The sequence below is a fragment of the Tachyglossus aculeatus genome, chromosome 17 (assembly GCF_015852505.1).
Source record: "Tachyglossus aculeatus isolate mTacAcu1 chromosome 17, mTacAcu1.pri, whole genome shotgun sequence".
Classification (NCBI taxonomy): domain Eukaryota; kingdom Metazoa; phylum Chordata; class Mammalia; order Monotremata; family Tachyglossidae; genus Tachyglossus; species Tachyglossus aculeatus.
This window is the reverse complement of record NC_052082.1, coordinates 37,899,503-37,971,591: the sequence shown is the minus strand read 5'-3', so window position 1 is coordinate 37,971,591 and position 72,089 is coordinate 37,899,503. Positions and strand designations below refer to the sequence as shown.

The following is a 72,089-nucleotide window of genomic DNA, read 5'->3' as shown; positions in this document are numbered from 1 at the left end:
ATCTGGCATCAGAACTCGTCTCAGTCAATCAATCATGTTTATTGAGAATTTATTCTAGACCTAGCACTGTACTAAGCAATTGGAAAAGTTCAATATAACAGAGTTGGTAGACACGTTCTCCGCCCACAGTGATCTTACACTCTTGAGTGATTCCCATTCCTTTAGGCCATAAATATATATATTTTTAATATGGTATTTGTCAAGCACTTGCTCGGTGTCAAGAACTGTTCTAAGCACTGGGGTAGATGAAAGGTAATCGGGTTGTCACACGTGAGGTTCACAATCTTGATCCCCATTTTACAGATGAGGCAATTGGGGCATGGAGAAGTTAAGTGGCTCACCCAAGGTCGCAGAGAAGACAAGTGGCAGAGCAGGGATTTGAACCTCCCCAAAACAGGATTTACTCTACGAAGCACTTGGGAGAGTTCAGTATAACAGAGTTGTTAAACACATTCCCTGTCCACAATGAGCTTAGAGTCCACAGGGACTCCCCTTCCTTTAGGCCATGATGCCTCCCCAAAACTGGATTGTCAGTCATATTTCATTCTTAGCCGCCTCCCTCCCAGACAATTCAACAACGTCCAGTGTTCTGTGAACCCTGCCCGGACAGCTAAGTATCTGGCTAGGTCCAAAGGCAATTCCTTGGTTAAGTGGTGGTGTGAGATTATTTGCACAAGGAAGGAGACATTTTGCCCAAGAGCGGAGGCTGGGTGAGTGACCTTTATAGGATCCTGCCCATGGCGGCCTTCATGTCCCGGTTCCTGAGACTGTAGACAATGGGGTTCAGGGAGGGGGTCACCACCGTGTAGATCACGGACACCAGCAGGTCCACGATTAAGAAGGATTCTGAGGGTGGCTTGATGTAGACAAATACACCCTCAAAGAGAAAACAGTGATGACGACGAGGTGAGGCAGGCAGGTGGTGAAGGCTTTGGCCCAGCTATCGGCGGCCGGCATTCTCAGTACGGCCCAGAAGATGTGCATGTCCGAGACGATGATGAGAATGAAGCAGATGACGCCTAATGTTTACCCCGGCGGTGATGCTTACGTCGACAGCGACGTGGTCCTCTGAGCATGTGATCTTCAGCAGGGAGGGCACGTCACAGAAAAACTGCTGAACGAAGTTGGACCCACAGAAGGACAGGGAGAAGGTCGAAGCTGAAAACAAGACTCCGAACAGGCCCCCACTAAGACAAGAGGCGGCTGCCATCTTCCCACAGGCCACTCTGTTCATTAATTCATTCATTCAGTCGTACTTATTGAGTGCTTACTGTGTGCAGAGCATTGTACTAAGCGCTTGGGAAGTACAAGTCGGCAACATATAGAGACCGGTCCCTACCCAACAACGGGCTCACAGTCTAGATGGGTGAGACAGACAACAAAACAAAACAAAACATGTAGACAGGTATCACAATCGTTATTTAGGTAGCTTACCAAGCAGGATAGCCCTGGGGGAGGCAGATGGTGGCGTAGCAGTCCATCACCATGTGGACAAAATATTCTGCATCTCCAAAGAAAGCCACCAGACAGACCTGTGCTCCACAGTTTAAGAAGGAGATTTCTCTGCGGTCGGACAGGGAGTTGTGGATGGATTGGGGGACGGTGACGGAGATCTAGCAGAGGTCAAGGACGGACAGGTTCCAGAGGAAGAAGTACATGAGGGTGTGAAGGCACCGGTCGAGGACGGTGATGGTGACGATGAGGAGATTCCCCATCAGGGCCAAAAGGTAGACCACGAGGAACAGCAAGGCCTGGAACAGCTACAGCTCCCGTACCTCCAAGAATCCCAGCAGGAGGAATCCCGTTACCGCCGTGAGATTGGACATTTCCTTCCCAGAGATAAGATGTCCTAGCTGTGTAGAAGACCATTTTTAACCATTACAAATGTGTCAAATTATCACACAGCAAGCTCTTTGTAAATACGTTTACTATTATTCCTACTTTCTTCTGGTGGGCAAGATCATGGTAACACATATTTGACTCTCTCATGTGCTTAGTACAGTTTTCTGCACATGGTCAGCGCCCAATACATGCCATCGATTGATGGCTTGAATAATCAATGGCTGCTTCGCCTTCTAGACCATAAACTCCTTGTGGACAAAGTGCATGTCAACCAACTCTGTTATACTATACTCTCCCTAATGCTTAGTACAGTGCTCCACGTACAGTAAGGGCTCTATAAGTACAATTAATTGATAGTTAGTGCTCAATAAATACCACTGATTGATCGATTGATTGATGACACACAGCCAGCTTGAGGTTGTCCATTTTTTATTGACTGTAAATACCATGATAATAATAATAATATGTTCGATTCACCAGATTTGAATACTACTCATGGTATTTATTGAGCACACACTATGTTCCAAGCGTTGGAATGAATAAAGTCCAGTCAGATCAGACACAGCTTCTGTTCCATACGGGGCTCATAGTCTAAGAGGAAGGGAAACAGATATTTTAATGCCCATTTTACAGATGAGGAAACGGAGTCATAGAGAATTGAAGTGATTTGTCCAAGATCACAAAGCAGGCAAGTGGCTCCCAGCCCTCTAATTCCCAGGCCTCTGCTTTTTCCATTAGTATACACCATTTATCCCCACATCAATATCAATCAACGAGTGGTATTTATTCAGCGCTCACTCTGAGCTATACTAAGCACCTGGGCGAATACAACAGAGTTGATAGACACATTCCTGGATCACACTAAGATTGTCTTCCCTCCTACTTAAACTGTGAGCCCTATGTGGGACTGGAACTGCGTCCAAACAGATTAACGTATATCTACCAGGGCAACGAATTGCGCTAATCCTAAACCTAGCCATAACCCTTTACCTAACATTAAGCCTCAAAAAACGACTCTAACCCTAGCCCTCACCATAACCGTAACTGTAAACCTAACCCTAATTCATTCATTCATTCATTCATTCGTTTTTATTGGGAACTTACTGTGTGCAGAGCACTGTACTAAGCGCTTGGGAAGTACAAGTTGGCAACATATAGAGACTGTCCCTATCCAACAGCGGGCTTACAATTTCGAATTCGAAAACCAACCTGAACCTAAACATAGCCCTTGGTTTAGGCATGACCTAAATCCAAACCCAGATGTGGATCTGAACCCGAAGCTTAACCCTATCCCCGACAGAACCCATTAGAATTCTAGTATTGGTTGGGCACTTGGCTATGCGTCAAGGCAGTGTACTAAGCTCTGGGATGGATACAAGCCAATCGGGTTGGACACAGTCCCTGGCCCATGTGGGGCTCACGGACTCACTGCTCACTTCACAGATGAGGTAACTGAGGCCCAGAGTGCCCCAGTGCCCCAGATGACAAGTGGAAGTGCCAGGATCAGAACCCATGACTTTCTGACTCCCAGGCACATGCTCTATCCACTATGCTAAGCCCTAACCCCAACCCAAATCCTATCTCTGACTCTAACGCTAATCCTAGCCCCAATCCTAACCCTCGAGTAAACCTTCACCCTCACCCTAATCCTTAGCCAAGCCCACACCATACCCCTAACCCTAACCCTAGTCCAAGGCCTAGCCCTACCGTAAACCTAGCCCTAGCCCCAACCCTAACCCTTTCCTTAAACTTAACTCTATCCCTAAACCCCACCTTAACCCCATCACTAATTGTAATCCTCACCTAGTCCTAGGCCTAACCCTAACCATCGCCACAGGCCTAGCCTTAAGCCAATCATGAACCCTGACCCTAAGCCCAAACCTAATCCCAACTAGGACTCTAAAGCTAGCCCTAACCCTTACCCTAACCTTCAGCATAGCCGGTTGCCTCACCCTAACCCTAAACTTTACCCTAACGATAACCCAGTCCCTAGGCTTGTCCCTTGTACCCAGGCGTAATGCTAATCATAACCCTCGTCCTACCCCATACTCTAGATCTTACCCTAAACCGAACCCTGACCCTAACCCAAACTCTATCCATAAACCCAACCCTATCTATAAAAGTAACTCAAGCCCTAGCCATAATCCTGACCCTAACCATAAGGCAAAACCTAACCCTAATTTATAGGCAATTTGAGCGATCTCCTCAATAGCCTGTCAACCACTTCTAACATTGGAGGGTAGGTTAAGATGATCGCCAACGGGATGTGCTACCATCTCACCTCCCATCTCTGCATGGATGACTCCCCCATCAACCTCTTCTGCTCTGACTTCTCTCCATGTCCGCAAACCCACATTTCCTTCTGCCTTCAGCTCATCTCCACTCACCTCAATTCAAATTCAACATTTCGGCAACAGACCTCCTCTTCATCCCTATCTTCCCCTCGACTTAACTGGCCCTGTCTGCAGTACCGCCACCTTTCGCCTGTGTCATATGCCTGGAATCCTACCATTACACTAGATCCATCGCCCTCATTCAACCAACATAGCCAGTCTCTTGCCTATTCCTGTTGATTCTACCCTCACAATACTGCTGGAATTCTCTCTCTGCCTCACAATCCGGTGTCCTCAGACTGTGAGCCCCAGGTAGGACAAAAATTCTATCCACTGGCCTCTACCCCACAACCAACACCCCCTTCTCTTTCTCTCACTACACATACACACACACATAACCCCCCCCCCCCCAGACACACACAAACACACACACGCCAAAAACAAAGACATCACAGAGCGTCCGCCAGACCCAGACCCAATACCAGAGTGCAGCCCGCACTGGTTCCTGAAACTACTCCCGCTGTGGGAAACCTCCAAATTTCTCCATTTCGCAGCTTGGGCTGAACCTTAGTGCCCCGTGTTTCCCCAGTGCCTTGGTATTTTGGGGGTGCCTTCTACTCGCCCCAATCCCCTCGGACACAAAGCTCTAAGAGGGTGGGGCGGGGCGCGAGATGGAGACCAACAGAGTGTTGGAGAAAGGAACAAGAGTGAGGAGCGGGGACCATCGGACAACTAGGGATGCCACCTTCATTCTCAACCACCCAGGATAAAACATGGAACCTGACGCAAGGAGCGACGACTAATAAGGGTTAGCTTCATCCATTAATTCAGTCGTATTTATTGAGCACTTACTGTGTGTACAGCACTGTATTAAGCACTTGGGAAGTACAAGTTGGCAACATATAGAGATGGTACCTACCCAACAGTGGGCTCACAATCTAGAAGGGGGAGACAGACAACAAAACAAAACATATTAACAAAATAAAATAAATAGAATAAATATGTGCAAATAAAATAAATCGAGTAATAAATACGTACAAACATAAATACATATATACAGGTGACATACAAACACATATACAGGTGATATGCATATATGCAGTTGATATAATAGTGTAATAATAATATAATATAAGAGAAGCTGCGTGGCTCAGTGGAAAGAGCATGGGCCTTGGAGTCAGAGGTCATGGGTTCAAATCCCGGCACCGCCAACAGTCAGCTGCGTGACCTTGGGCAAGCCACTTCACTTCTCCGTGCCTCAGCTACCTCATCTGTAAAATGGGGACTAAACCTGTGAGCCCCCCGTGGGACAACCCGATCACCTTGTAACCTCCCCAGCGCTCAGAACAGTGCCCTGCACATAGTAAGCACTTAACAAATACCATCATTATTATTATTACCCTTAATTCCTTTGTGCCTTAATTCTCAACCGGACTTCACCTCCTCCTTCCCTTCCCAGACCCAAGCAATGTTTTCCTAAGATGAGCTTAAAAAGCTATACCTAGTGGATCCAGTGTAATTTGGTTATAGGCCAGAATTTATATTCCACTTGAGAAAATACAGCCTGTGTCCCGTGAAGGGGAGGTTGCTGTAGAAAGAAGCAGCTTGGCTCAGTGGAAAGAGCCCGGGCTTGGGAGTCAGAAGTCATTGATTCTGATCCCAGATCCACCACTTGTCTGCTGTGTGACTTTGGGCAAGTCATTTAACTTCTCTGTGCCTCAGTTACCTCATCTGTAAAATGGAGATGAAGACTGTGAGCCTCACGTGGGACAACCTGATTACCCTGTACCTACCCCAGCGTTCAGAACAGTGCTTGGCACATAGTAAGCGCTTAACAAGTACCAACATTATTATTATTATTATTATTATTAACTCTTCATCCTTGAAGAATCCTAAGGGGAAAAAAATAAAGACCACTGTAAAACACCATGTAGTCTAGTTCTTAATTGAAGTGAAATGACACGCCCAAGGTCGCACAGCAGGCAGGTGGCAGGGCCAAGATTAGAACCTACATCTCCTGACTCTCAGGCCTGGGCTATTTCTACTTGGGAGCACATAAACGCCTGCAGTTTCCTCGGGAGAGAAACAGTCACTTCTCAGACACTAGAACTCCACTAGCCATTGCTCTACACTTGGAACAGAGAAGCATTTTGGCTTAATGGACAGAGCACAGGCCTGGGAGTCAGAAGGACTTGGGTCCTAATCTTGGCTCTGCCACCTGTCTGCTAAGTGTCTTCGGGCAAGTCACTTCACTTCATCATCATCAATCATATTTATTGAGCGCTTACTGTGTGCAGAGCACTGTACTAAGCGCTTGGGAAGTACAAATTGGCAACATATAGAGACAGTCCCTACCCAACAGTGGGCTCATAGTCTAAAATGGTCACTTCTCCATAACTCGGTTCCATCTTCTGTAAAATCATAATGATGGAACTTGTTAAGCGCTTATGGAGATTAAGACTGGGATCCCCGTGTGGGACATGTACTGTGTCCAATCTGATTAGCTTGTAACTACCCTAGTGCTCAGCACAGTGCTTGGAACATAGTAATCGCTTAACCAATACCACAATAGAATTTTTAAAAAAGCAGACAAAGCCTGATACTCTCGCCTGTCGACTCAGAAGAGTTCACGGTGTCCTAACAACTCTGATATCTTTCCTCACAAACAGAAGCCCAGATATGACAACTCTGGAGTAGGTAGACATTTGGACAGACTGCCATTTTTCAAAGCTAAATTAATCTCCGTAGGTTCCCATTAATGGCTGGGGAGGATTTCTCACCCACTGGTGAGATCCTCTGGACTGTAAGCTCATGTTTTTTTTTGTTGTTGTTGTTGTTAGTGGTATGTTAAGTGCTTACTACACAAAAAGCAGTGTGGCTCAGTGGAAAGAGCGTGGGCTTGGGAGTCAGAGGTCATGGATTCTAATCTCGGTTATACCACTTGTCAGGTGTGAGACTTTGGGCAAGTCACTTAATTTCTTTGTGCCTCACTTAATAATAATAATAATAATGATGGCATTTATTAAGTGCTCATTATATGCAAAGCACTGTCCTAAGTTACCTCATCTATACAATGGGGATTAAGACTGTGAGCCCTACGTGGGACAACCTGATTACCTTATATCTCCCCCACCCCAGCGCTTAGAACAGTGTTTGGTTCATAGTAAGCGCTTAATAAATACTATTATTATTATTATTGGAAGGAGTGTGGTTTAGTGGAAAAAGCACGGGCTTGGGAGTCAGAGGTCATAGGTTCTAATCCTGCCTCCACCACTTATCAGCTGTTTGACTTTGGGCAAGTCACTTAACTTCTCTATGCCTCAGTTATCTCATATGTAAAATGGGGATGAAGTCTGTAAGCCCCACGTGGAACAACCTGATTACCTTGTATCTACCTCAGAGCCTAGAACAGTGCTTGGCACATAGTAAGCGCTTAACAAGAACCATTATTATTATTATCATTGTTGTTGTTGTTATTGTTGTTAGTATTGTTATGGGTCAGGCACTGTACTAAGCACTGAAGTAGACAGAAGGTAATCAGGTTGGACACAATCCATGTCCTACATAGGGCCCATAGTATTATTATTATGATCAATCAATCAATCAATCGTATTTATTGAGCGCTTACTGTGTGCAGAGCACTGTACTAAGCGCTTGGGAAGTACAAGTCGGCAACACATAGAGACAGTCCCTACCCAACAGCAGGCTCACAGTCTGGAAGGGGGAGACAGAGAACAAAACCAAACATACTGACAAAATAAAATAAATAGAATAGGTATGTATAAGTAAGATAAATAAATAAATAAATAGAGTAATAAATATGTACAAACATATATACATATATACAGGTGCTGTGGGGAAGGGAAGGAGGTAAGATGGGGGGGGGAAGGAAAAGGTTTGTCCACAGAAGAACAAATTCCCAACATCTGACCAGTGGGTCTCATCTCTGGCTTAACTACTACCCCACCTTCCTGTCCTTTCTCAGTTCCCAACTCATAGCCCCCACTTCTGGGCCACTTATACTTGACTCTACAGCTCCTCCTCTTCTAGACTGTAAGCCCGTTGTTAGGTAGGGACCATCTTCTCTATATGTTGCCAATTTTTACTTCCCAAGCGCTTAGTACAGTGCTCTGCACATAGTAAGCACTCAATAAATACGACTGAATGAATTGAATGAATGAATGACCCCGGGAACAGTCAGGGGCGTTTGGCCTTTCAAAGCAGACAGACCACCACTCTCCCCACCTTCAGGGCCCTCCTGAAATCCTAACTCCTCAAGAGGTCTTCATTCAATCAATCAATCGTATTTATTGAGCGCTTACTGTGTGCAGAGCACTGTACTAAGCGCTTGGGAAGTACAAGTTGGCAACATATAGTGACAGTCCCTACTCAACAGTGGGCTCACAGTCTAAAATATTCAATCATATTTATTGAGCACTTACTGTGTGCAGATTAATAATGATATTTATTAAGCGATTACTGTGTCAGGCACTGTACTAAGTGCAGGAGGCCCTTTTCTAAGTGCCGAAGGGAGTGAAAGAAAAGGAAAAGAGCTGAGTTTGTTTTTATGTTTTGCATGCGTGTTGTGTTTTTTACTGTTTCATCACTCCTGATGTGTCTGTCGCTAGTCTTTCTCAGAGCTGGAGAAGAAGGCATAGAAGATTCTAGACAACTTAGTCTTTGCGGGGTGGCTGGGGGGCAGACACTGTTTCTGTGTCAGAGACAACAGGACAGACTTGTGGTCCCCTTTCCCCCACACCCACCCCCTTCTGTGGGAGCAGCATAGCTTAGTGGAAAGAACACGGTCTTGGGAGTCACATGTCGAAGGTTCTAATCCCTGATCCGTCACTTAGCAGCTGTGTGACTTTGGGCAAGTCACTTAACTTCTCTGTGCCTCAGTTATCTCATCTTTAAAAAGGAGGATTAAGACTGTGAGCCCCTCGTGGGACTAACCTCGTCTGTACCCCAGCGTTTAGAACAGTGCTTGGCACATAGTAAGTGTTTAACAAATACCGTCATCATTACTATTATTATTATCTTCGGGAGGGCCAAAGGGAGCTGCATGTGTCAGCTCAAGGCGGGCTTAGGCAAATAAAAGGATGTGTCCAATCACCACTCGTAGAAGCAGCCCACACTCCATCCGTGGACCCGGACTCAATCTGTGTTTGGACTGGCGCAAATAAGTGCTAAGCTCAAGGCGGGAAGGAGTACGATTAAAAGGGTCTGACTTGGAGCGAGTTGGGAGGGCGAGAAGGGGGGCTCCTTGTTCCCTACGCTACACCTCACCGGGAATGGTAGCGAGGTTGTAACAAACACCATGATTACTACAATTAGGAATGGGAAAACGGCCTGAACAACCGCCTTTCGCGCTGTGCTCCACGGCCGCCAGCCCCGCAGCGGGGCACGACGGGTGTAGTAGTTCGGAAGGCCGAGGCGACCGCTGTCAAGAGCAAGCGTCAGACTACCGCTCCCAGAAGTCTTTGTGACTCGAGCCACAACGGCCCCCCGCCCGCTCCCGGCGACCGTGTCTGATTGGCGGAGTCGGTGTCTGGTCCAGGGACGTTAGTCCCCGCATTATTACGGGGATGGTGGTTCAGCGATTACTCTTGACCTATCGCTGGGGTGGGGATCCTAGGAACAGAGCAGAAGCAGCCTGCCTCTATTCCCTCACTGAGGAAGAGGGAGAACGGGTAGTTCAGTTCCATTTTCACAGATGAGGCAGCTGAGGCACAGAGAAGCCAAAGAATCTTTGCCCAAGGGCACATGGCACACAGATGGTAGAGCCGGGACTAGGACCTAGGTCACCCAACTCTCAGCCCTGTGCACTTTTCACCGGCTTCATTGCTTCTTGAGGGTTGTGCGTAGTCGTTGGGCCGGCAGCGGGACCGTAGGAATCCAGAAGAGCTGGCCATACCCAGAGTGATCTGGGAAGCTGCCTTCTTGTGACAACGCCATGGTTTGACGTCAGAGCTCAACTGATGCATCAGTACTTTAGGACTTCGTCTTCCTCTCCGACCTCCTCCTCCCTGGACTGTAGTTTTTGTCCCTCCTCCTCCCATTTTCACCATCAAGTGCCTTGGGACAGGGACCATGTGACACCTCGCGGGGATTGGTAGCAGATACTTAACAAATACCATAATTATTACCAATATATATGAGAATGAGCCCTGCATATCTGCTTCCTGCATCTTCCACCCTCCGCAAAATGGCCACGGCCCCTCCACGATGCATGACGAGAGTTTTAGTTCGGTAGGCGGTTATGAAGGCTCTCTAAAACGAGAATCACACTACAACTCTCAGATAACTTGGTGCCCAAAGCTGTCAGGCACTCTCCCACAGCTCCCGACTGGGCCTGGCATGTCTGCCTGCCCGTCCAAGGGGTATGATGTTTGTCGTAGTTAGGTAGTCGGAGGTCAATGTTGTCTAAAATGAGCACCACACTACACCTCTCAGAAGTCTTTGTGCCCCGAGCCACCATGCCCACCCTCGCTCTCCTCACAACAGGGCCAGACATGGGGGCTGTCCCCGCCAAGGGGGATGACAGGAGTGTTATTTCAGTAGGTGGGTTTGAATGCTGTTTAGAACGACCATCACACTGCAACTCTCAGAATTTTTAGTCCCTTCAACCAGCAAGCCACTCATCCTCACCTCAAGATGAAGTCTTGTATTGGTGACTGGGCTAGACTACATAGGAACCCTATGGATAGGGAGGGAACCAATGAGGGTTCGCTCTTGTGGGAGCACCTTTGTGAGAGACAAGGTCATCTGAATTTCACAGCTCGGAGTGGTCTCATTCAAATGCATTGAAATGTTATAGCCCACCACTGGTAAGATGCCCGAACACAGTATGTGGAGCCACTCAGTGCCTTGACCCTTGGTTGTGTGCTAAACTCTCCCGGGAGGGAATGGGATTAAAGAAGTCCGATTCTGAGAGAGGTTCAGGTCACCTTATTCTCTATTTGACACCTCGCGGGGAGTGGTAACAGGTACTTAACAAATATAATAATTCTTATCAATAATACGCCCTAAACATCTGATTCTTGTGCCTTCCGCGCTCCGCAAAAATGGCCGCGTCCCCCATCCACCCCGCGGTGCATGACTGGAGTTGTGGTTCGGTAGGCGGAGGCGAACGCTGTCTAAAATGAGCATCACACTACAACTCCCATCAGCCCCAAAGCCACTCTTCCTCACCTCGCGACAAGGCCTGATTGGCTTGGGTCTGTGTCTTGGCACGACTACATAGGAACCCTCCCGGTAGGAAGGGGATTAATTAGGGTTCGCTCTTGGCAGAGCACCTTCGAGAGGGAAAAGGCTGTCTGCATTTGACAGATTGGGGCGGGCTCATTCAAATGCACGTATGTGTAATAAAACAGCTCGGGTAAAATGCCTGAATATAATATGTGGAGCCGCTAAGTTTCTTTACAGTTGGTGGTGTGGTAAATTATCCCAGGACGGCATGTGATTGAAGGAGCCTAATTCTGAGCGAGGTTGGTGTCTCCGTGATCCCTGTGCGACATTTCACGGGGAGTAGATATAGGTACTTAACAAATACCATAATTACTATCAATAGGAAAGCGAAATCGCCCTGAGCAGCTACTTCCCGCACCGACCGGGCTCCGCAAAACGGCCCGGGCTCCCCCGTGGGCCACGACAGGGATGGTAGTTCGTTATGTGGAGCTGACCACTGTCTAAAACGAGCATGACACTATACCTCCAAGAATTCTTTGTCCCATCAGCCGCCAAGCCACTCTTCCCAACCTCGTGACAAGGTATAATCGGCTTGGGCAGTTACTGGGCTCGACTACATAGGATTCCTACCGATAGGGTGGGTACTTATGAGTTCGCTCTCGGCACAGCACCTTCGGGAGGGACAAAGCAGTCTGAATTTGGCAGGTTGGAGCGGGCTCATTCAAATGGAAGTATGTATAATAAACCAGCTCGGGTAACATACCCTAACACAGTATGTGGAGCCTGATTCTGAGTGAGGTTGGGGTCCCCGTGGTTAACAAATGCCATAATTACTATCAATAGAAAAGGTAAAACTCCCAAAACAATTACTTTCCACACCTTCCGCAATCCGCAAAATGGCCACGGTTCCCCCCGGGGCAAGATGGGGGTGGTAGCTAACCACCATGGTAGGTGGAGGTGAACTCTGTTTAGAACGAGCATCGCATTACAACTTCCAGAAGTCTCTGTGCCTCGAATCCCTATGCCACCCTCCCTGTCCTCGCGAACGGGCCAGAAATGGCGGTGGGCCCTGCCAAGGGTCATGACGGAAGTTGTAGTCTGGTTGGTGGAGGTGAGCGCTCTCTAGAACCAGAATCATACTGCAAATTCCACAATTATCTGTGCTCCGTGCCACCATGATATACTCCCTCTCCTCCTGAAAAGCCCTGACACAGCAGAGGCTACCTGCAGGGCATGAAGTGACTCGTAGTTCAGTAGACGGAGATGAACGCCGTCCAGAACGAGCATTATACTACATCTCCCAGAAATCGTTTTGGCACTAGTCACCATGCCACTCTCCCTGTTTTCGCGACAAAACCAGACACCGCTTAGGGCCCAGCCAAGGATCATGACGTGAGTGGTAGTTCGCTGAGTGGAGGAGAACCCTGTCTAGAATGAGCAACTTACGACAACTCCCAGATTTTGTCCCATCAGCCGCCCAGCTTTTCATCCTCACCTCGCGACAGGTTCTGATTGTCTTGTGTCAGTGACTGGGCTAGACCTCATAGGAATCCTACGGATAGAGCGGGGTCTAATGAGGGTTTGCTCTTTTGGGAGCACCTTTGTGAGAGACAAGGTCATCTGCGTTTGTCAGCTCGGAATGAGTTCATTTAAATGCAATGATGTGCTATTCCCACCTCATGAAAGATTCCCGAACACGGTATGTGAAGCCAATCAGTGCCTTGACCCTTGGTTGTAGGGTAAACTCTTCCGGGAAGGAATGGGATTAAGAAAGCCTGATTCTGAGCGAGGTTGGTGTCTCCTTGTTCTCTATGTGACACCTCACGGGGGGTTGTAATAGGTACTTAACAAACACCATAATTACTATCAATGTAAATGGAAATACGCACTGAACATCTGCTTCCTGTCCTTTCCACGCTCAGCAAAATGGCCGCGGCCCCTCCGCGTGATGTAACTGGAGTTGTAGCTCGGTTGATGGAGGTTATCTCTGTCTAGAACGAGCATCAAACTGCAACTCCAAGAATTATTTGTCCCATCATCCGCCAAAACACTCTTCCTCATCTTGCGATGTTAGGGCAGGGACTAATGAGTTCGGTCTTGGGGCAGAACCTTCGGGAGAGACAAGACAGTCTGAATTTGACAGGTTGGAGCAGGCTCATTCAAAAACAAGTATGTGTAAAGAACCAGCTCAGGTAACTTGCCCAAATACAGTCTGTGGAGTCGCTTAATGCCTTTACAAATTTTGGTGTAGTAGACTCTTCCAGAAGGGAATGGGATTAAAGAAACCTGATTCTGAGAGAGGTTGGGGTCTCAGTACTTTCTGTGCGACACCTCCTGGGAGTGGTAACAGGTACTTAACAAATACCATAATTACTATCAATAGAAAAGTGAAAACGCCCTGAACATTTAATTACCGCACATTCTGCGCTATGCAAAATGGCCACGGATCACCCGCCGGGCAAGAGGGGAATGGTAGTTCGTTAAACGGAGGGGAACGCTGTCTTGAACGAGTATCGTTATACAACTTCCACAGGTCTTTGTGCCCCGAATCGTCATGCCAATCTCACTGACCTCAATGTCCCTCCGCCAAGGGACACAACGGAAGTTATAGTTCGGTATGGAAAGGTGAGCAGTATCTAGATTCAACATCACACTACAAATCCCACAGGTCTTTATGCTCCGAGACACCATGACATACTCCCTCTCCTCCAAAAATTATCTGACATAGTGGATGCTCCTCCGCGGGGCATGATGGGAGTGGTAGTTCAGGAAACGGAGGTGAAGCTGTCTAAAACGAAGATCATACTTCATCTCGCAGAAATCTTTGTGCCCCGCATTGCTTTGCCACACTCACTCTCCTCGCAACAGAGCCAGACATGGCGGAAGGGCCAGCCGTGGATCATGACGGAAGTGGAGGTGAACCCTATATAGAATGAGCTTTACACTATAACTTCCAGACGTTTTTCTCCCTTCAGACGCCAAGCCACTTTTTGTCCTCGCAATAAGGCCTGATTGGGTTGTGTCGGTGACTGGACTAGACTACATAGGAACCTTACCGATAGGGCAGGAATTAATGAGGGTTTTCTCTTTTGGGAACTCCTTCGTGAGAGACAAGATCATCTGAATTTGACGGTTTAGAGTTGGCTTATTCAAATGTAGTGATGTGTTATAACTCACCTCGTGTAATGTGTCCGAACACAGGCTGTCAAGGCTTAGTGGCTTTACCCTTGGTTGTATGGTAAGCTCTCCCAGGAGGGAATGGGATTAAAAGGCCTCATTATGAGCGAGGTTGGGGTCTCTCTGTTCTCTATGTGACATCTCACTGGGATCGGTAATAGGTACTTAATAACATAATGACTATCCATAGTACGGCCCACTAGTTGGTTGCCAAGGCACCTGTATTGCGGTGGGTGGATAGAAGCATCCATACCGCCCTGAGTTCAGCCTGAATTGATGGACCCCTTCTTCCCAGAGAATGGTATCCATGGGGAGGTGGATTGCAACTGCAGCCCACGTACTCGGGTTTCCATTAGCTGATCCATCAGAGTACCACGTGCCAGTTGGTGGCGCCCCTTCCTTCTCCACAGGCCAGTTCTCTCAAATCGGTACTGAAGGGGTCGAGGGAGGAGGACCCGAGTCCTCAAACGTCATTACCCTCAGGAGTTCAATCATTTAATCAGTCAGAGGGGAGGGGGACCATGTGGCTCGTTGCTGCAGGTATGCCCTCCACTTACTCAGGGTCGGCATCTGTGCCATCCCCGATCTGGTGTAATCCTTGGCCTGTTTCAATTCCTGCACTGGCAATGCAGTTCGTACGGTCACGGGGCCTGCCCTGCTCATTTGCTCGGTATCCACGAGGGTCTTACAGACTTCTGCCAGTTGTTATTCTATAGGAGTGCACCTAGCTTTCGCCCTTTACCATATGGCAGACCAGAACCCCAAGGGGCAGCGGATCCCCTGCTCCCATTTCCACAGCCCCCAGGCGTACCCCTCCTCCGCGCTGTTGACATCTAGCTCGAACGGCACCCCTGGGATTGGTCCTTGTATCCCCGGTGCCTCAGCCACGGTGGCCTTTGTAAGAATAAAGGCTGCTTGAATATCCGGCGACCAGTACCACAGGGCACTCCTCCTCGCCAGCGCAGTAGTTTCCAAGTCACTTGCCCCAAATGTGACACAAAAGTCCTCCAGAAGTTGACCAAACCCAAGAACCCCTTCAGCTCTTTCACCCTCTGCGGAATCAGGAAATTCTTAATTTTAGCCCGTTCTACATCTGACATTTGTCGTGCCCTGTCCATCCATACCACCCTTAGATATTTAACCTATCGGGCAGGACCCTGGACCTTGTCCAGGTTGCCTGCCAACCCCTGTTCGGACAAGAGGCACAGCAGCGCTGCCAGGGCATCTCGCAGAAGCCGGGGCTCTGAGAATAGGATGTTGTTTATATAGTGGCCCACATAGAGAGCAGGGTACTCTTACCTAAACGGTTCAATAACCCGCGATATTAAATTGTGGCAAACTGTAGGGGAGTGGAGGTAGCCTTGGGGGAGAACCTGGAATAATATTGATGGCATTTATAAAGTGCTTACTATGTGCAAAACACTGTACTAAGCGCTGGGGAGGTTACAAGGTGATCAGATTGTCTCACGTGGGGCTCACATTCTTAATCCCCATTTTACAGATGAGGTAACTGAGGCTCAGAGAAGTTAAGTGACTTGCCCAAGGTCACACAGCAGACATGTGGTGGAATGTCCACTGCCGCCCCTCTCACGTGAAGGCGAACCAGTCATGACACCGGTCGGCGATGGGGATTCTGAAAAAGGTATTGGCTAGTTCTATGACCACCTTCCAATCCTGTATGGCAGTGGAGGCTTGTTCTAGAAGGGTGATTATGTCAGGTACGGCATCATGGAGAGGTGGGGTCACTTTGTTTAGTTCTCGGTAGTCTACTGTCATTCTCCATGTACCGTCCGGCTTCTGGACCGGCCATAGGGGGCTATTGAAGGGGCTGTGGGCAGGTCTAATAATTCCCACGTTTGCTAATTCACCAAAGGTCTGGGAGATTTCTTGGTTTCCCCCCGAGACACGATAATGCTTGGTATTCACCCTCACTGGGGTTCCGGGAGTTTAATCGGTTCCCATTTGGCATCGCCACGGGTCACCGATTTCACTTCCCGGAGCCGGGCCATGCGCAACCTACAATGCCCTGCTGATGTTTCCAGTTCAGCTCCTTTGAACAGGGTATATATAGGATATATACCCAACTATACACTCGGGTATCACTGTTATGAGTACCTGGTAGGTAGTGGGGGCCATCCGGACCAAACACAATCAGAGGGTGGTTCTCATGGCGGAGGTGCTGTGCCCCCAGTCTCTTCTATGCACATCCGGGAGACCGTGAATTGGCTGGGGTCCCAATGCATAAGGGTGACTTCTGCACCAGTGTCCACCAAGGCAAGGGTGGACTGAATATTCCGGAGACCCCAGTAAGTGGTCATAGTAACGTATGGCCTCTGATCCCCTCCAATTGACCTGACCCGAAGGGAGGGGTCTTGGCCACTTCCCTATGGCTGGTCTCTCCATTCGCTCAGGTCCGGGTATAGCGGTGCAGAAGACACAGTCCGGGGCTGAGTGACCATGCCTCCTTTCTGAGCCCATTGTCACTTTAGGGTGCTTCAGTTGTGGGTTTGCCTTCCCCTGTGGTTTAACTGATCCTTAGGTAATTTTATCCACAGAGCGAACAGCACGGTGTTTGGCAGCTTATCTATCTCTCCTCGTTTGATCCCGGCCGCTATTAAATGTCTCCACAGTTAGGATCGGGATACCTTCTATACAGCTCCTTCAGGAGCGTTGGTTTTTGTCGGGGCTACCCCTCGAATCCTGCTAGGCTTTGCAATCAGCCCCTCCAGATTCCCCAAAGCCAGTATAAGATCTATGACAGGCTTCCTCATCTTTTCCTCAACCAGGAGCATCAACACTCCCTGTATGTAGGGGGGTGCCGACCGGAGGATCTTTCTGTGCATCCCGGAAATTCGACGGTGCTGTGTCGAGGCTATAATCTCCCACGGCACATATTTGCTGTCTCATTCCCAACTTTCTCGATAAAGCGCATGCCCCTTCTATATCCACCCAATCTTCTAGTTCAGCGGGTAGCTCGTCCGGGTGGATCAGGTGTCTTTTATGGCAGCCACTACCCAGTCCATCAGGGAGCGGTAACCGCCGTTGTCTTGACCCACCTTCAACATCTGCCTGACTTATAATAATAATAATAATAATAATAATAATAATGGTGGTATTTGTTAAGTGCTTACTGTGAGCAAAGCACTGTTCTAAGCGCTGGGGGGATACAAGGTGATTAGGTTGTCCCACGAGGGGCTCACAGTCTTAATCCCCATTTTACAGATGAGGGAACTGAGGCACAGAGAAGTTAAGTGACTTGCCCAAAGTCACACAGCAGACAAGTGGCAGAGTCGGGATTAGAACCGACGACCTCTGGCTCCCAAGCACAGGCTGTTTCCACTGAGCCACGCTGCTTCTCTTGGGAGATAGCTGCTACTCCAGCTAGTATAACTACCTCCTATATGTTTAACGTAATCCTGTCACCCCCCTGGTCACAGCATCGGACCATCCAGGACAGCAGCGTTTCTCGAGGCTGCTGCCGGTATTGCTTGTGAACCTCCATCAGTTCCGCCGGGGTATGATCCGGTAAAGTGATGAGGTCTCCGGGTTCGGGGTTCCCTATCCTTTCAGGGCTCAGAATAGTTTTAGTTTCCTGAGTGATGAGGGGTCGTACTCTTCCCTCGATGTCTTCTTCTGTGATGTCTATCATTCCTCATCACCCCATTCTTCGTCTAGGCACCAGGCGTCCGGGTCCCAGTTGGTGCCCATTATAAGTGCTCGTACCCTGGGGCGGCCCATTGGTCGACCCTTCATCTTTGCTAGTCTGCACCCTAAGATGACCTCCTTCTCAACTGATTCTTCGGCGGTCTTATTTGTCCTTTGAAGGAGTCCCCCATAAAGCTCATTCGATTCCTGGTTTTCGCGAGCCACCTTTTCGGCTTCACGGGCCTTACTTTCTCTTTCCAGCCGCATATTCATTGCATGTCGGCATGCTGCCAGCAGCAGCCACCCTACATTCCCAACAGTTTTCCTCTCTGATTTCGACATCTTATGGGTGTCCAGAGCTTGTAGAGCGTCCTCTATGCCTTTCGGGGTCTCCACTGGAGCACCCCATTCCCTGGGGTTGGGGGCGGGGGAGACAGTCTTATCAAGCACTTCAGCTACGCCCATCCACACCCCCGACTTTCACTCTGGGATCTGAAATCCGGGGATCATTGCCTCATTTTTAACCTTGTCTGGGGTTTGAGGTGTCGCCACCCAAAAGTGACCACTATGCCAATTGTCAGGAGATACCCCACAGGTCAGCTGGGGTAGACAACCAGGGGGCGGCTCTTTAGATTGGGCGACGACGAGCCAAGGACCAGACACCGAGCCAGAGTGATCAGTTCTACTTCTTTATTGGGTGTACTCACATAGCTGTAGTGCAGCAAGCAAATGAAGGAGGGGATCCGAGTCCTAAAGAGCAGAGTAGGCTCTGCAGGGCTTGGTCTAAACACCTAAAACTAATACTAGCTGCAGTGCCTCATATATGAAGCCCTCTCGTACTCTTTATCTCTCCCCGAATTCCCAGGATGTGTATCTGATTGGGACTGTTCCCGTTCAGCAACCTTGCAGTGTAGCAGTTCCGTGTCCTTGCTGTGGGTTGCTCAGGCGGAGGGAGGGGATGAATTCACAGAGACAGCACTCTTCCCACAGGAGCATCTTCGCGAGAGACAAGGTCGTCATCATTTGACAGGTCGGAGTGGGGTCATTCAAATGCAATGATGTGTTATAACCCAATTTGGGCAAAGTGTTCGAATACAGTATGTGCAGCCATTCAATGCCTTGACCCTTGGTTGTATGCTGAACTCTCCCAGGAGGGAAAGGGATTAAAGAAGCCTGATTCTGAGAGAGGTTGGGGTCTCCTTGTTCTCTGTGCAACAACTCAAAGGGCGTGGTAAAAGTATTTAACTAATACTATAATTACTATCAATATAAACGGGAAAATGCCCTGAACATCTGCCTCTCGCACCTTCCACGCTCTGCAAAATGGCCAGGGCTCCCCCGCGGGGAATGATGGAAGTGGTAGTTCGGTAGGCGGAGGTGAACACTGCCTAGAGCGAGCATCACACTACAACTACCAGAAATTCCTTGTGCCCCGAACCATCATGCCACCCTCCCTCGCCTACCGATAGGGCCAGAAATGGTGGAGGGCCTCGTCGAGGATAATGACGGGAGTGGTAGTTCGCTAAGCGAAGGTGAGCCATGTCTAGAATGAGCATCACACTACAATTCCCAGAAGTCTTTGTCCCATCAGCTGCCAGGCCACTCTTCCTCACATCACGTCAAGGCCTGATTGGCTTGGGTTGGTGACTGGGCTTGACTACATAGGACCCTCTCGATAGGCAGGGGCTAATGAGTTCTCTCTAAGGTATCACTTGAGGGACGGACAAGGCAGTCTGAATTTGACAGGTTGAAGTGGGCTCATTCAAAAGCACCAGCTCGGGTAAGATGCCTGAACAGTATATGGAGCCACTCAGTGCCTTTACACTTGTAGGTGTAGTAAACCCCACCAGGAGGGAATGGGATTAAAAGAGCCTGATTCAGTGTGAGGCTGGGGTCTCCATGGCCTCTGTGCAACATCTCATGAAGAGAGGTAACCGATTCTTAACAAATACCATAATTATTATCAATAGAAAAGCGAAAACACCCTGAACATCTACTTCCCGCAACTTCCGTGCTTTGCAATTAGCCACAGTTTTCCCGAGGAGCAGGACAGGGATGGTAGTTCGTCTGGTGGAGGTAAACGCTGCCTAGAACGAGCATCGCACTACAACCTCCAGAATTCTTTGTAACCCGAACCTCCATGACACACTCCCTCTCCTCCTGAAAGGTCCTGACAGGGCAGGTGCCTCTCCGCGGGGCATGATGGGAGTCGTAGTTCAGTAGACCGAGGTAAATGCTGTGTAGAACAAGCATCGCACTTCATCTCCCAGAAATCCTGTACCCGGACTCGCCTTGACACTCTCGTTTTACTCACGACAGAGCCAAACATGGCAGCAGGAGCCGTTGAAGGGTATGACGGAAGTTGTAGTTAGGTTGGCGGAGGTGACCGCTGTCTAGTGCCAGCATCACACTACAAATCCTAGACGTCCTTGTGCCCCGAGCCAAAATGACCCACTTCCTGTCCTCCCGAAAGGGCCTGAAATGGCAGAGACTACTTCGCGGGACATGATGGGAGTCATAATTCAGTAGACGGAAGTGAACGCTGTCTACAACGAATATCATACTCCATCTCCCAGAAATATTTGTGCTCCGAGTCGCCATGACACTATACCTCTCTTCGCGATAGGGCCAGATGTGTTATAACCCAACTCCTGTAAGATGCCTCAACATAGTATGTGGAGCTGCTCAGTGTCTTGACCCTTAGTTGTATAGTAAACTCTCAGCTTCCAAGCCACTCTTCCTCACCTTGTGACAAGGCCTGATTGGTTTGTATCAGTGACTGAGCTCGACTACATCCGAATTCTATGGATGGTGGGGATCAATGAGGGTTCGCTCCTGTGGGAGCACCTCTGGGAGATACAAGGCTATCTGCATTTGACAGCTCTAGGTGGGCTCATTTAAATGCAAGAATGTGTTATAACTCAGGTCGCATAAGATGCCCAAACTCAGTGTGTGGAACCGCTAAGTGTCTTTACAGTTGGTGGTGTGGTAAACTTTCCCAGTAGGGAATGGGAGTATAGGAGTCTGATTCTGAGAAAGGTTGGGGTCTTCGTAATCTTTGCGACACCTCATGGGGAGTGGTAACAGGTACCTAACAAATACCATAATTACCATCAATAAAAATGGGAAAATGTCCTGATCATCTCTCTCGCGTGACTTTAGCGCTCCAAAAAACTGGCCGCGGCTCTCCCGCGGGGCATGATGGGCGTGGTAGTTCTGTAGGCAGTGGTGAACGCTGTCTAGAACGATACTCACACTACACCTCCCAGACGTCGTTGTGCTACGAGCCGCCATGCCACTCTCCCTCTCCTCACGACAGGGCCAGACAAGGCAGCATACCACGCCGGGGGTCATGATGGGAGTTGTAGTTCGGTAGGCGGAGGATAACGCTGTCTAGAACGAGCATCACACTACCACTCCCAGATGTCTTGGTACCCCGAGCTGCCACTCCACTCTTCCTCTTACCACGACAGGGTCTGACATGTCAGTGGGTCCCGCTGCAGGTCTTGAAAGAAGTGGTTATTCGGTAGGCGGAGGTGAACGCTCTTTAGACCGAACATCACAGTACAACTCCCAGAAGCTTCTGCCATGCCACTCTCTCATTCCTCTCAACAGGGCCTGACATTGCCTAGGCGCCCCCGTGGGGAATGATGGGAGTGGTAGTTCGTTAGGTGGAGGTGAACGCTATCTAAAACGAGCAGCGCACAATGACTCTCTGAAGTCTTTATGCCCCTAGACGCTATGCCACTCTCGCTCTCCTCGGGACAGGGACTGGCATGTCTGCAGGCCATGCCGCGGGGTATGAAGGGAACTGGAGTTGGGTAGGGCGTGGTGAAGAGTTGGAGGTGGATAGGGGGTGGTGAACGCTTTCATGAACGAGCATTACACTACAATTCCCTGAATTCCCTGGCAGCGTTCACCTCCGCCTGCCGAACTACAAGTCCCATCATTCCCTGTGGGGAACAGCGGCCATTTTGAGGAGCGCGGAAGGTGCAGGAAGCATATGATCAGGGCGTATTCCCATTTATATGGATAGTAATTTGGGCATTTGTTAAGTACCTGTTAACCCTCCCCGTGAGGTTTCGCATAGAGAACAAGGAGATGCCAAACTCGCTTAGTATCACGCTTCTTTAATCCCGCCTACTGAACTACAACTCCCGTCATTCCGCTAGGTGGGTTCCGCCGCCATGTCTGGCCCTGACGTTAGGAGAGGGAGAGTGGCTTGCGGCTCGGGGTACAAAGACCTCTGGGAGTTGTGGTGTGAGGTTCGTTCTACACAGTGTTCACTTTTGCCAATGGGACTACAACTTCCATCATGCCCTGCGGCAGGGCCCCAATCCATGTATCACCTGTTCACGAAGAGCGGGAGAATGGCATGGCGGCTCGGGGCATATAGACCTCGGGGAGTTGTAGTGTGATGCTAGTTCTAAACAGCGTTCACCTCCACAAACCGAACTACAACTCCTGTCATGCCCTGCGGGGGGAGGGGGACCGCATCCAATTTCCTGAGCGAAGTTCAGCGCATATTCTCATTTATATTGATAATAGTGATGTTATTTGTTAAACACCTGTCGCAGAAAGAACAAGGAGACCCCAACCTCGCTCAGAAGCAGTCTCCATTAATCCCATTCCCTTCTGGGAGAGTTTACCACACCAGAAAGTTGAAAGACACTGAGCGGCTCCACTAACTGTGTTCGGGCATCTTACCCGAGCTGGTTTATAACACATACTTCCTCTTGAATGAGTCTGCTCCAATCTTTCAAATTCAGACGGTCTTTTCCCTCCCGAAAGTGCTCCCCCAAAAGCGAACCCCCATAGTCCCTGCCCTATCGATAGGACTCTGATGTATTCGAGCCCATTCTCCAAATATGATATATTCCTCAAAATCCTTTCTTCATAGGAACACATGGTGATTTTGTAGGTTTCAAGGTAGAGACGCAGCTTGGCTTAGTGCAAAGAGCTGGACTGGGGAGTCAGAGGTCAAGGGTTGTACTTCTGGCCCCATTACCTGTTGGCTGTGTGACTTTGGGCAAGTCTCTTCACTTCTCTGGGTCTCAGTTCCCTCATCTGTAAAATGGGGATTACGACTTTGAGCCACACGTGGGACAACCTGATGACCTTGTATCTATCACAGCGCTTAAAAAAGTGCTTGGCACATAGTAAGCACTTAATAAATGTCATCATCATCATTACTAATATACTAAGCGCTTAACAAATACCATAATTATTATTCTGTGAGTTGTAGTGTGATGGTCTTTCTAGACAACGTTCACTTCACCTAGTGAAATACATGTCCCTTGGCGGGACCCTCCACCATGTCTGGCCCTGTCCAAAGGAGATGGATAGTGGCATGGGTGCTCGTGGCACAAAGACTTGTGGGAATTGTAGTATGATGCCCGTTCTAGACAACGGTCACCTACGTCTAATGAACTACCATCTCCGTCTTGCCCCGAAGGGGAGCCATGGCCTTTCTACGGAGCACGGAAGGTGCGGGATGTAGATGTTTGGGGCGTTTTCGCATTTCTATTGATAGTAATTATGGTATTTGTTAGGAACCTGCTACCACTCCCCGTGAAGTGTCAAACAGAGAGCACGGAAACCCCAACCTCGCTCAGAAACAGACTCCTTTAATCCCATTCCCTCCAGGGAGAATTTACCAAACCACGAAATGTAATGACACTGAACGGCTCCACATCCCATTTTAGGGCATCTTACACGAGCTGGTTGATAACACATACTTGCATTTGAATGAGCCCTCTCCAAACTGTCAAATGCAAACGGCCTTGTCCTTCCCGAAGGTGCTCCCATAAGAGTGAACCCTTATTAGTGCCCTGCTTATCGATAGGATTCCTATGTTGTTGAACCCAATCACTGACACAAGCCAATCAGGGCAGATTACTGCTCTCAACTCTACCCTTTCTACTCAGCTAGACTCGCTCGCTCCCCTTTCCCTTCGCCCTCTTGTACCACTAACCCGCAGCCCTGGATCACTGCCATTGTCCCTCTCCTTCGCTCTTATGCTCGAGCTGCCAAACGCTGCTGGCGAAAGTCTAAACACCATGCCAACCTCGTTGACTTCACGTTTATCCTTTCCTGCCTTAACTCAGCCCTCTCCTCTGCCAGACAAAACTATTTCTCCTCCCTTATTGACACCCATGCCCATCATCTCCGTCAGCTCTTCCGTACATTCAACTCCCTTCTCAGGCCCCCGGTTCCTCCCCATCCTCCTTCCCTCACCCCCAACGATCTGGTCTCCTACTTCATTAATAAAATTAAATCCACCAGGTCCGACCTCCCCCAAAACACTCCCCCCTCTTCTCCAACCCCCCGGCTCTCAACACTCTCTGCTTCTCTCCCATCCTTCCCAGTAGTATCCTCAGATGAGCTCTCCTCCCTTCTCTCAAGTGCTACTCCGGCCCCCTGTGCTTCTGACCCCATTCCCTCGCATCATCATCATCATCATCATCATCATCAATCGTATTTATTGAGCGCTTACTATGTGCAGAGCACTGTACTAAGCGCTTGGGAAGTACAAATTGGCAACATATAGAGACAGTCCCTACCCAACAGTGGGCTCACAGTCTAAAAGTCTTATCTCATGAAATCTCTTGCTCCGTCCCTTCTCCCCTCCTTAACTTCCATCTTCAACCGCTCACTCTCCACTGGTTCCTTCCCCTCTGCCTTCAAACATGCTCATATCTCTCCCATCCGAAAAAAACCCTCTCTTGACCCCACCTCACCTTCTAGTTATCGCCCCATTTCGCTCCTACCATTCCTTTCGAAACTCCTTGAACGAGTCGTCTACACGCACTGCTTCGAATTCCTCAACACCAACTCTCTCTTCGACCCCCTCCAGTCTGGCTTCCGTCCCCTACATTCTACGGAAACTGCCCTCTCAAAGGTCGCCAATGACCTCCTGCTTGCCAAATCCAACGGCTCATACTCTATCCTAATCCTCCGCGACCTCTCAGCTCCCTTCGACACTGTGGACCATCCCCTCCTACTCAACACGCTATCCAACCTTGGCTTCACAGACTCCGTCCTCTCCTGGTTCTCCTCATCTCTCCAGTCGTTCATTCTCACTCTCTTTTTCAGACTCCTCCTCCCCCTCCCATCCCCTTACTCTGGGGGTTCCCCAATGTTCAGTTCTTGGTCCCCTTCTGTTCTCAATCTACACTCATTCCCTTGGTGACCTCATTCGCTCCCACGGCTTCAACTATCATCTCTACGCTGATGACACGCAGATCTACATCTCTGCCCCTGCTCTCCCCCTCCCTCCAGGCTCGCATCTCCTCCTGCCTTCAGGACATCTCTATCTGGATGTCTGCCCGCCACCTAAAACTCAACATGTCCAAGACTGAACTCCTTGTCTTCCCTCCCAAACCCTGCCCTCTCCCTGACTTTCCCATATCTGTTGACGGCACTACCATCCTTCCCGTCTCACAAGCCCGCAACCTTGGTGTCATCCTCGACTCCGCTGTCTCATTCACCCCTCACATCCAAGCCGTCACCAAAACCTGCCGGTCTCAGCTCCACAGCATTGCCAAGATCCGCCCTTCCCTCTCCATCCAAACAGCTACCCTGCTCGTTCAAGCTCTCATCCTATCCTGTCTGGACTACTGTATCAGCCTCCTCTTTGATCTCCCATCCTCGTGTCTCTCCCCACTTCAATCCATACTTCATGACGCTGCCCGGATTGTCTTTGTCCAGAAACGCTCTGGGCATGTTACTCCCCTCTTCAAAAATCTCCAGTGGCTACCAATCAATCTGCGCATCAGGCAGAAACTCCTCACCCTAGGCTTCAAGGCTCTCTATCACCTCGCCCCCTCCTACCTCACCTCCCTTCTCTCCTTCTACAGCCCAGCCCGCACCATCCGCTCCTCTGCTGCTACTTTCCTCACCGTGCCTCGTTCTCACCTGTCCCGCCATCGATCCCCGGCCCATGTCATCCCCCTGGCCTGGAATGCCCTCCCTCCCCACATCCGCCAAGCTAGCTCTCTTCCTCCCTTCAAGGCCCTACTGAGAGCTCACCTCCTCCAGGATGCCTTCCCAGACTGCGCCCCCTCCTTCCTCTCCCCCCTCTCCCTCTCCCCCTCCCTGTCCCCCCCGCCTTACCTTCTTCCCTTCCCCACAGCACCTGTATATATGTATATATGTTTGTACATATTTGTTACTCTATTTTTTTATTTATTTTACTTGTACATATCTATTCTATTTATTTTATTTTGTTAATATGGCTGGTTTTGTTCTCTGTCTCCCCCTTCTAGACTGTGAGCCCACTGTTGGGTAGGGACTGTTTCTATATGTTGCCAACATGTACTTCCCAAGCGCTTAGTACAGTACTTTGCACACAGTAAGCGCTCAATAAATACGATTGATTGATTGATTGGTGGTTGATGGGACTAGTATTTCTGGGAATTGTAATGTGATATTCGTTCTAGGCAGCGTTCACCTCCGTCTAGCGAACAACCACTCCCATCATCACCCTCGGCGGGGCTCACCATACCTGGCACTGTTGTGAGGAGAGGGATAGTGGCTTTGCGGCTTGGGACACAAAGTCGTCTGTGAGTTGTAGTGTGATACTCGTTTTAGACAGTGGTGACTTCCGACTACCGAACTACCACTAACGTCATGCCTCTTGGAGGGTCCCGTAGAGATGTCAGGCTGAGTCGGGAGGAGTGTGAAAGTGTGGGGCAGCTCGGGGTACAAAGAGTCTGGAGGTTGTCGTGTGATGCTCTTTCTAGAACGCGTTTGTAACCGCCTACCGAACAACAACTTCCGTCATGCCCAGCCGGGGGGGGGGGGGGGGGGAGGGGCGTGGCCATTTTGCGGAGCGTGAAAAATGCAGGAAGCAGATTTTCAGGGCGTAATCCAATTTATATTGATAGTAATCATGGTATTAGTTAAGTACTTCTTACCACTACCCGTGAGGAGTCACATAGTGAACAGGGAGACCCTAACCTCGCTCAGAATCAGACTTCTTTAATCTCATTCCCTCCCGAGGGTGTATACCACACAAAAGAGCATCAAAGTACTGAGTGTCTCCATATACTGTATTCGGTTACCTTACCTTTCATTACATTTGAATGAGCCCACTCCGAGCTGTCAAATGCAGATGACCTTGTCTCTCACGAAGGTGCTCCGACAAGAGCAAAATCTCATTTGTCCCCGCCATATCCCTAGGGTTCCTATGCATTCTAGCCTAGTCACCGACATAAGACAGTCTGGCCCTGTCATAACGTGAGGATGAGTGGCTTGGCTGCTAATGAGACAAAGACCTCTGGGAGTTGTTGTGTGATGCTCATTCTAGATAAAGTTCACCTCCGCCTAGCGAACTACCACTCCCGTCATGCCTCTCAGCGAGGCCTTCCACCATTTTTGTCCCTGTCGCAAGGAGAGGGAGAGTGGCATGGAGGCTAGGAGCACAAAGATGTCTAGGAATTGTAGTGTGATGCTCGTCCTAGACATCGTTCACCTCCGCCTAATGAAGTACCATCCATGTCTTGCCCCGCGGGGGGAGCCGTGGTCATTTTGCGGAGCACGGAAGGTACCTGTTACCACTCCCCATGAGGTGTCGCACAGAGAGCACGGAGACCCCAGCCTCACTCAGAATCAGGCTCCTTTACTCCCATTCCCTCCTGGGAGACGTTACCACAACAACAAATGAGAAGGTACTGAGCTACTCCACAGCTTGTGTTCGGGCATCTTACCCGAGCTGTTTTATTACACTTACTTTCATTTGAATGAGCCCTCTCTAACCTGTCAAATGCAGAGCTCTGATTAGCCCCTCTGGACTCTGCATCTTATGGGATGGGAAATGAGGGTCTCAGAGGGGTAGTATACTGGAAAGGGCCCTGGGTTGGGGCGTAGTTTGGCTTCTTGCCCGCTATAACCTCAGGCAGAAACTCCTCACCCTCGGCTTCAAGGCTCTCCATCACCTCGCCCCCTCCTACCTCACCTCCCTTCTCTCCTTCTATAGCCCAGCCCGCACCCTCCGCTCCCCTGCCGCTAATCTCCTCACCGTGCCTCGTTCTTGTCTGTCCCGCCGTCGACCCCCGGCCCACGTCATCCCCTGGCCTGGAATGCCCTCCCCCACAACATCTGCCAAGCTAGCGCTCTTCCTCCCTTCAAGTCCCGACTGAGAGCTCACCTCTTCCAGGAGGCCTTCCCAGACTGAGCCCCCTCCTTCCTCTCCCCCTCGTCCCCCTCTCCACCCCCCATCTTACCTCCTTCCCTTCCCCAAAGCACCTGTCTATATGTACATATGTTTGTACATATTTATTGCTCTATTTATTTATTTTACTTGTACATATCTATTCTATTTATTTTATTTTGTTAATATGTTTGGTTTTGTTCTCTGTCTCCCCCTTCTAGACTGTGAGCCCACTGTTGGGTAGGGACCGTCTCTATATGTTGCCAACTTGTACTTCCCAAGCGCTTAGTACAGTGCTCTGCACACAGTAAGCTCTCAATAAATACGATTGATTGATTGATTGATAACCTTGGGCAAGTTAATTAGCCTCTCCGTACCTCAGTTTCTTTAACTGTACACTCCTATGCATTTAGTCATTCAGTCAGTCAATCGTATTTATTGAGCATTTCCAGTATGCAGAGCTTCGGAGGGTTCAATTTAATAATAGTAATAATTGTGCTATTTGTTAAGCGCTTACTATGTTCCAAAAACTGTAGTGGATACAAGCAAATTGGGTTCGACACAGTCCCTTGTCTGATATGGGGTTCACAGTCTCAATCCCGGTTTTACAGATGAGGAAACTGAGACACAGAGAAGATAAAACAACAGACAAGTGGCAGAGCTGGGATTAGAACCTTCTGACTTCCAGGCCTGTGTTCTTCTCCCAGGCCATGCTGCTTCTCCTGTGAATAACACACAAACCCACTGCCCACAACAAACTTATAGCCTAGAGGGGGAGACAAACATTGATATAAATAAATAAATTCCAGATACGGACTTAAGAGCTGTGGGGCTGAAGGAGAGGTAAATTAAAGGAACCAATCAGGGCAAGGCAAAAGGGAGAGGGAGAAATGGAAAGGAAGGCTGAGTCAAGGAAGGCCTCTAGGAGGAAATGACCCTTCAGTACGGCTTTGAAGGGTGATAGAGTATTGTCTGTCGGATTTGAAGAGGGAGGGTGTTCCAGGCCAGAGGCAGGACGTGGGTCGTGAGGGCGATTGACGAGATTGAGGTACAATGAGAAATTTGGTGTTAGAAGAGTGAAGTGTGTGGGCTGGGTTTTAGTCCAGTGCTCAGCACAGTGTAAAGGAATATCAAATAATAATAATAATGGCATTTAGTAAGCGCTTACTATGTGCAAAGCACTGTTCGAAGCACTGTGGAGGTTACAAGGTGATCAGGGTGTCCCACGGGGCGCTCACAGTCTTAATCCCCATTTTACAGATGAGGTAAGTGAGGCACAGAGAAGTTAAGTGGCTTGCCCAAAGTCACACAGCTGACAATTGTCAGAGCCAAGATTTGTACCCATGAACTCTGACTCCAAAGCCCTGGCTCTTTCCACTGAGCCACGCTGCTTCTGTAATCAAATACCCAAAGGTCACAGATCCAAGCACATAGATGTCAAAGAAGGGAGAAGGAGCAGGAGAAATGAGGGCTTATTCTCGGAAGACCTCTTGGAGGAGATGGAATTTTAATAAGGCTTTGAAAGTGGGGAGAGTGGTGGTCTGTCATATATGAAGGGGGAAAGTGCTCTAGGCCAGAGTCAAGATATGGACGAGGGGTTGGACGTGAGATAGAAAAGAAGAGGCACAAATTGCACTACTTGAAACAGTCAATCAATGGTATTTATTAAGTGCTTACTATGTGCAGAGCACTGTACTAGGAACTTAGAAGAGGACATTACAGTAGAGGTGGTAGATATGTTCCCTCTCTACCCCTATATATCCTAATCTAGCAGGGGGGTAGTTTTTTTCAGTACAGTGCTTGGCACATAGTAAGTAATCAATAAATATGACAGAGCACAAGGGTTGTAATTCCAGCTCTGCAATTTGCCTGCTGTGAAGTTTTGGATAACCCACTTAATTTCTCCATGCCTCAGTTATCTCACCTGTCAAATGGGGATTAAGACAGTGAGACCTTTGTGGGACACTGGACTGTGTCCAACCTGAGTAGCTGGCATTTACCCTAGTGCTTAGAGCAGAGTTTGGCACATAGTAAGCACTTTACAAATATCATTTAAAAATGAAATCATTCTATAAATACAATTTATTGAATATTTGGGTGCCAAAATCTTCATATTGCACATATGTCTGTCCTCCAATGGATCTACGCTTAGTAGGGTGTTTTGCATAGTAAGCACTCAGTAAATACAGCTGATTGATTGGTGGATGGAGTCAATGCTAATCTCACACTTTTGAACAGGCTAGGGGCATTCCATTCTACGAGAAAAATTTCCATATCAGGACCCTTACCAGGGCGGCCTTCACGTCCCGGTTCCTCAGGCTGTAGAGGAGAGGGTGCAGGGCAGGGGGTACCGTGGTGTAGAACACGGACACCAGCAGGTCCAGCGTCGAGGGAGAGCCTGAGGGTGGCTTCAGGTAGGCGAACGTTCCTGCCGTGATGAACAAAATAACCACAGCGAGGTGGGGCAGGCAGGTGGAGAAGGCTTTGGCCCGGCCCTCGGTGGCCGGCATCCGCAGCACGGCCCGGAAGATGCGCGTGTATGAGACCACGATGAACACGAAGCAGATGAAAGCAAACCCCACCCCAGTAATCATACACACTGGTGATGTGGTCCTCAGAGCAGGTGATCTTTAAAAGGGAGGGGACATCACAGAAGAACTGGGGGACAACGTCGGACCCACAGAAGGATAGAGAGAAGGTTGGACCAGAAAACAAGATTCCACACAGCCCCCCACTGAGCCAGAAGACGGCAGCCATCTTTACACATGCCCCCCGGTCCATGATGACACCATAGTGCAGGGGGCGGTGGATGGCCACGTAGAGGTCGTAGGACATCGCCGTGAGGATGAAAAACTCTGAACCACCAAACAGGACCACCAGGAAGACCTGCGCGGCACAGCCCAAGAAGGAGATGGAATTGCAGTTGGTCAAGGAGTTGAGGACGGAGTTGGGGACTCTAACGGAGATGTGGCAGAGATCGGCCACAGACAGGTTCCTGAGGAAGAATTACATGGGGGTGTGGAGGCTTCGGTCGAGGGCGGTGACGGCGACGATAAGGAGGTTCCCGGTCAGAGCTGTCAGGTAGACCAGGAGGAACAGTGTTGGGTAGACCAGCTGCAGCTCCCGGATCTCCGCAAATCCCAGCAGGAGGAATTTCCTTACCACTGTGAGATTGGCCATTTGTTCCTTGTGGGGAAATAGGGTCCTGGGGGATGGATGGAGGTGAAAATATTAAGTTATCCAAGCAGTGTGATCTAGTGGATAGAGCACGGGCCTGGGATTCAGAAGACCGGGGCTTTAATCCCGGTTTTGCCATGTGTCTGATGTGTGACCTTGGGCAAGTCATTTCACTTCTCTTGGCCCCTGTTACCTCAACTGTAAAATGAGGATTAAATACTACTCTTTCCTCCTTTGCATTTTCTCCTCTGCTTCCCTCTACCCTGGGCGTGGCAGGTACAAATGAAAGATATTCAATCAATATTACTGATTGATGGATGGATTGACTATTGGGAAATGCTGTCCTGGAAGTGAAATATTTGAGCAAAATCCCAGCAACTTTAATTTTTTCTCCAAACCTAGGAAAGCTGCATCTATAGCTGAACCTAAGCACCTCTAGTTTTCAGTACCATTGCGTACAATACTACTACTAATCATAATGATGGTATTTGTTAAGCACTTACTTTGTGCCAAGCACTGTTCTAAGCACTGGGGTAGATACAAGTAATCACATGGGGCTGACAGTCTTAATCCCCATTTTATAGATGAGGTAACTGAGACAAAGAGAAGTTAAGTGATTTGCCCAAAGTCACATAGCTGATAAGTGGCAAAACCGGGATTACAATCCAAGACCTCTGACTCCCAAACCCACATTCTTTCCATTAAGCCACGTTGCTTCTCACAATCAATCAATCAATGCTTTTATTGGCTATTTGCAGAGCACTAAACTAAATGCCTGGGAGATTACGATTCAACAGAATTATGATTTTACAGTCTAGAGGGTAAGACAGACATTAATATTAATATTAATATGGTACAAGGCACCATTTTACAGGCCACGGCAGGATGAAGGGGAGTTTAAGACTTCATTCATTATCTACACTCACTCCCTTGGGGAACTCATTCACTCCCACAGCTTCAACTATCATCTCTATGCTGATGACACCCAAATCTACATCTCTGCCCCTGCTCTCTCTCCCTCCCTCCAGGCTCGTGTCTCCTCCTGACTTCAGGACATCTCCATCTGGATGTCTGCCCACCATTTAAAACTCAGTACGTCCAAGACTGAACTCCTAATCTTCCTTCCCAAACCCTGCCTTCTCCCTGCCTTTCCCGTCACTGTAGACGGCACTACCATCCTTCCCGTCTCACAAGCCCGCAACCTTGGTGTCATCCTCGACTCTGCTCTCTCGTTCAACCCACACACCCAATTCGTTACCAAAACTTGCCGGTTTCACCTCCGCAACATATTCAAGACCTGCCCTTTCCTCGCCATCCAAACCGCTACTTGCTAGTTCATTCTCTCATTTTATCCCGACTGGATTACTGCATTAGCCTCCGCTCTGGTCTCCTATCCTCCAGCCTCTCTCCACTTTATTCTATACTTCACTCTGCTGCTCGGATCATCCTTGTGCAGAAACGCTCTGGGCATGTTACTCCCCTCCTCAAATATCTCCAGTGGCTGCCAGTGAACCTACGCATTAAGCAAAAACTCCTCACTCTCGGCTTCAAGCCTCTCCATCACCTCGCCCCCTCCTACCTCACCTCCCGTCTCTCCTTCTACGGCCTAGCCCACACCCTCTACTCTTCTGCCACTAACCTCTTCACTGTACCTCGTTCTCGCCTGTCTCGCTGTCCACCCCCGGCTCACATCATTTCCCTGGCCTGAAGTGCCCTCCCTCCACACATCTGCCAAGGTAGCTCTCTTCCCCCTTCAAAGCCCTACTGAGAGCTCACCTCCTTCAGGAGGCCTTCCCAAACTGAGCCCCCTTTTTACTCTCCTCCTCCCCATCCCCCCAGACCTACCCTCTTCCCCTCCCCACAGCACCTGTATATATATATATATATATATATATATATATATATATATATATATATATATATATATATATATTTGTACAGATTTATTACTCTATTCATTACTTGTACATATTTACTATTTATTTTGTTAATGATGTACATCTAGCTTTAATTCTATTTGTTCTGACGATGTTGGCACTTGTCTACATGTTTTGTTTTGTTGTCTGTCTCCCTCTTCTAGACTGTGAGCCCATTGTTGGGTAGGGACTGTCTCTATATGTTGCCGACTTGTACTTCCCAAGCGCTTAGTACAGTGTTCTGCACACGATAAGCGCTCAATAAATACGATTGAATGAATGAATGAAGTTAATCGTATTTATTGAGGAAGGAGGTAGAGCAGAGGGAGGGAGTAGGGGAGATGGGGAGGGAAGGAGGAGCAGAGGAAAAGGGGGAGCTCAGTCAGGGAAGGCTTCCTGGAGGAAGTAAGCTCTCAGTAGGGCTTTGAAGAGGGGAAGAGAGCTAGTTTGGCAGATGTCAGGAGGGAGGGAATTCCAGGTCAAAGGTAGTATGTGGGTCAGGGGTTGACGGCAGGACAGGCGAGAACGAGGCACAGGGAGGAGGTTAGCGGCAGAGGAGCGGGGTGTGCCAGCTGGGCTGTAGAAGGAGAGAAGGGAGGCGAGGTAGGAGGGGGTAAGGGAATGGACAGCTTTGAAGACAAGCTGATGGAGAGCTTCTCAGGGTGGAGAGCTTCTCAGGGTAGAGTCTCTGCCACCTCCAAGGGACCCTCAAACTAACAAGGCTGGGAGAAGCAGCATGGCTTAGTGGAAAGATCATGGGCCTGGAAGTCTGAGGAGCTGGGTTCTAATTCTGACTCTGCCAATTGCTTTCTGTGTGACCTTGCACGAGTCACTTAACTTCTTTGTGCCTCAGTTCTCCTCTTCTCGCCCTTACTCAGACAGTGAGTCCCATGCAGGACAGGGACTGTATCCAACCTAATGAACTTGTAATTATCCAGGCAACTGTAATTATTATTATGGCATATGTTAAGCACTCCCTATGTTATTCTTATGGCATTTATTAAGCATTTACTATATCATTATTGCGGTATTTGTTAAGCACTCAATATATTATTATAATGACATTTTTTAAGCACTTACTATATTTCTATTATTATGGTATTTGTTAAGTACTTTATATATTATTATGATATTTGTTAAGCACTTACTATATTATTATTATCAGTGTGGAATCTTCTTCGAGGATGAAAGACAACTATCAATTACTTAATGGTATCTAGTAAACAATTAAGTTTTTAGTACAATGCTTGCACATAGTAGACACTCAATAAATACCATTGATGATGATGATGGTGATGATGAAGATGATCCAGAGCACTGTACTAAGAGCTTGGGAGAATTCGATACAACGGGGTTGGTAGATGTGATTCCTGTCCACTTTTAGATTGTAATCTGCAAGAGGGACAGGGACTGTGTTTAATCCCCCACACGAGTACTTTCTCCTGTCATTTATTATTTATTAAGTCGCATTAATTGAGCTTTAACTACGTGCCGAGCACTGTACTAAGCACTTATTACAGTGCTCTGCACACAGTAAGCACTTAGTGAATAAATTTCCGACTTCTACTATGTACCTGAACGTGCATTCCTGGACCACTGGTTAAGTGGATTATCCAAACAGCGCTTAGAACAGGATTTGATGCATAGAGAGCACAGTTCAAGTAGGAGGGTAGACAAGTTCAGTGTGGTCAGGGAATGTGTCTATCAACTCTGTTGCACTCTCCCAAGTGCTTAGTATAGCACACAGTGAGCGTTCAATAAATACTACTGGTTAATCGATATTGATGTGGGGATACAGGATGTATACTAGTGGAAAGAGCAAAGGGCTGGGAGTCAGAGGGCTGGGAATTACTTGCCTTCTTTGTGATCTTGGACAAGTCACTTAAATTCTCTATGACTCAGTTTCCTCATCTGTGAAATGGGCATTAAAATGTCTGTTTTCCTTCCTCTTAGTCTAAGAGCCCCGTGTGGAAAAGGAACTGTGTCTGATCTGATTGGACTTTGTCCATTCCAGTGCTTGAAACATAGTATGTGCTCAATAAATACCACAAGTAGTATTCAAATCTGGTGAATCGAACATATTATTATTATTATGGTATTTACAGTCTAAATGAAAAATGTGTAACCTCAAACTGGCTGTGTGTCATCAATCAATCGATCAATCAATGGTATTTATTGAACGCTATCAATTAATCATATTTACTTAGCCCTTACTACGTGCAGAGTACTGCTAGTAATAAGCACTAGTAGAACAGAGTTGGTTGACATGGTCCTACGACAGCTACGTCACCATCTGCCTCCCCCTGCGCTACGAGGTCATCATGGACTGAGGGGCCTGTGGGAAGATGGCGGCTGCCTCATGGCTGGGTGGTACTGTGAGCGCCACCACACAAACGGCCATCACCTTCTCTGTCAGATTCGGCGTGTCCAACGTGATCCGCCATTTATTCTGTGACACTCTCCAAATGATGGAAGTTTCAGGACCCAGTGGGAACCTCCACGAAATTGGAGTCACGGTCTTCTCCGCCATTCTGAACGTCTCATGTCTCGTCTCCATCGTCTTATAGTACGTGCGCATCTTCCGGGCTGTGCTAAGGATGCCGGCAACCGAGGGCCAGGTCAGAGCCTTCTCCACCTGACTGCCCCACCTCGCCATGGTGATTGTATTCATCTTCACGAGAACTGTCGCCCATCTCAAGCCGCCTTCAAACTCCTTCTCCACGCTGAACCTGCTGTCGTCCTTGTTCTACATCATGGTGTCCCCCATCCTGAACCCCCTCATCTACAGTCTGAGGAACCAGGACATGAAGACAGCTCTGAGGAGGGTGCTAGGAGTGAGGGGATGGCTCTGATAAACAGGGACATATGAAGTTCGTCCTGGGGACGGGTACCTTTGAGGGAAAAATCCTGTCACCTTCTTCTAGGGAAGGCTGCGGCAATCGACCACTCAATTAAACTATCGAATTTTTTAACGTAGTTGTTTAGTCCTTACTATGTGCCAGGTACTGAACTAAGAGTTGGGATAGATACAAACTCATCAGGTTGGACACAGTCCCTGTCCCACAAGGTAATCACTCCCAGTCCACTAGTGGAACCCTGAAACAAACTCCATTTAACGGTATCAGTGGTATTTATTGAGCACTTACTGTGCAGAGCACAATACTAAGCACTTGGGACAATACAACACTGTTGGTAGAAACGTTCCCTGTCCACATCGAGCTCACTAACTATGTAAGCAGGAACGCCTGAACTAAACTACCCAGACCTGTAATTTTAGAGCAAAACATACATGTCTGAGTAACAGTTTGAAAAGTGGAAATCGCACAAGTCATAGTGTCAGAAAGTCCTGAGTTCTAATCCCGGCTCAACCACATGCCTTCTGTGTGACCTTGGGTATGTCACTTCACTTCTCTGTACTTCAGTTACTTCATCTGAAAAATGGAGATAAAGACTGTGAACCCAACGTGGGACAGGGGCTTTGTCTAACCTGATTAGTTTGCATCGATCTCAGCACTTACTACATTGTCTGGGCCAAAGTAAGTGCTTAATAACAGCAACAACAAGCAGGAGAAAGAATCAGAAGCAGTCATGTGTCTGTAAACAGACTGGCCTTTGTCTCGGCAGAAACTAAAGTCATAAATGGAAAATGGGAGACTCTGAACTCTTCACATTGCACCTAGAACAACAACAACAAGCAGAATAAAGAATCAGAGGCAGTCAAGTGTCTGTCTATAAGCAGACTGGTCTTTGTCTCAGCAGAAACTACAGTCATAAATGAAAATGAGAGACTCTGAACTCTTCACATTGCACCTAGAAGGCCACATATCAAGCACAGTTCTGCCAATTACAGGAAAAACAAGAGCCAAGGAGGGAAAGAGAGTCAGCATTCATAAGAATTGGAATCTGGTGGGAGCAAGGGGTGGGGACAATTCAGAAATATGGTGGTCCACCTGTTCTCTGGACCTTGCAAGACCCAGATGAAGGCGTCCCAGACTAAGCCCCTCTTTTCCTCAGCTCCCCCTCTCGTCTGCAGCACCTCAAATCACTCCTTTTGCTCTTCACCCTACCACTCCGCACCCCAGAGCACTTGTGTACTTATATATATATGTGTATATGTATAATTTTATTTATTTATGATGATGCCAGTATATTTGTCTTGAGTGTGCATATCTATAATTTCATTTATTTACTTGTTTACTTGTTTTGATGTCTGTCTTCCCCTTTATAGACTATGAGCAGGGATTGTCTGTATTGCTGAATTGTATTTTCCAAGCGCTTAGTACAGTGCTGTGCACACAGTAAGAGCTCAACGAATACGATTGAATGAATGAATGAATGAAGGATGAATATCCAGAATGAAGACCCCTGTCACGCTGTCCACCCCATTATTCATTCATTCACGCAATCATATATAATAATAATGATAATGGTATTTATTAAGTGCTTATTATGTGACAAGCACTGTTCTAAGAACTGGGGTAGATACAAAGTAATAAGGTTGTCTCAGGTGGGGCTCACAGTCTTAATCCTCATTTTACAAGTGAGGTAACTGAGGCTCAGAAAATTTAAGTGACTTGCCCAAAGTCACACAGCTGACGAGTGGCAGAGCCGGGATTAATGAATTTGAGAATGCTTTGAAGTGCTCAGAAGCTGACAGCTAAGGCATCTCTCTCCCCAAGTCTCTCCCCCAGGAGTCCCTACTCTGGCCGCCTCTGTGACTGACTAATTGTTACAGCTGGAGGGCGTGAGAACCCTGGAGGGGCCCTCCCCATGTGTACCAACATATCTCTGTCTTTGGAGATCCCGTGCTCCAGAAATATTCGTTCCCCCAACCCCTAAATGTGAACAGCACCTGGAGAGACATTCTGGTCCTTATCTCCTGATTGCTTCTCTCAATTCCCCAGATCCTACAGAAAAGGCAGTAGGACTCTAGGAAGAGGAAGAGATGTAGAGCAGAGGTGACGAGAGGAATTAAATTTCCTTGGAGGTCGAACCGACCCTGACCATCTTTCCCACTGACCACCCGCTCTTGGAGAGATTTGGAAAAAGTGGCTTTGGTATAATCCTTTCTCTGCTTCCCAGCTCAGCTGTTTCTAGCTCAGCTTACTTCTCACCTCCTCGCTCACGAAGCTGAGGATGGAATCCCCAACATTGACTCCTACTCAGTCCATCCAGTGGAATCATTTCTCCAGACCAGAGTGGGAATCGTTTTGCCTTTTATTCCACCGGAACTGGTGATTAGGGATGAAACAAAGACCCCCACACTCCCCCTGGCCAATTTGTAGCCTCTATGGTATTTAGGAAAATGGAATGCTACCAATCCAGAGTATATATTGAGCACTCCTTCTGCACATAGCAGGGGAAAGTGTAGGGGAAAGGATCCCTGCCCTCGAGGAGCTTACAGTCTAGTCTGCCCGGTGGAGATTACTCTTGACCCTGCCTTAATACTCCATCCTGCTTGCAAAATCAGATGCTGAAGAAATTAGGGAGAAAGACTTGGCCATCATTAGCCCACAATTACTAGCCCTGTTCCAGTTAGATGTGAGTCCAGGAGTGGCTTGGGAGAGAGACAACGGAGCCAAGAGTGTGAGCTGAGGTTTCCATCGACCTCAGGGAACTGAGGAGTGGAAGGCACTAAGTAAGACCTGAGGGGTGAGAAGTAGCTTGGGCCTACCGATAGAGCCAAGGCCTTGGAGTCAGAAGGACCTCCATTATAATCCTAGCTCAGCCACTTGTCTGCCGTCTGCTGCGTAATTCTAGGGCAAATCACTCCACTTCTCTATGCCTCCGTTTCTTCATCTGAAAAATGGGTATTCAATACATTTTCTCCATCCTACTTAGACTGTAAGCCTCATTTGGGACCTGATTATCTTTTGTCTACCCCAGCGTTTAATACAGTGCTTGGTATATAGTAATCACTTAACAAGTGTTGTCTACTTGTTTTGTTTTTCTGGCTGTCTCCCCCATTCTAAACTGTGAGCCCATTCTTGGGTAGGGATTGTATCCATCTGTTGCGGAATTGTACTTTCCAAGCGCTTAGTCCAGTGCTCTGCACACAGTAAGCACTCAATAAATACGATTGAATGAATGCATGAATGAACAAGCTAGAGCTAATCCATTAGTGATATTTATTGAGGACTTGCTGTGTAGACAGCATTGTATTAAGTGCTTGGGAGAGTCCAATTATAACAGACTTGATAGACACATTGGTCCCCAGAGAAAGTGGAAGGGAACAGAAGAGTATGAGAAGGAGGGACAGAAAAGGAACACGCTAGAAAAATAGATGGTAAATCGAGTTTCTTTCTATTTGAGTTAGAACCTGTTGGGATGCAGAGTCCATATCCTACTTCTCCCTTTTCTGTGTTACAAGACCAGAAATTCCTTCTAGGAATCTACCCTCAATCCCTTCTGCTTCAGGTGCAGCTACTGTCTCTTATCCTTATCACTTCACTTCTCTGTGCCTCAGTTACCTCATCTGTAAAATGGAGATTAAGACTGTGAGCCCTCCGGGGGGGAACCTGATCACCTTGTAACCTCCCCAACCCTTAGAACAGCGCTTTGCACATACTAAGCGCATTATTATTATTATTATTATTATTATTATTATTATTATTATTATTATTTTATTATCCTGGCCCAAGAGGAGGCAGAATGAAAACGCTTCCTTTTCTGGGCTGAGAAGAACCCTTGGAAGATTCTCCATTCCAGGGTAGGTTGTTCCAAGAACTTCACGTTTCTTCAAGGGATCAAATTTCCTCAGTTTTTCTCACCCCTGTCCACATCCTTCTGCCTTTCTCTGGAGCCAAGATGTCCAGAAGGGGACCCAGGACAACAGCGTGGCTCAGTGGAAAAAAGCCCGTGCTTGGGTTCTAGTCCCAGCTCCACAACTTGTCAGCTGTGTGACTTTGGACAAGTCACTTAACTTCTCTGTGCCTCAATTACCTTATTTTAAAAATGGGGATTAAGACTGTGAGCCCCACATTGGACAACCTGATTACCTTTTATCTACCTCAGCTCTTAGAACAGTGCTTGGCACATAGCTTAACAAATACCATTATTACTAATATTATTATTATCTTAGAACTGGAACTCCTTGGGGACCAAGGACTCAACCTATTTCACTCCCAGACCTTAGTACAGTGCTTTGCTCATAGTAAGAGTGAAATAAATACCACTCCTACTACATCAGAATGTCACTGAAACTGCGCAGGGTGCTCGATCAATGGTACTGCTGGGTGACTTTGGACAGGCCACTTAACTTCTCTGTGCCTCAGTTACTTCATCTGTAAAATGGGGATTAAGACTGTAAGCCCCACGTGGGACAACCTGATTACTTTGTATCTACCCTAGCGCTTAGGACAGTGCTTGGCACATAGTAGACATTTAACAAATACCGTTATTATTATTGTTGTTATTATTACTACTACTACTGACTTGCTTATTCTCTGGTTCTGATTCTCATTTGCTCTTTCTTGTTTTTCTCTCCCTTTAACTCCTTCATAAGTTTTTCTGCTTCCCTCTCTTTTCCTCATGCTCGATCTCATTTTTTCTCTCGTCCTTTTACTATTTTTCTATCACTCTCTGCCTCTCGTTTTTCTCTCCCTCTCGTACTTTCTTGCACTTTTTTCTCCCTCTCATTCTCTTTCCCCACTCCCAATTTTTCTTTCCCTCTCCGTCTTTTTTCCTTTCTCTCTCATCTCGTTTTTCTCTCCCTTGCTCTCTCACACTTTTTTCCTCCCTCTCACTCTGTTCTGCTTTTTCTCTCCCTCTCATTCTTTCCCCTTTCTCTCTCTCTTTTTCTCTCCCTTATGTTCTCTCTCACTCCTTCTTGCTTTTCTCCCCTTCTCTCTCTCTTTCATACTTTTTCTCCCTCTCACTTGCTTTCCCTTACTCTCTCTCTTGTTTTTTTCTCCTTTATGCTTTTCCCCTCACTCTCTCTCTTATTTTTCTCTTCCTTTCACTCTACTCTTGCTACCTTTTCTCCCACTTCCTCGATTTCCTCCCTCTTTCTTTTTCTCTCCCTTTCACTCTCCCTTTCTCTCTCATTTTTCCTCCCCCTTATGATCTTCCCCCCTCCCTCCATCTTGCCTTTTCGCGCCCTCGCGCTCTCTTTCCCTCACTTTTTCTCTTGTTTTTTCTCTCCTCACACGTTCTCTTACTCACTCCTTTTCCTCTCTCTCTTTCCTTCTCACTTTTTCTCTCCCTTGCACTCTCCCTCACTCCCTCTCTCTCATTTTTTCCTCCTTTTTCTCTTTCCCACTCCCTTTGTCCATCATCCTCTCTCTCTCCCTGCCTCCCTCCACTCTTTTTTCCTCTCCCTCACTCTCTTATTTTTTCTCTCCTCCTTCCTCTCTTCCCCAACCCTCTTTCTCTCATCCTTTCTATCTCCCTGCCTCCTTCGCCTTTCCTACAAGGACAAGGATGATGCCGAATGACACTTCTGGAGAGGACTTTGTCTTGGTGGGTTGGTGGGTTTCTCTGCTCAGCCCCAGTTAGAGAAGATCCTCTTCATGATTGTCTTGATCTTCGAACTCCTAACCCTGGTGGGCAACACCGCCATCATTTTGGTGATCCGACTGGATCTCCGTCTCCAAACGCCCATGTAGTTCTTCCTGTTTCAACTCTCCCTCATGTACCTCTGCTTCACCACCAGCATCGTCCCCCAACTTCTATGGAACCTCCAGGGGCACTCCAAGAATATCACCATGGTCCATTATGCGGTCCAGCTGTACGTCTCCCTGGCCCTCGGGTCGACGGAGTGCATCCTTCTGGTTGTCATGGCCTTGGACCATCACAACGCCATCTGCCGACTCCTTCACTACACCACCTTCATGCACTCGCGACTCTTACGGGCCCTGGTGGGCTTAGCCTGGATGGGTGGGGTGGGGGACACGGCGATTCAGGCTACCGTCATCTTCCACCTGCCCCACTGTGGACACCGGCGACTTCCCCACTTCCTCTGTGAGATGCCCGCTATGCTCAAGATGGCATATGTGGACGTCCGGGCTAATGAGATCCAGCTCCTCGTGGGCACTTTGGTCCTGATTCTCCTGCCCTTGAGCCTGATCACGGTCTCCCATGGGTCCAACGCCCGGGCCGTGCTGAGAATCAAGTCGCCCTGGGTCTGGAAGAAGGCCTTGGGCACCTGCGGGTCCCACCTCCTGGTGGTCACTCTCTTCTACGAGTCCATCACGGTGGTTTATATCTGGCCCAACAGCTCCTTCTCTGGGATTTTGGACATGTTTCTGACCCTCTTCTACACTGTGGTTACCCCCACCCTCAACCCGCTTATCTAAACCTTGATGAACAAGCATGTGAAAGGGGCGGTGAGGAGAATTCTGGAAAAAGACCAGAGTTCAGAAAAGGGCTAACATACTGAATCAAATTGTTCTAGAGTTCTTGAGAAGGGTGGAAAAAGTAGCAGTTAAAACAGAGAACTCTCCACTGAAGGAAATTAGATATCGGGACAAAAATCAGATAATGAGAATCCTGGCTCTGCCACTTACTGACAGTGTGAGCTTAGGCAACTCACTTAACCTCTCTGCGCCTCAGTTCCCTCAATACCTGTTCTTCCTCCTACTTAGACTGTGAGCCCCATGTGGGACCTGGTTATCTTGTACCTAATCAGCGCTTAATTCAGTGCTAGGCACATGGTAAGCGCTTAACAAATACCACAATTATTCTCATTATCTGATTTTTGTTGCCTAGTAGCCATGAGATTCAGGAGACCCTTGTTCAAGTCTCTGGTCTACTGTGTGACCTTAGGCAAGTCAATTTCCCTTACTGAACCCCAGTTTCTTCATCTGTTAGATAGGGTTAAGATAATAATAATAATAATAATAATAATAATAATAATAATAATAATAACAGCATTTATTAAGCCCTTACCATGTGCAAAGCACTGTTCTAAGCGCTGGGGAGGTTACACGGCGATCAGGCTGTCCCACGGGGGGCTCACAGTCCTAATTCCCATTTTACAGATGAGGTAACTGAGGCACAGAGAAGTGAAGTGACTTGCCCAAAGTCACATACCTGGCAATTGGTGGAGCCGGGATTTGAACCCATGACCTCCGACTCCAAAGCCCATGCTCTTTCCTCTGAGCCACACAGCTTCTCTAAGATAGATTTTGTGAACCCGGTGTGAGCCAGGGACTATTTCCAATCTCATAACCTTGCATATATCTCAGTTCAGCCCACAGAAAGTGCCTGTTAATTTTTTTAATGGTTATTTGTTAAGCACTTACTGTATGTCAAGCACTGTCCTAAGCGCTGGTAAATAGTAAATATTACTATTCTTATTATTAATGATGATGATAATAATAATATTTTTTCATAAGGCCAACCATTATTTTATGTGCCGTATTTACAGGTGATATGATTAATGGACTGAAGTTTCAATAACGGAGAGATAGCAGCTCATTTGCACATTTACTCAATCTGTTCTCAATCCTGAAAATTGAAAACAATTGAAATTTTGATCTCGGCCCTAATTCAATGCATTCTTTTGAAATAAATCTGTGAGTGGCTATTTCCTAATAGGTGGACCTGAATGACTCTTTTTTCAATGGGGATTTGATAGTCAGTGCCTTTCGTGAGGTTTTACCATGAGAAGCAGTTTTGCCTAGTGAAAAAAGTCCAGGCCTAGGAGACAGAGAACTTGGGTTCTCTTCCCAGCTTTGCCACCTGTCTTCTGCGTGACCTTGGGCAAGTCATTTCACTTCTCTGTGCTTCATTTCTTCCATTCTCCCTCCTATTTGGACTGTGAGCCAAATGAGGGATAGAGATTGTGTCCAACCTTAAGTACTCGCTTCTATCCAAGCTCTCAGAAGAGTTATCCCGACTGGATTACTGCATCAGCCTCCTCTCTGATCTCCCATCCTCCCGTCTCTACCCACTTCAGTCTATACTTCATGCTGCTGCCTGGATCATCTTTGTGCAGAAACGCTCTGAGTATGTTCAAAATCTCCAGTGGCTGCCAGTCAACCTATGCATCAAGCAAAAACTTCTCACTCTCGGCTTCAAGGCTCGCCCCCTCCTACCTCACCTCCCTTCTCTCCTTCTACAGCCTATCCCGCACCCTCCACTCCTCTGCCACTAACCTCAGCCTTCCCAGACTGAGCCCCCTTTTCCCTCTCCTCCTCCCCATCACCCCCGCTCTACCTCCTTCCCCTCCCCACAGCACCTGTATATATGTTTGTACAGATTTATTACTCTATTTTACTTGTACATATTTACTATTCTATTTATTTTGTTAATGATGTGTATCTAGCTTTACTTCTATTTATTCTGATGACCTGACACCTGTCCACATGTTTTGTTTTGTTGTCTGTCTCCCCCTTCTAGACCGTGAGCCCGTTGTCATCATCATCATCATCATCAATCGTATTTATTGAGCGCTTCTGCGTGCAGAGCACTGTACTAAGCGCTTGGGAAGTACAAGTTGGCAACATATAGAGATAGTCCCTACCCAACAGTGGGCTCACAGTCTAAAAGGGGGAGACAGAGAACAAAACCAAACATACCAACAGAATAAAATAAATAGAATAGATATGTACAAGTAAAATAAATAAATAAATAAAGAGTAATAAATATGTACAAACATATATACATATATACAGGTGCTGTGGGGAAGGGAAGGAGGCAAGATGGGGGGATGGAGAGGGAGACGAGGGGGAGAGGAAGGAAGGAGCTCAGTCTGGGAAGGCCTCCTGGAGGAGGTGAGCTCTCAGTAGGGCCTTGAAGGGAGGAAGACAGCTAGCTTGGTGGATGGGCAGAGGGAGGGCATTCCAGGCCCGGGGGATGACGTTGGCCGGGGGTCGACGGCGGGGTACAGACCGTCTCTATATGTTGCCAACTTCTACTTCCCAAGCGCTTAGTACAGTGCACAGTAAGCGCTCAATAAATACGACTAAATGAATGAATGAATGAATGTTTGACATGTAGTAAGAACCTAATAAATAATATTTAAAACATCCCTGCCTCTGTCCCCCAGGAACGTGTGACCCATTGGCAAGTGGTGGAACATGGGAGGTCAACAAAAGGCTAGTGATTTTATGGGACATAATAATAATAATAATAATAATAATAATAATAATAATAATAATAATGGTATTTGGTAAGCGCTTAATATGTGCCAGGCACTGTATTAAATGCTGGGGTGGATACGAGCAAATCGGGTTAGACACAGTCCCCGTCCCATGTGGGGTTCACAATCTTAATCCCCACTTTACAGATGAGGTAACAGAGGCACAGAGAAGTGAAGTGACTTTCCCAAGGTCACACAGCACACTAGTGGCAGAGTAGGGATTAGAACCCATGACCTTCTGACTCCCAAGCACGTGCTTTATCCACTATGCCATGCTGCTGCTGGGTCATGAAGATTGGTAAGCAACAGACTAGGACAACAAGAATTTGATTTCAGGGAAGATAATAAATGTGTTTGTTATGCCCTTACTCTGAGCCAAGCACTGTGCTGAGCATTGGAGTAGATATTCGGTAATCAGGACAAACACCGCCCCTCTCCTCCTACAGGGAGCTCACAGTCTAAGGGGTAGGGAGGAGAGGCACTGAGTCCCTGGTCTACAAGTGAGGAAACCGAGGCATAGAGAAGTTAAGTGACCTCCCCAAGGCCACCCAGCAAACAAGTGGTGGAGCCAGAATTAGGACCAAGATCCGGCGGGAATGTGTCTGTTTGCTGTTATATTTTACTCTCCCAAGCGCTTAGTATAGTACTTTGCACACAGTAAGCACTCAATAAATTCGATTGTCTGATTCTGACTCCCAGGCCTATATTCTTTCCACTAGACTCTTGTTTTTGGGAAGGAAACATGTCTATCAATTCTGTCATACTCTACTCTTCCAAGTGCTTAGTTGAGTGCAGTAAGCACTCAATAAATAAAATTGATTAACAGACGGATTGCTGCTTTCCTAGTCCATGAACAAATCCGCTCCTTTCCTGACTCCCTCTGAAGCTTGCGGACATGCAAGACTGCACTTCTTCCCACAGTATCAGAATTTCCACCTCTTGTTGGAACTCAAAAAGCTGCCGGAAAACAGAGAAGACATCTCAGCAATATTTTCCTGCTCAACAATGCCCTGATGGTTTAGAGAGCAAAAAGGACTTTTAATGTGCAATAGATTTTTAATGGTATTTGTAAGCACTTACTATGTGACAGGTATGGTAGTAAGTGCAGTGATAAATACAAGACGGTTTGGCTGGACACAGTCTATGTGTGATGTGGGGTCCAATGTTTTTATTCACATTTTACAGATGAGGTAACTGAGGCACAGAGAAGTGAAGTGATTTTCCAAGGTTCATCAAGGCTTCCTGGCAATCTGTTGATGTGAGCCCGTTGTTGGGTAGAGATTGTCTCTAGTTGGTGCCGAATTGTACTTTCTAAGCACTTAGTACAGTGCTCAATAAATACGATTGAATGAATGAATTTCATGAGAAGCTACATGGCTTAGTGGAAAGAGTACGGGCTTGGGAGTCAGAGGACGTGGGGTCTAATCTCAACTCCGCCACTTGTCTGCTGTGTGACCCTGGGCAAGCCACTTAACTCCTCTGTGCCTCAGTTACCTCATCTGTAAAATGGGAATTAAGACTGTGAGCCCCACGAGAGACAATCTGATTACCTTGCATCTACCCCAGCGGTTAAAACAGTGCTTTACACACAGTAAGCGCTTAACAAATACCGTAATAATTAATTATTATGATTTTTATTTCAGGGTATTGACCATTAACCACTTGCCTCCTCCCAAGGCACTGACAATCTAAAGGAAAGCTCTCTGGGGCAGCTTCTGCCACAAAGGTTTTTCCATTTTTCTACTCCTCATTCAGAGTGGAAATTGAAAGACAATTTCCTGTTAAATCTTACCTATTCTTCCTCTTCAGCAATTCCCAGAATCTCTCCTAAGCCAAAGAATTACCACCCTAATACAAGCTCTCATATAGCCACTACACTACTGTATCAGCCCTCCACCACATTGCCTCTAGACTGTGAGTTTGTTGTGGACAGGGAATGTGTCTTTTGTTGTTGTGGTATACTCTCCTAAGTGCTCAGTACAGTGCTTTGCACACAGTAAGCGCTCAATAAATACGATTGAATGAATTGCCTCTGTCCTCATCCTTCCCCATTGTTTTATAAATCAGTTTTTGAAGTGTCCAACTCAATTAAGATGGTCAGGTCCTAGGAGTCAGAGAACCTAGGTTCCAATCCTGGTTCTGCCGCTTGTTTGTTGTGTGACCTTGAACAACTCAAGTTCTCCATACCTCAGTTTCCTCATCTGTAAAATGTCGATCAATACCTGTTCTCCTTTCCTTTTGGGCTGTGATCTCCATCTGGCATGAAGTATGTGTGACCTGACCATCCTATATCTACTATAGTGCTTGGTACACAGTAACCACTTCATAAAATATCACAATTGTTATCACATATCACTTCTCTTCTGGCTCTTTGTTCCATGCAAGCTAACCGCCTAATTGTACTTCCCTTTCAATCCTCTCTCCTGCATCCCCAGCCTCACAGTGTCATTAATTTGAGATTCCAGTCCCTCAATAATCCGTCAGACTTCAGTCTCCCTAAAATCTCACTTCTTCTAACAAGCCACCCCTTATTAACTCCCACATTTCTTTATATCAACCCCAAACCGCTTTTACCGAAGAGGGAACCTAGGTACAGAGAAGTGAAATTACGTGACTTGCCCAAGGTCCCAAAGCAGACAAGTGGTGAAGGAGGGATTAGAATGCAAGTATCCTAACTTCCAAGACTAGGCTCTTTCCACTGGGCCAAGCTACTTGAATAACCACCCAGTACAATATATATCATAACCAACTCATCAACCTCGTTGTGGGCAGAAAATATGTCTACCAACTGTATTCCATTGTACTCTCCCAAGCGCTTAGTACAGTGCTCTGCACACACTAGGCGATCAATAAATACAATCGACGATGTTTAACCTCGCTTACCTGTTGTAGTTTGGAGTCTTCTGGTCTCCGCTTCTTTCTCCTTTTCCTCACTAATTGTTTGGTCTCAGTTCCATCAATCCTGGCTCACTGAGGTGGAGGACGGGAAAATAACTAAGATTTTATTTACGGCGGACTCTCCCCCAGGGGTAGTACTGTTCTCTGACAGGACCGGTCTTACCCACCAAACAGCCCCGGGGGTGCGGGGCCCTTGGGAGGATCCCAAAAATAGGGCCAGTCCTGAGCCTGCCCAGGGAGCCTCATTAAGGCTCTGCAGATCTCTGGCCCCGGGCCAACTGGGCTACCTGCCTGTTTCAGGCCATGGGTCCTCCCCAAACAGGAAGTGATCAATGTTGCCTAGTGGTTAGAGTCCACATCTGCGACTCAGAAAGACCTGCATTCTAATTCTGGCTCTGCCACGTGTCTGCTGTGTGACCTAGGCTAGCCACTTCACTTCTCTGGGCCTCCATGTACCTCATCTGTAAAATGAGGAATAAGACCATGAGCCCAATGTGGGATGTGAACTGTGTCCAACCAGCTTGTTTCTGCCTCAGTGCTTAGTACACTGCCTGACACCTAGTAAGAGCTTAACAAATGCCACACTTAGTAAGGCCTGTGATATTTCTGAAACCTGCAGGCTGCCCTTCTGATATTGCTATGTCTTAGCAAAGACATCTTTTAATACTACTAATAATAATAATAATGGTATTTGTTAAGCGCTTACTATGTACCAAGCACTGTTTTAAGCACTGGGATAGATACAAGGTAATCAGGTTGTCCCACCTGGGGCTCATAGTCTTCATCCCCATTTTACAGTTGAGGTAACTGAGGCCCAGAGAAGTGAAGTGACTTGCCTAAGGTCGCACAGCAGACAGTTCGTGGAGCCGGACTTAGAATCCATGTCTTGTGGCTCCCAGGCCCATGCTCTTAACGTGGCCTAATGGATAGAACGGGGGCCTGGGAGTCAGAAGGACCTTGGTTCTAATCCCGGCTCCACTACTTGTCTGCTACATGACCTCAGGCAACTCACTTCACTTCTCTATGCCTCTGTTACCTCGTCTGTAAATTGGGGCTGTGAGCCCCGTGTGGGACGTGGACTGTGTCCAATCTGTTAAGCATGTATCTACCTCAGTGTTTAGTACAGTGCCTGGTACATAGTTAGCGGTTAATAAATACCACAGTTATTATGATGATGAATGGATAATGGCAGGGAGGACTCTGGGTTAATTTTGTCCCGGGTTTAGGTGTCACTGGGGAAGGGAGAGTGGGTACAACTGAAAAGGTGGATCAATTATGCTCACACACCACACATACACACACACACACACACACACACACACACACACACACACACACACACACACACACACATTCACGTATCAGTCCCCAAGGGCAGAAAGTAGTGAAAAGAGGCTGCCTCAGCTTCGATCTGTCAGTGTCTGCCCGCCATCAGCCCCTCAAGCCAGCATGAGACGTGTGAGTGGATTAAAGCCGTCTCTCTGTCAGTGGCTTCTCGAGGCTTTTTGTAGCTTCAATAGTATTTATTGAGCGATTACTATGTGCAGGACACTGTACTAAACGCTTGGGAGAGTTCAATATAGCAACTTCCAACTGTGATGGAGACCAGGGCTGGTCACCCTCTCCCTTCTCCCGGACTCCAAAGATCTTAGAAGAAGGGACCTCTCCGAGATTTTGGAAAAGACTCCACTTTAATCTTGATATCTAAAAGGGAAAATATTGCCCTCCAGAAAATACTGATTGTGGTATTTGTTAAGCACTTGCTATGTTCCCAGCACTGTACCAAACGCTGTGGCCCTTGCTATGTGCCCAGCACTGTACCAAGCATTGTGGTCCCACATGGGGCTTACAGTCTAAGTCGGAGAGAGAACAAGTATTGAAACCCCATTTTGCCAATGAGGGAACTGAGGCACAGTGAGGTGAAGTGACTTGCCTAAAGTCACTCAACAGATGAGCAGCAGAGTGGCTTCAGAAAGTCTCCCAAATATCAGCAAAATGGTGATTCGCTGATGTCCGCAAGGTGGTGACTGGCTGGGAGGATTGGTACAGAGACAGGTTCCCCCCCACCCCCAAGTGGGGATTACCTGAAGACAAGAGGAGTTGGGGAACTGTAGTTTGGATGAGAACTCAGGGGCTGAATGGGATGTTTTGGGAGTCATCTGTAAAGAGGTGCTAGCCCAGTTCCGCCTGCCCCTAATGTTTTAAAAAGGCATTTGTTGGGGTTTTTTATGGTACTTGTTAAACTCCAGGCACTGTTCTAAACGCTGGGCTAGATACAAGATAATCAGGTTAGACAAAGTCCGTGTCCCACTTGGAGCTCACAGTCTTAGTTCCCATTTTACAGATGAGGGAACTGAGGCACAGAGAAGTGAAGTGGCTTGCCCAAGGTCATACAGCGTCCTGGATTAGAACCCAGGTCCTCTGACTCCCGTGTCCATGCCCTTTCCACTAGGCCACGTTGCTTTCTGAATTTGGATAGGTCACCTAACTTCTCTATGCCTCAGTTTCCTCAACAGAAAAATGGGGATTGAATGCCAATATTCCCTCCTACTTAGACTGTAAGTTCCATGTGGGATAGGGATCATACCCCACCTGATTAATATGGATCTACCCTAACGCTTAGAGCAGTGCTTGGCTTATGGTAAGTGCTTAAAACATACCACAGTCATCAAGTGACAGTCCAGACATTAGGCAGAGGGATTGAACACAATTCGGGTGTTGGGGTGTTGTTTTAGATCCAATGTCACTGGCCAGTGGTCATTTTTATCCTCCACATCTTCCAAGGGGCAGAGCACAGCGAGATGAATCAGTCCATCAGTTGTATTTATTGAATGCTTATACTGTGTGCAGACCCCTGTACTAAACTCTTGGGGGAGTACACAACAACAGAGCTGATAGACACAATCCCTGCCCACAACAATCTCACAAACTAGAGGGGGAGACAGATATTAATATAAATAAATAAATTACAGCTGTGGATTTCCTGTCTCATCTTCTTCTCTCCTTCATTCCAAATTTCTTTGCAGGAGGCCTCTTCTGGTTTTTAGGAAAAATGGAAGAGAATAGATGGCATTTCCATGTCCTTCGGGACTGCGATGTTGTTTCAGATCACCATCAGGACCTTGGCGAATGTACTCCTCTTGGTGTTTTATATCCGCATGGTGTCCATCAGCCCCAAGTTCAGCTCCCTGAGTCTGATTTTCAGCCACCTGACTTTGGCCAACACCATGATACTTCTCACCCTCGGAATCCCAGAGACTCTGTCAGCCTGGGCATGGAGAAATTTCCTGAGTGACATCGGATGTAAATTCCTCATGTACGGTTCTCGAGTGGGCCAGGGACTGCCCATCTGCACCACCTGCCTTCTGAGCATCACCCAGGCCGTTACCATCAGCCCCGGGAAAGCTCGGTTGTCCCGGATCAAAGACAGGTTACCTAGGGGTGTCGTCCTCTCCTGCCTCCTCTCCTGGGGCCTCAATCTGCTCGTAGACTGAAGTATGCCAATGCACATGACAGGCCCCAGGAACATCAGCAGTGTTAAACTCGTGCTGGACCTCAAATATTGCGTAAAAGTCAGTGTCAGCGCGGAGATCCTGCTCATCACCATCATGTTCTTCCTCCGCGACTTGTTCTTTGTGGGGCTCATGAGCGCGGTCAGCGGCTACTTGGTGCTCATCCTGTACGGGTCCGGCGGGTCCGGCACCTCCACCGCCCTGGGTGCTCCCCAGGGGCAATGTCCGAGGTCAGAGCGGCCAAGACGGTGACGGCTGTAGCCGCCCTCTATGTCCTCCTCTATGGGGGGCAGTCCATCATCATCATCATCAATCGTATTTATTGAGCGCTTACTGTGTGCAGAGCACTGTACTAAGCGCTTGGGAAGTACAAGTTGGCAACATATAGAGACAGTCCCTACCCAACAGTGGGCTCACAGTCTAAAAGGGGGAGACAGAGAACAAAACCAAACATACTAACAAAATAAAATAAATAGAATAGATATGTACAAGTAAAATAAATAAATAGAGTAATAAATATGTACAAACATATATACATATATACAGTTGCTGTGGGGAAGGGAAGGAGGTAAGATGGGGGGGATGGAGAGGGGAACGAGGGGGAGAAGAAGGAAGGGGCTCAGTCTGGGAAGGCCTCCTGGAGGAAGTGAGCTCTCAGTAGGGCCTTGAAGGGAGGAAGAGAGCTAGCTTGGCATATGGGCAGAGGGAGGGCATTCCAGGCCCGGGGGATGACGTGGGCCGGGGGTCGATGGCGGGACAGGCGAGAACGATGTACGGTGAGGAGATTAGCAGCAGAGGAGCGGAGGGTGCGGGGTGGGCTGTAAAAGGAGAGAAGGGAGGTGAGGTAGGAGGGGGCGAGGTGATGGAGAGCCTTGAAGCCCAGGGTGAGGTGTTTCTGCCTGATGCGCAGATGCTGAGTGTTATACTCAACATGAAAGAAAAATCTCCTCTGCTGGTGAACTGCCAAATGGTGTTAGGGTTCACCTTTCCGGTCATCTGCCCGTTTTTGGCTATGCAGAATGAGCAGAGGATGAGTGCAATCTGGAAAAAGGAATCACCTGGTTCCAAAATAGATTTTCCATAGATTCCCAGGGAAACTGCCTGTACTCCAATTAAGTCCTGCTCGGGGAAAGAGCTCAGGTATCTCGATCCCAGTAGCAGCAAGACAAGAGAAGCAGTGTCGCCAAGTGGATGGAGTACGGAAGGACCTGGGTTCTAATTCCAGATCCACCACCTGTCTGCTGTGTGACCTTGGGCAAGTCACTTCACCTCTCTGGGCCTCAGTGACCTCATCTGTAAAATGGAGATTAAGACTGGGAGCCCCATTTGGGACAGGAATTTGTCTGACCCAGCGCTTAATACAATGCCTGGCACATAATAAACGCTTATCAAATACCACAATGATAATAATAATGATAACAATTATTATTATTATTATCATCCTATACTATTATTAATAATAGTAACTATTATTATTATTATTACTAAGGATGGGGAGGGGGGCTTTTTACATAGTACCAGACTGAGACAAATAAACACCCAAAAACAGGGAAGCACAGGGAAGCAGCATAGCCCAGTTGATAGAGCATGGACCTGGGAGTCAGAAGACCTGGTTTCTAGTTCTGCTTCCACCACTTGTCTATCAGGTGACCTTGGGCAAGTCATTTCATTTCTTGCCTCAACTACCTAATCTGTAAAATGGGGATTAAGAATGGAAATCCTTTGCGGGACAGGGACCGTGTCCAACTTGACTATCTTGTATGTCCTTCAATGCTTAGAATGGTCCCTGGAAAATAGTAATCACCACGTACCATTATGAAAAAATTAATCAGGGAAGGTCCCGTGGATTTATTAGAGTTTCAGGAAGGAGTTCTGAAGATGGGAAGCCCTGTGGTCTGGTGGGTAAGCAGCGTGGCTTAGTGGAAAGAACACGGGCTTGGGGGTCAGAGGTCATGGGTTCTAATCCAGGCTCCGTTGCTTGTCAGCTGTGTGACTTTGTGCAATTCACTTGACTTCTCTGTGCCTCAGTTGCCTCATTTGTAAAAGGGATTAAGAATGTGAGCCTCGAGTGGGACAATCTAATCACCTTGTATCCACCCCTGCGCTTACAACAGTGCTTTGGACATAGTAAGCGCTTAACAAATGCTATTATTATTATTGTTATTATTATTATTATTATTATTATTATTATTATTATTATTATTATTATTAAATAAAAAGGGAGAGGGAATTCCAAGCTGGAGAAAGGTGGTGAAGTACGGGTCTGAGTGGGGGGAGTTAGGAACAAGGCATAGTGAGATGGTGAGCTTGGGAGGAATGGAGAATGGAGGCAGTAATTCATTAGGGGAAAATAAAATGAGTCCGTGAAGCCAAGATTGGATAACGTGTTGAGGAAAAGGGTTTGGTCGACAGTGTCAAAGGCAGCTGAGAGGTCAAGGAGGATGGGGATAGAGTAGGTGCCATTGCATTTGTCAAGAAGGAGGTCATTGGCAACCTTTAAGAGGGCAGTTTCGGTGGCGTGGAGGGAACGGAAGCCAGATTGGAGGGGTTCCAGGAGAGAGTTGGAGTTGAGTAATTCGAGGCAGCGAGTGTCGACGACTCTCTCTAGGAGTTTGGAAAGGAAGGGTAGGAGGGAGATAGGGCAATAATTGGAAGGGGCAGTGGGGTCAAGAGAGGTTTTTTTTAGGATGGGGATACGTGGGCATGTCTGAAGGCAGAGGGGAAGTAGCTGTTGAGGAGAGACTGAGAAGATGGAAGTTAAGGAGGGGAGGAGGGTAATGGGTTAGAAATTTTATAAAATGAGAGGGAATGGGGTCCGAAGCACAGGTGGAGTGGTGGCACTCAAGAGGAGGGAGGAGATCTCCTCTGAAGATACTGCTGGAAGGAATGGGAAAGTAGAGGAGAGGGTTGAGAGCCGAGGGGATGGAGAAGGGGGTGACTTTGAAGAGCTCAGACCTGATGGTGTTAATTTTCCTAATGAAGCAGGTGGCCAGATCATTGCTGGTGAGGGATGTAGGAGGGGGACGAACAGGGGGCTTGAGCAGGGAGTTAAATGTCTCAAACAGCTGACGGAGGTGATGGGCATAGGTATCAATAAGGGAAGAAAAATAGTTTTGCCTGTCAGAGGAGAGAGTAGAGTTAAGGCTGGAAAGGATAAACTTAAAGTGAACAAGATTGGCTTAGTGTTTAGGCTTTCGGCAGCAGCATTCAGCAGCTCGAGTTTAAGAGAGAAGGAGGCGGACAGTGGCAGTGATCCTGGCCTGTGGGTTAGTGGTGCGAGAGCGATGAAGGGAAAGGGGACTGAGCGAGTTGAGTTGGGTAGAAAGGGTGGGGTTCAGAGCAGTAATCTGGTAATCAAGAATGGGTAGAGTGGGTAGAGAGGATAGCGAGGCAAGGTGGGGTGTGATTCATTCATTAATTCATTCAATCCCATTTATTGAGCACTTACTGTGTGCAGAGTACTGTACTAAGCGCTTGGGAAGTACAATTTGGCAACATATAGAGACGGTCCCTACCCAACAACGGGCTCACTGTCTGGAAGGGGGAGATAGACAACAAAACAAAACATGTAGACAGGTTTCAAGTCATCAGAATAAGTAGAAATAAAGCTAGATGCACAGCATTAACAAAATAAATAGAATAGTAAATATGTACAAGGAAAATAAATAGAGTAATAAATCTATACAAACGTGTACAGGTGCTGTGGGGAGAGGATGGAGGTAGGGTGGGGGGATGGGGAGGGGGAGAGGAAAATGGGGGCTCAGTCTGGGAGAGAGATGGATGGGGGTCAAGAAACTGGAGGCCTCTGTCGGGGAGTAGTATATATTTACAGAGGTAAGAATGTGAGAGACAAGGCAGATGAGAAGGTTCATTCATTCATTCATTCATTCATTTGTATTTATTGAGCACTTACTGTGTGCAGAGCACTGTACTAAGCGCTTGGGAAGTACAAGTTGGCAACATATAGAGACGGTCCCTAGCCAACAGTGGGCTCACAGTCTAGAAGGGGGAGACAGAGAACAAAACAAAACATATTAACAAAATAAAATAAATAGAATAAACATGTACAAATAAATAAATAAATAGAGTAATAAATACGTACAAACATATATACAGGTGCTGCGGGGAAGGGAAGGAGGTAAAGCCGGGGGGGGGGGACTTGCCCAAAGTCACACAGCTGACAACTGATGGAGCCGGGATTTGAACCCATGACCTCTGACTCCAAAGGCCGTGCTCTTTCCACTGAGCCACGCCGCTTCTATAGATCACGGACCTGAAAATAAGAAGGTCACGGGCTCTAAGCCTTGCTCCACCACTTGTCTGCTGGGTGACCTTGGCAGGTCATTTCACTTCTCTGTGTCTCAGTTACCTCACCTGTAAAATGGGGTTTGAATATCTGTTCTCCCTCCTACTTGGATTGTGAGACCCTTGTGGGATGGAGACTGTGTCGCACGTTTCAGCCTGGTGGATAGACCACTGGCCTGAGAGTCAGAAGGACCTGGGTTCTAAATTCCAGCTCTGCCACGTGTCAGTTGTGACCATGGGCCATTCATTTCAATCCCTGGGCCTCAGTTCCCTCATCTGTAAAATGGGGATAAAGAGTGTGAGCCCCATGGGGGACAGGGACCATGTCCAACCTGATTAGTTTGCATCTACCCCAGTGCCTGACACTTAGTAAGTGCTCAACAAATATTACAATAACAATTATTATTATTATCCTCTTGCCAGCACTGCTCTGCCCAGAGTTAAGGGCTTGGTAAACACCACTGACCAACGGATTTCACCCGGCTGCTTCTGGATCATGTCAGGGTTTTTTGGACACAGCTGCTGGCACTGGGCTCCGGACCCTGCAGTCCTCACTGTGGGGAGCAGCGCAGAGTGGACACGGATGAGAGAGAGAGGGATTTAAGAGTTGGTGAGGGTGGAGATAGTGCAGCGGTAAGAAATGATGAGATCGAAGGTGTGACCAAGCTGGTGAGTGGGCGAGGTGGGGTGGAGCAGGAGTTTGGCGGAGTCAAAGAGTGATAGAAAGCGGGCAGCAGAGGAGTCATCGGGTACATCATGTGGATGTTGAGGTCAGCGAGGATCAGAATGGGCATGGAAATAGAGAGAAGGAAGGTGATAAAGGGGTCAAAATGGTTTAAAAAAAGTTGGAGGTGGGACCAGGGGGGCTGTAGATGATGGCTACAAGAGTCTGGACGGGGTGGTAGAGACGAATAATATGGGCTTCAAATGAGGGGAAGGAAGGGGAAGGGGGAGAAGGGATAGTGCGAAAGCCGCATTGGGGTGCGAGAAGGAAGCCGACACCTCCTCCTTTCCCAGTGAGTCTGGGGGAGTGGGAGAAGAAGAGCCCTCCGCTGGAGAGAGCAGGAGGAGAGACCATATCATGCGAGGTAGGCCAGGTCTCAGTGAGGGTGAGGAGGAGGAGAGAGTGGGAAAGGAACAGGTCAAGGATGAAAGGGAACTAACCTATAATGGAGTGGGTGGTTCCATAGGCCACACTTGGAAGCAGCTGCGGAAGGAGGGGAGAGAGGAGGAAGGGTGTGGGGGTGGGGAGGGTTTGGTTGGGAATGAGTTGGCGGCGATCTCGGCGGGGAGGGGGGATGAGGGGTGGCGATGAGCCAGGAGAACTGGGATGGAACGGGGGCGGGAAGAAGGAGAGGAAAGGGGTTGGATGAGTGTTTTGTCGGGGACCTGCACAAGGGGAGGGGGTTGAGGATTGGCTCTGGTACAGTGGGATTCTAGGGAGGGGGCGGGGAGGGGGGGAGGGGTGGAGCTAAGGGAGGGAAAGAGCTGGGTGGGAGAGGAGAAGGGGAACGTGAGGACTGGGAAGGGCAGATGGGAGCAGTGGAATTGATAGGTCATGGTGAGGTCAGGGAGGTAAATGACAACACTGAGAGCAGTTAACAATTAACATACAATAGTAACAATAAAATAAGCGGGTGATGTCCATAGTAGAATGTTGAATTGTCCATGGGTCAATCAAATCGAAAAGGCTAATGGCAAGGAGAGTCCAGGTAGAATGCAGGTAGTTGCTAAAAGTAACTCAGTGAGAACAAGGCCATTGTTACCCGGGGAGCAGGGCGGTGGGTTCTAAGAACCGGTTCTAACACAGGGAAGGAGGGAGGAGAGACTCTCCAAAGAAGGCTGCTTTTTTGGCCGGGGGGTAAGCAGGGGGACACAATGTCTCATGACCCTGGTTGGCTACCTGGACGGTCACTTCGAGGGATGAGTCTAGTGATCATGGGAGGGGTTTCAGTCCAGCGGCGTTGGACGGTCAACAGAGAGATCAACTCTCGAGGGTCATCTGGGAGATACATGAGCTTCTGACCGGTTGCGGGGCCTGTGGCAGGGTTGGGGGGTGGGCCTCGGTGTCCTCGGACAGGGATGCAGATGTCCGGGAGGGGGATGATCATTAGCCCGGAGGCAGGTCATTGGAGCCCGATAGCGGGCTTCTCAGGAAGGGAGATCTCGGGCCCTCATGGCGGAGTCCGGAGAGAAAAAATTCTACCTGGAACAGGGAAGTACTGCAACGTATCTGGTGTGTGACATTGGGCAAGTCACTTCACTTGTTTGTACCTCAGTTACCTCATCTGTAAAATGGGGATTAAGACTGTGAGCCCCTTGTGGGACAGGGACTGTGTCCAAACCGATTTGCTTGCAGCTCCCCACTGCTTAGTACAGTGCCCGGCACATGGAACGCCCTTAACAAATACCATAAAAAAATCCTGAAAGTAGGAGCTTGTTGGTAGACTCAATTTTGCCCTAATCCTTGTTTTTCCTGGAAGCTGTTTTGGCTAGGAAGCCGTCTGAAAATTTGCAAACTTCCATTCTACGCTTCTAGCCTGCTTGGACGAATTGTGCTGTGTTGCAGGAAGAAATGGTTTGTGTGCACGTAGTGTCTGACAAAGTGAATTCTGCAACACCAGCCTTCCTTAAACACACAGTTTTGTGATTACACAACCCCTGCTCTCCAGGAGATTATGATCTAATGGGGGAGATAGACACAGAATAAATTACATAGAATAGGAAGGAGAGAAGGGAAAGATAAGAAAGTGGACGAATGCCTGATTCAAGAATACAGTTTATATAGTATAACAGTATGAACAGAGCTTCAACGGATTTGCAAATAGGACAAGTCAGAGGAAGCAGCATCGCGTAGGGTAGAGCATGGGCCTGGGATTCAAATGGACATGGATTCTGATCTCAGTTCCACCTCATGTCTGCTGTGTGACCTTGGGCAGGGTCGCTTAACTTCTCCGTGCCTCAGTTCCCTCATTTGTATGATAGGGATTGAGATGTCAGCCTCATGGAGGATATGTACGCTGTCCAATCTGTTTAGCTTTGTAAATACTCCAGCACTTAGTATAGTGCCTGATATATAGTAAGTGCATCACAAAGACCATAGGGAAAAGGTACAGTTGGCTTATTAACTAACAGATTGAGTGTCTCAGATTGTGAGGTAGACAAAGGTGAAAACATTCACAGTGTCTAAAGCCTGTCGGTGAAAACAGGAACAGTTGGGAAGCTGGGATACAGATGCCATTGTTTCCACGGGAACCCTCAGGGCCAGCAACATAGCTGATGTTGCAGGGATCGGGCCCTTGTCTCCCAGGAGCCTAAAGAAACCATGTGACCAGAGGGTGTGTGACTTGTCCAGGCCAAGAGGTCCCTTGGCTTGGCCCCAAGCCATCCTCCAGTGATTCCCCTGGGAGCAGCTTCTGCTTTATCTACAGGGCCGGGGGCCGGTCTGGCGAGCTTCTCAGGGACAGGGGGAGAGCTGAGAGGGACTGAGGGTCCCTCTCTGTCCCTTCCTTGCTGATTGAACCCACGAGTCGGAGAGAAAAGAGGGGACCAGCTTAGCCCTGCAGAGGCCAGCGATCCCCAGCCCCACGTTGCCCCAGTGAGAGTGACCGGGGGTGAGTGGTATGGAGGGGCGGGGGGGGGCGAGGATGAGTATGGAAGAGATGGAGCCGGTCTGAGGCCTAATCTGGGGTTCGGACCCGGGCCACAGCACCCAGCGGGTCAGGGGTGCTAGCAGGAGGGGAGGTGTTTTTCAGTCAAGTAACCCCCAACCATCACACACCTCCCCTCCTTCATCCTCAAACCTCGCTACCATGCCAACTACCCTCCGGGCTACGGGCCTCTGGCACAGCGTCAGCACTTTGGACAGTCACTTTGGCCTTCTGTGGGTCCCAGAATCCCTTGCAGAGGGTAAATGACAGGCAAAGCTGAATGAGTGGGACCAGCTTTGGACAGCCACTAACACTATCAGCAATTCCTCCCTGTAAGAGTTCTTCCCAAATGTTGGGAGAAGGCAAATAGTGGGAAAGGTTGTAATCCCTGTTCTCATGGGCTGTCCAGCCTACTGGTCTAGGAAGACACAGTCTAATTTACTATCAATCTATTAATTTTGAATCATTTTGATTCAAGGAGACAAGGGAAGTCGGTTAGGAGAGGTAAAGTTGATCGAGAGCTTTGAAGACAATGGTGAGGGGTTTTTGCTTCATTCTAAGGTTGATAGGCAATCACTGGAGATTTTGATGAGGGGAGTGACATGCCCAGAGCGTTTCTGTAGAAAGATAATCCGGGGACCAGCGTGAAGTAGAGATTGAAGGGGGGAGAGGCAGGGGAATGGGAGATCAGAAAGGAGGCTGATGCAGTTATCCAGTAGGGATAGGATGAGAAATTGTACCAACAAGTTAGCGGTTTGGATGAAGAGGAAAGGGCAGATCTTGGAGATGTTATGAAGGTGACACGGCAGGTTTAGGTGACAGATTGGATGTGTGGGGTGAATGAGAGAGCGGAGTCGAGGATGACATCAAGGTTGTGGGCTTGTGAGATGGGAAGGATGGTAATGTCGTCTACAGTGATGGGAAAGTCAGGGAAAGGACATGGTTTGGGAGGGAAGATAAGGAGCTCAGTCCTGGACATGTTGAGTTTTAGGTGTCGGGCAGACATCCAGGTGGAGATGACCTGAAGGCAGAAGGAGATACGAGCCTGGAAGGAGGGAGAGAGAACAGGGGAGGGGAGATGTAGATTTGGGTGTCATCTGTGTAGAGATGATAGTTGAAGCAGTGGGAGCAAATGAGTACACCAAGGGAGTGAGTGTAGATAGAGAACAGAAGGGGACCAAGAACTGACCCTTGAGGAACTACTACAGTTAGGGGATGGGAGGGGGAGGATCCTGCGAAGGGGACCGAGAATGAACGGTCAGAGAGATAAGAGTAGAATCAGGAGAGGACGGAGTCCGTGAGGCCAAGGTTGGATAACGTGTTGAGAAGAAGGGAATGGTCGACAGTGTCAAAGGCAGCTAAGAGGTCGAGGAGGATTAGGATAGGGTAGAGGCCATTGGATATGTCAAGAAGGAGGTCATTAGTGAACTTTGAGAGGGCAGTTTCGGTGGAGTGGAAGGGACAGAATCCAGACTGGAGAGGGTCCAGGAGAGAGTTGGAGTTGAGTAACTAGAGGCAGCGAGTGTGGACGACTCACTCTAGGAGTTTGGATATGAATGGTAGGAGGGTCACGCCCCCTCTGGTCACTTGGTTTCTTTAGGCTCCTGGGAGACAAGGGCCCTATCCCTGCAGCATCAGCTATGTTGCTGTCCCTGAGGGTTCCCGTGGAAACAACAGCATCTGCATCCTAGCTTCCCAACAGTTCCTGGTTTCACAGACAGACTTTAGACACTGTGAATGTTTTCACCTTTGTCTAACTCACCCCCACCTAACTTAAAGGGGTAGTGGAGTCAAGAGAGGGCCATTTTAGGACGAGGGAGACGTGGGCATGTTTGAAGGCAGAGGTGAAGTGCTCTTTCCACTTTAGAAAGACACATTCAGATACATTCACAACAGACACATTCCATGCCCGCCTCTTCTAGAAGGAACAAAGATTGGAAAAATGAATATGCAATTATCGCGTGGCATTTCACAGATGAGGAAATTGAAGCCCAGAGAAGTGAAGCGACATGCCCAAGATCCCAAAGCAGCAAAGGGACATAGGATTATAACCCAAGTCTTCTGACTCCCACTAAGCTATGCTTGGGAGAGTACAATTGAACAGAGTTGGTAGATGTGTATGCTGCCCACAAGGAGCTCACAGTCAAGAAGAGAACACCTGGGCCCACGCTTTTTCCACTAAATGAGGGTGGACATGAGTTTAACCGCACTTGAGTTAGGTGAAGTGGTTTCAGAGGGCTGGGAAATGAATAGAGGAAGCTGGATGAAGAAGTGAAGAGTTTAGCAGTGCTCAGAATTCAGAAAGAACTGTGCTCTCTGTGATTTTGAGTGGCTAAGAGAGGGAGTTCCAGGCTAGGATAGAAATGGGAGAGGCGATCTTGAGTAACAACTAGAAAGTTGCTTTGACCACTGAGAAGACGAGTTGAACAATGGAAAGAGAGTGAAGTGCAGTCATATGGAGAGAGCCTACAAGCCGACCTTGAGTTTTTGTTGCTTGCGAAGACACAACGTTTCTTGAGAGGAGGTTAAAGAGAGGAGAGATGTAGGCTGAGCGATGCTTTAGGAAAGGACTAGATGAATGATGAGGTAAGCTTGTGTTTGTGTGTGTACAAGTGTAGATATGTGAGCAAATGGAATCAGTTTGGTGTATATGTGGGTTTCATTTTTTCTTGTTTGTTTTATGGTATCGCTAAGTACACATTATATGCCAGGTACCATACAGAGAGTATCCACTTGTATCCACAGGGGTGGATGCAAGCTAATCAGGTTGGACATAGTCCATACCCCATAGGGTCCTCGCAGTAATCCCCAATTCACAGATGAGGTAGCTGAGGAACAGAGAAGGTATGTGACTGGCCAGAGGTCACACAGCAGACAAGGAGCGGAGGTAGGATTAAAATCCTGGTCCTTCCATCTACCAGACCATTTTCTCTCCACGACGTCTATGAATGTACGTGTAAAGGCACTTTTTGTTTGACCCTAAAGCCATCGAAAAATTTCACCAAAGTCGAGTCCATACCTTTATATTCTGTTATCTCTGCTATCTGCTATTCATTCTAGTTTCAGTCTCCTCAACCAAAAATAATTTTCCTGATATTTATTAAGTGCTTACTATGTGCCAAGCAAAGTATTAAGTGGTAGGGGAGATTCAGGACAATCTGGTAGAACCTAGTCCGTGTCCCACAAGGGATTCACAGACTAAGTAGGAGGGAAAACGGGTATCGAATCCTCATTTTACTATTGAGAAAACTGAGACATAGAGAAATTAAGTCACTTTCCCATGGCTACGCAGCCAGCAAGTAGTAGATTTGGGATTTGCCACTTCCTCTGACTCACAGGACTGTGTTCTTCCCAATAACACCCTGTTTCCACACAGTTCGAAAGTTGGTGCTTCCAATAGAATGGAAGCTCCTTGGGGGCAGTGATCATATGTACTCATACCCACTAATACCCTGTCCTATGTAGGTACACAATAAATAGAACTGATTGACTTAATCTTATTCCTTCACCCAAAACGTCTTCCCTCCTTCTTCCTGTGCAGGGAGTTGACATCATTTCCCAGAAATGTTCAGTGTCTCCACCGTGAATTCAAGGATCATTTTGAATTCAATAATTGTCTCCTCTCCATAGAGAATCACCAACAAGTGTCCTGTCAATTCTTTCACTTATTCAATCAATGAACTCTAACTTTGGCTCTTCCCTCATCACATGCAGAAGGTCAATGCTGCCCCTCAAAAATGCCCAGCGTCTCCACAGTGAGATTCCTCCTACTGGGATTCTCGGAGATCCGGGAGCTGCAGCTGGTCCATGCCGCGCTATTCCTTTTGGTCTACCTGGCGGCCCTGACGGGGAATCTCCTCGTCGTCGCCGTCACCACCCTCAACCGGCGCCTCCACATTCCCATGTACTTCTTCCTCAGGCACCTGTCTGTCCTCGACCTCTGTCTCATCTCTGTCACCCTCCCCTAGTCTGTCGTCATCTCCCTAACTGATCGTAGATCCATCTCCCTCCTAGGCTGTGTCATCCAGGTCTTCCTCGTTGTCGTTTTTGCCGCTTCAGAGCTGGTTGTCCTCACGGCGATGTCCTACGACCGCTATGCTGCCATCTGCCAACCCCTGCACTATGAGCTTATCATGACAAACACGGCCTGTGGAAAAATGGCGGCCGCCTCCTGGCTCAGCGGGGCGCTGTTTGGGGTCTTGTATACAGCTTCGACTTTCTCCCTGAGCTTCTGTGGGTCCAGTATAGTCCATCCATTCTTCTGTGACGTCCCGTCCCTGCTGAAGATCTCCTGCTCCGAGGACGACGTTGTCATCAATGTGAGTGTCACCGGTGGGTCAGCTTTAAGTGTTGTCTGCTTCACCTTCATAGTCGTCTCCTACGTGAGCATCTTCCAGACTGTGCTGAGGATGCCGGCTACTGAGGGCCGGGCCAAAGCCTTCTCCACCTGCCTGCCTCACCTCGCCATCTTCACCGTCTTCCTCACTATGGCTGTCATCTCTTACCTTAAGCCCGTTTCAGAGTCCCCCTCGACCCTGGACCTGCTGGTGTCCGTGTTCTACACAGTGGTTACCCCCACCCTGAACCCTCTCATCTACAGCCTGAGAAACCGGGATCTGAAGGCCGCCCTGGGTAGAGTCCTAAAGGGGAGATTCCTCCTCCCTCTTCTAAGGGACAACATTTCTGTTTCCTTTAGCTGACTCTCCCATTCCTCCTCAGGGTTCTGACCGTCGGGTTATCCACATAAAGGTCTGTCCAAAGAGAAAGTCCAGCGTCTGAGGATTTGTCAATGTCTGGGACAGAGGCTGATAAGATATATGTGACTGTAAGCCCTGTGTGGGCAGGGATTGTCTGACTTTATTCTGAATTGTACTCTCCAAGAGCTTGGTACAGTGTTCTGCACACGGTAATCACCCAATAAATATGATTGAATGAATGAATGAATGGCTGACAAGTAATTGTTTGGGTGGCATCGTGTCTTAGTAGAATCAGCTCAACCCTCCGGGCAGGGACAAGAGGGTATGACTGAGACTGCACCAGTCAGATGCTTTATCACCAATTCCTCCTCACAAGACCACCCACCCCAAATCTTAGGAGGATGAAAGAAAGAAGCAATGTGGCCTAGTGGATAGAGTATGGGCAGGGAGTCAGAGGACTTGGGTTCTAATAACGGCTCCCCCTCTTTTTATTTTTTTAATGGTACTTCTCATGTGCTTACTATGTTCAAGCATTGCTCTAAGCACTGCACAAGCTAATCAGGTTGAAATTATCCCTGTACCTCATGGAGCTCACAGTCTGAGTAGGAGGGAGAACAGGAGAACTGGGTCACAGAGAAGATAAGTAACTTGCCCAAAGTCACATAGTAAGCAGTTGGAAGAGCTGGAACCGGGGCCCAGGCTCATGTTCTGTCCACTGGGCCAGGCTGCTTATCTCCTGGATGATTTGGAGCATGTCACTTCACTTCTCCGTGCCTCAGGAACTGAGGCAAAGTTCATGAGACTGTGAGCCCTGTGTGGGACGGGGACTGTGACCCACCAGTTTTCATGTATTCACCCCAGAGCTTGGTACAGCACCTGGAACATAATGAGAGCTTAAGAAATACCATAAAAAGAGAGGGCATGATTCCCTGCCCTCAATTACTTCCCAATCTGACAGGCTAAATAGGCAAAATGTCATTTACAACTGAGGAGAAAAGAATGGAACAATGGATTTATAGATGAGAAGCAGCGTGGCTTAGTGGAAAGAGCACGGACATGGGAGTCAGAGGTCGTGGGTTCTAATCCCAGCTCTGCAACGTGTTAGCAGTGTGACTTCGGGCAAGTCACTTACCTTCTCTGGGCCTCCGTTTCCTCATCTGTAAAATGGGGATTAAGGCTATGAGCCCCAGGTGGGACAAACCGATTGCCTTCTATCTCCCCCAGTGAATTTTACAGTGCTTGGCACATAGTAAGCGCTTAACAAATACTATCATTATTATTATGATTAGGGCTGGATAATCATATTTTTGGGTGCTTAATGTGTGCAAAGCACTATTCTGAGTGCCGAGGAGAGTACTCTATAAAAGAGTTGGTAGACATGTTCCCTGCCCACAAGGAGCTCACCGTCTAGGGCCTTAGCAGACATTAATCAGTCAACCAATAGGAGACATTTGTTGAGTGCTTACTGTGTGCAGAGCTCTGTACTAAATGCTTGGAGGAATACAATATAAATGAGATGGTAGATATGTTTCCTCAAGGAGTAATGAACCTTAACTTCATCAGCAATATACTGAGAGTCTGCTGATGCATTAGGTCTGGAGATGGTCACTGGCAGATGGTGGGAAGAAGTGAATTAGCTAAAACCTCCTTGAGAAGGTGGAATTCCAGAGGGTTTTTGAGGGTGGCACATCTTCGGGCTGGGGAACTGAAAAGTGTGGATTTCCAGGCAAAAGGAAGGGTTGGAGCCAGAGGTGGGAGGAGGAAGCATCGAATGCGAGTCATGGTAAGAAGGCTGTCTTTGGAGGGTTGGTTGAAGAAAGCTGATAATGAGGAGGAGTGTTAGAACAAGTGGATGGCACTAAAGCCAATGAAATCAACCCAATTTCAATCCGTTATTCCTCTTGACAGTAAACTCGTTGTGGGCAGGGACTGTGTCTGTTTATTATTCTATTGTACTCTCCCAATCATTTAATACAGTGCTCTGCACACAGTAAGTGCTTAATCAATATTACGGAAAGAATTCATTTTCCACTTTACGGGAGCTGCTGTAATCAGAGTCCCTGTGCTATAAGCTGTGTTTGTGTGTGCATGTGTGTGCACGCAAAGTATTGAGTAGTGGAAGCAGTGAACAAGTTCAGGAAGTGGGGAGGGTTGAATATGAAGATAGAAAAAGATCTCCCTCCAGAATGTAAACTCGATTTGGGCAGGGAATATGTTTACCAACACTGTTGGGGTGGCAGAGGGGAGACAATCTCAGTAATTCCCTTTAAATTGACTAAAATAATGTGAAAATCTGGATCTTTCCTCATCCAGGCTGGGTATGAAACTCAAAGATCATTTTGAATTCATTAACTGTCTCCTTTCAATTGAGAATGACTAGCAAATGTCCTGTCAGTTTCTTCCCTCATCCCATAAATGGACTCTAACTTTGGCTCTTCCCTTTCTTCCCTCATCCCCTAAAGGGACTCCAACTTTGGCTCTTCTCTCATCCACTGCAGAAAGTCAGTGCTGCCTCCCAAAATGCCCAACGTCTCCACAGTGACCGGATTCCTCCTGCTGGCTTTGTCGGAGGTGGAGGAGATGCAGCTGGTGTACTCCGTACTGTTCCTTCTGGTCTACCTGCGGCCCTGACAGGGAGTATCCTCATCGTCGCCGTCACCGCCCTCGACTGGTGCTTCCACACCCCCGTGTACGTCTTCCTCAGGCATCTGTCCGTCCTCGACCTCTTCCACATCTCTGTCACCGTCCCAAAATCCATCCACAATTCCCTGACCAACAAGAAATTCATCACCTTCCATAGCTATAGAGAGCAGGTTAGTCTGCTGGTTTTCTTTGCAGGTGCAGAATATTTTGTCCTCATGGTGATGTCCTCTGATTGCTATGCTGCCATCTGCCACCCCCTGCGCTATGACGTCATCACGAACAAAACGGTCTGTGGAAAGATGGCAGCCGCCTCCTGGCTCAGCAGGGTGCTGTTTGTGGTCTTGTATTCAGCTTTGACTTCCTCCCTGAGGTTCTGTGTGTCCAACATCGTCCAGCAGTTCTTCTGTGACGTCCCCTCCCTGATGAAGATCTCCTGCTCTGGGGACCATGTTGCCATCTATGTGAGCCTCACCCGTGGAGTAGCTTTGGGTGTCGTCTGCTTAGTCTCCATCGTTGTCTTCTAGACTGTGAGCCCATTGTTGGGTAGGGACCGTCTCTATATGTTGCCAAGTCGTAATTCCCAAGCACTTACTACAGTGCCGTGCACACTGTAAGTGCTCAATAAATACGATTGAATGAATGAATGAATACGCATCTTCCAGGTCGTGCCGAGGATGCCGGCCACCGAGGCTTGGGCCAAAGCCTTTACCACCTGCTTGCTTCACCTCGCTGCCGTCACCTTCTTCCTCTCTATGGTCTTCCTCTCCTACCTCAAGCCATTGTCTGACTCCACCTCAGTCCTGGACCTCGGGTGTCTGTGCTCTACGCCATGGTGCTCCCAGCCCTGAACCACCTCATCTACAGCTTGAAGAAATGGAACATGAAGGTTTCTCTGAGGAGAATCTTAAAGGGGAAATTCCTAATCCCTCCTCTATGGGACAAAATGTCTGCTTCCTTTCACTGATTATCCCATTCTTCATCAGCTAGCCTACAAATCCAAAGAGAGTGTACAGAGACTGAAGATGTGTCAGTGTCTGAAAAAAAGGCTGATAAGACGTGTGTGAATGACAAGTCATGGTTTGGGGCATCAAGACCTAATGGAATGACCATGTGGCTGGGAGTTGTAAGACTTGAAATGTTTGCCCAGTTCTGACACTGCCCTGCTGAGCGACCTTGGTCCAGCACCTTAACCTCTCTGGGCCTCTCTGTAAATCAGGATTCAATATGTGCCCTCTCTTTCTCTTACCCTCTGAGCCCCTGTGGACCAGGAAATTCGTCTGTTCTGATTGTTCTGTTTATACTCCAGTATTTGGCAGTCATATGCAAGTAAATTCTTAATAAACTCAATAATTATAATGTTGATACAACTAATAATGATAAAAACAAGAGATATATGCAATTTAAGATCACTCTTGGTGGTTATGCAAATCGAAAAATAGCTCAGTGACAAGGGGGAAGGGAAGTAAACATGGAAACTCCCCTGCCCCGTTTTGACTGGTCATATCCTTGCCTCTCAACCAACCATCCATCCATCCATCCATCCATCCATCCACCCATCCGTCCATCCATCCTCTCATCCATCCATTCATCCACAATCAATCCATGCATCCATCCATAGTATTTATCCATCCTGGGTACAAAGCACTGTAGTAAGCTCTCAGGAGAGTAAAAAAGAGAGCACGGAAGGACCTAGATTCTAATCCTGGCTCCACTATTTTCTGCTGTGTGACCATGGGCGAGTCACTTCACATCTCCGGGCCTCAGTTACCTCACCCGTAAAGTGGGGATTGAGACTGTGAGCTCCTTGTGGGGCAGGAACTTGTCTGACCCAATTTACTTGTATCCACTCCAGCGCTTAGTACAGTGCCTGGAACATTATAAACTCTTATCAAATTCCACAATTATTATTATTTATATTATTATCATTATTATTAATGATGGTGAGGGTTTTTTTCTATATAGTACAAGACCGAGACAATTAAACACCCTAAGACAGGGAAGCACAGGGAAGCAGCATAGCCCGTTTATAGAGCATGGACCTGGGAGTCAGAGGACCTGGGTTCTAATTTTGCCTCCACCACATGTTTGCCAGGTGACCTTGGGCAAGTCATTTCACTTCTTGCCTCAACTACCTCATCTGTAAAATCGGGATTAAGACTGGAAGTCCTAAGCGGGACAAGGAATGAGTCCAACCTGACTAGCTTTTATTTATTTCAGTGCTTAGAATGGTCCCTGGAAAATAGTACGCACTTACCACATACCATTATAAAATAAATAATCAGGGAAGGTCCCAGGAATTAAAAGAGTTTCAGGAAGGAGTTTTGAAGATGGGATGCCCTGTGGTCTAGTGTATATGAAGGGAGAGGGAATTCCATGCTGGGGAAAGGTGGTGAGGTAGGGGTCTGAGTGGGGGGAGTTGGGAACGAGGCACAGTGAGATGGTAAGCTTGAGAGGAATGGAGAATGCAGATAGGAATTCAGTAGGGGAAAAATGCATATCAATTGATCGATCATATTTTATTGAGCGCTTACTATGCGCAGACCTTGGTACTAAGCGCTTGGGAGAGTATGATATAACAATATAACAGGGTTGGTAGCCACATTCCCTGCCCATGATGAGCAGGGGAATGTCTAAGTTGTATTGCTGCAGATTTCAGATGGTCCCAAGCCCTGGCATGGGATGAAGCTCCAAACCTCAGAGCTTAATCAGAACACTATTATTAATCAGAGAAAAGGAATGATGATTTGTCTATTGATGTTGTCCTAGGAAGGAGTCCCAGAGTGGAAACCACATGGGAATGGACAGTTAATTAGGTTGTGGCGGCCGGGACCACAGCGAGCCCACAATTCCAGCCTTCTGAGATTCCTGGACGGTCAGCTGTGTCAGCAGAGCCCCGGTCTCGTCCTCCCACGAGGAATCTTCCAGGAAATAACCCGGCCGTCGTCTGAGGGGGCAGCACAACCAACCGGAAACCCGAGAGGAGGAGGGAGGCTCCTGACAGCTTTCACCCCTCTCCCAGACCTTCCTGTCACTGCCACCCGCATATAAAACCAACGAGATGGAGTGAGCCTCTCTCTCAACAGAGGTCGATGCTCTCCAGCCTAGGACAGGCCCGGTGACTCCGGAGAAGAGCAGGGGAAAGGTGAGGGAAATTTCAATAGGGAACTGGGATGACCAGGGTCAGAGCCACAATTTCTCTAAATTAAAAGCAGTGTCACTTAGTGGAAAGAGCATGGGCCCGGGAGTCAAGAGAACCCGGTTTCTAATCCCAGTTCTGCCACTTTTCTGGTATGTGACATTGAGAAAGTCACTTCACTTTGTGCATCAGTTACCTCATCCATAAAATGGGGATTAAGACTGTGTGCCTCGTGTGGGACAGGAACAGGGTCCAACCCGATTTGCTTGTGTCCCTTGCAGTGCTTAGTACAGTGCCCGGTGCATAGTAAGCACTTAACGAATGTCCTTATAAAATGCTGAGAGTAAGAGCTTGTTGATTCAATTTTTCTGTAATCCTTGTTTTTGCTGGAAAGTGTCTTGGCTAGGAAGCCGTTTGAAAATTTGCAAACTTCCATTCTACACTTCGAGCCTGTTTGGACGCAGTGTGCTGTGTGGCAGGAAGAAATGGTCTGTGTGTATACGTGTAGTGTCTGACATAATGAATTGTACAGAAACAACCTTTCTACACACATAGTTTTGTGATTACACAAGCACTGCGTTCCAGATTTTTATAAGACCAAATCAATCAGTGGAACCTATTGAGCATTTACTGTGTGCAGAATACTGGACAGAATCTCTGCTGATGTTTCAGAATAACATAGAGATCATCAACGTGGAAAGTTTTCCGTTTCGTCCTGAATTAAGACAAGGGGCAGGGCGAGATGACCAAGTGATTTCCACTTATGGACTGAAAGTTGGCTGTGGGCAGGGAACATGTCTACAACTCTGTTGTTGTGGACTCTCCCACGTGCTTAGTACAGTCCTCTGCACAACGTAAGTGCTCAATAAATACCATTGATTGATAGAGGTTCATCCCCGGACAAGGGTATTATCTCGTCATGTGAGTTTCTCGCTGAATGTTTTTAATCCCTGTCTGAAATCAGGTCTTATCATGATGCTCACGGACATCTTGCAGGACATGCCCAACATCTCCATGGTGATAGAATCCCTCCTGCTGGGATTGTCGGAGATCCGGGAGCCACAGCTGGTCCACACCACGTTGTTTCTCCTGCTCTACCTGGCGACGGGAAATCTCCTCATGGTCACCGTCACCGTGCTCGACCGGTGCCTCCACATCCCCATGTATTTCGTCCTCAGGAACCTGTCCGTTTTTGACCTCTGCTACATCCCAGTCACTGTCCTCCAATCCATCCACTCCAATCCATCCACTCCCTGACCGACCGTAAAACCATCTTCTTCCTGGGCTGGGTCACACAAGTTTTCTTGGTGGTTTTCTTTGCAACTGCAGAATATTTGGTCCTCACGGTGATGTCCTATGACCGCTACACCACCATCTGACTCCCCCTGCGCTACGAGGTCGTCATGAAAAGAGTGGCCTGTAGGAAGATGGAGACCTGCTCGTAGCTCAGTGCGGGACTGTTAGGAGTCTTGTTTTCAGCTTCGACCTTCTCCCTGTCCTTCGGCGGGTCCAAGGTCGTCCAGGAGTTTTTCTGTGACGTTCCCTCCCTGCTGAAGATTATTTTGCCATCGATGCACCAGGTTAGCCTTAGGCGTCGTCTGCTTCATTCTCATCATCGTCTCGTACCTGCACATCTTCCGGGCCGCGCTGAGGATGCCGGCTGCCGAAAGCCAGGCCAAAGCCTTCTCCACCTGACTGCCTCGCCTCGGCGTCATCCCACTTTTTTTCATGA

At 47.9% G+C, this 72,089-nt stretch overlaps 1 protein-coding gene and 2 pseudogenes across 1 annotated transcript; all 3 read left to right on the top strand.

Moving 5' to 3' along the window:
- Positions 1-36,085: 36,085 nt before the first annotated feature.
- LOC119939035 (olfactory receptor 2G3-like) lies at positions 36,086-42,727 on the top strand. The gene is made up of 2 exons (XM_038758811.1): positions 36,086-36,265; positions 42,038-42,727. Exons 1-2 carry the CDS (start codon positions 36,086-36,088, stop codon positions 42,725-42,727), a joined length of 870 nt encoding a protein of 289 aa, XP_038614739.1.
- Positions 42,728-42,733: 6 nt separating this feature from the next.
- LOC119939034 lies at positions 42,734-56,818 on the top strand (annotated as a pseudogene).
- Positions 56,819-63,618: 6,800 nt separating this feature from the next.
- Positions 63,619-64,581, top strand: LOC119939158 (annotated as a pseudogene).
- The last annotated feature ends 7,508 nt before the right edge of the window (positions 64,582-72,089 follow it).

Coding starts and splice junctions, on each gene's coding strand:
- LOC119939035 (XM_038758811.1), top strand. CDS start 36,086: ATGGTGATTGTATTCATCTTCACGAGAACTGTCGCCCATCTCAAGCCG. Junction 36,266..42,037: donor CTCTGAGGAGGGTGCTAGGA/GTGAGGGGATGG, acceptor ACGCCCATGTAG/TTCTTCCTGTTTCAACTCTC.